Source organism: Primulina huaijiensis, chromosome 7, assembly GCF_012295235.1.
Source record: "Primulina huaijiensis isolate GDHJ02 chromosome 7, ASM1229523v2, whole genome shotgun sequence".
NCBI classification, from domain to species: Eukaryota; Viridiplantae; Streptophyta; class Magnoliopsida; order Lamiales; family Gesneriaceae; genus Primulina; species Primulina huaijiensis.
This window is the reverse complement of record NC_133312.1, coordinates 5291938-5364026: the sequence shown is the minus strand read 5'-3', so window position 1 is coordinate 5364026 and position 72089 is coordinate 5291938. Positions and strand designations below refer to the sequence as shown.

Below are 72089 nucleotides of genomic sequence, written 5' to 3'. Positions count from 1 at the left end.
CCCCAATAATTGTTTCTTTCATATTATCATGCATACATAGATATACAGTGGTCATGGAGTTTGTGGAAACTTAAATTGACCTTAAACCGAGAATAGAAAGCACTTCTATGAAGTTAAGTCCTGCAAATGTCATTCCCAAATAAAATGATAATATTAAGACGTTTGAGATTTCATTAACATGCAAATTTACTAAATTCATTACCTGATAACTAAGAATTCCAAGCATTGTTTCTCCATGATCTTCAATTGAGGCATGTGAGGTGCCAAAATTCGATGCGATCCTTGCAAGGGCATGAGTAGAATCCTGATTTTCAATGCCATACTTACAAGAATCTTCAGCCAATTTTCTGGCTGCAAAGTCAGGTCAAAATTAATTTTTTCCCCTCGTCACCAGAGAAATATAATTGAGAAACATAGGACTACACACCTCTCACCATTTGTTTTTTGCTCGTTGAAATGAAGCCTTCTAACCCACGGACAATATCCCTCTGGAAATGCTGTGGAACAAAAAGCTCCTTAAATGTGACTGCTGAAGTTATATAAGAGGATTCATTAGATTCAGAAACCTCTACAGAAGAATGCAGGTAACAAAATAATCCCCCATGAATTTACTTTGGCTGCTCTTGTAGACTTGTATAAATTCTGTAGCTGCTGATGACAATGCATGTCAGTTTCATCAATCATAACCCCTTCATGGCCCAATTGACCTAGTTGCCTGAGAATTACCTGCCAATAAAGAAGGATCACATTTTTAAAGAGAGAAAATTTAAGATCAAATCAGCAGCCTACCTTTATACTTGATGATTACAGAACAAAATTCCAAGAAAGACACGAATGAAGACTGTTGTTCAATCCAAGTTGCAAGTTTAAGCAATAAAAACAACTCCTTTAGGGCAGACAACCAGAAGTAGAATAATGCCTATTATCCTACGGAGAGAGGGATCTAGCAACAGCGAGGGGATGGGGGCTATATCACACGAAAATATTTTGAATTTTTTGCTCTTTTCTAAATTACAAGTTCTGGTACCCCAAGATCCATTAAATCATCCCACCTAACCCCTTCTTGTCTCATTTGGCCCCATACCTTATTCCTCTGCTTATAGGTAGAATAATAAATGAGAGGTAAATGAACGAGACTAGTTGTCAATGTGTTCTAACGAGCGTCGTCTCTGGCCAATATGAATGTTTTATATAGAAGACATGATGAATGTTTCTTTTGCATATGTCACTACACTTAGAACTCTATAAAGATAATTGATTAGAATTTGTTTCACTACCACAGTATGATGCATTTGAAGGCAGTAGGAGGAATGAGTACACTAGTAAAACTCTCTCCTAAATCAACTTGAAATGAGAATAAGTTTTAGTTGCTCAGAGCATTCTGTATCAAAGCTATAAAGAATTTTCGACTACGATAAGCACAATATTAACTTTACTCGCACATTTAAAAAGTAAAATCTGCGAAGTCGACCGTGGTGAGGAAAATAAACCATGGATTCAAATAAGATGAAGGAAAATTAAGTCCTCTGTCAGGTAAAATAACATACAGGCACCAAACAGTAATTTATGACTGTGTCAACACTTACATAACGTATCCCAGGACATCGATTCCTAGACCTTCACCCCAATCGGATTTTTTCTTAATATGGATATGGATGTCAGTTATCATACTTAAGCGCATGCAAACTGCAGGTATAAGTCATCCATCCAACATCAATATTAGTAGTAAAAAGCCCAAAACTATTACTAATTCCACATATCCTTGTTTCTGGTGCTCCTTACACATTAGAAAAGATTCGAATTTCTTTTGGTAAGAAATTCTCGATCCCACAATTATAGATGGCATACCAAAAAGGAGAGACGCAGATGATATCCAAAAGTGTACCTCAGACAATCGCGAAGTAAGAATGCGAAGCCCCATAGCACACACAATCACACACATAAAAATAAATAATTAAACTGCGATTGTGAAACCTGTTACCTTATGCCAAAAATCAATCATCTCCAAAAACAACAGAATGAAAACCCAAAGAATCTTAATTCACTAGATTTCATTTTTCAACACCAGCTTCCTATTTTCTTTTAATTTCAAGAATTTCATTCAACAAATCGAATCTTTCAGCAAGATGACAGCTCCGTACCAGATACTATCTACCATGTATGGTCCGATTTCCTTAAATTCAAGTGTTGAAATGAACTCCTAGAAAGTTTAAACAAGACAATAACACCATACCTGTTGTTGCCTAGCCACTTGTTCTCTTAGTTTACTCGCTTGCTTCTTGATAGCATCCATACTCGCAGGGCCACCATAAACTAACAGCTCTAAAAAACTTCTGACACACAGATGCGCGCGCAGGAAGAAAAGAGATTGAATTTACACAGGCAAGCAAAGTATGAACTGGAAGTAGAATCAAATGATAAAAGAACCATGGACTTTTCTTTTGGAGTGGAATAGACAAAGTTTAGGACGAGAATAAAAGTGGGTACTGTTGGTGAAAGGGAGCATTGGACTCGCCACTGCCCCCACAATGCCAGCCGGGAACTACAATATTGTGGAGAAAATGGGTTAATTTTTGAGCCGGAGAAATGGTCAAAAGTAGTCTTCTTTTGAAAACAAATGAAGATATGCAAGGAAAGCGTCCTTGAAGTAGAAATAATGGTCGATCTTCCGTATTTACGCGTTTTTTAAGCATTTACCTATATCTGATTAGATATTGAAAAATGTGATTATTTTTTATATTTTTATTTTAGTCCATCATAAAAATAAAAATTATATTTTCTTTAGTCACTATATATCAAAGACTTCCAATACATTAAAGTCCATCAACCAAAAACTTTAACTTGGGCTTAATGTTAGAGTAAGTGCTCGTCAAGCCAACTTGTGGCTAGGGTTTTTATTGACTCTAACGTAAAACAATATTTATTTTAATAATATTTTATGCTTTTATTCGATTATGACATTATATTTTATCTGTATACCCATGCAAGCTGCATAGATAAAGTGTTTGAATATACAATAGGTATCATGACGTCTGCATCGCAATGTAAGATCATGAAACTCATTAGGAAGTGTACCGTATATTCTAAACAGGTTTCTAGTCTAATCAGCCACCTAAAACAAGGATAAAGGTCGCTCGAGCTCGAGACTAACATCTGTGATGTAAACGCCATGTTTCATTGACAAGGGCATGGAGATATTCATTCACACAGATGGGTGATCATGTGATGATGCACTGAACAACCCTACCTCGGACTGTCCAAGTGGTTTTCACTTATCGAGTGGAATAGTCCGCAGTTATGGTTGTACACCATTAGTCCTTTGACCCGGGACAATGTAGGGGCTATACGTACTAGCATGCACTTTGATCCATTTATCGACTTCATTGAGGGTCATTAGGTGGCAAGGTTGGGTTTAGTTTCGAAATACGTATGAGCAAATGCATTGTGGTCGGGGATTCACCGTTCGCCTACGGGCGAAGATATCATATGTGATCTGATGAGTTAATAGTGCAAGGAGTCTTAGGCCAGAGCAAGAAATGTGCTTTAGGGAAAGGTGTTTTTCTAGTTGCACATACCACGTCACTATTAGTACTCAAAGATAAATCACATCGTTATCGAATTCATATGCAACTCTCGATATACCAATGGTTGCAGATTCGATCGGGATATATGTGTTGAAAGGACCGTACTGTACGCTAACCATGACTAAAGGTTCTTGCAGGCACTATCAGTGATACCTAGGGGATCATGGGGCGATGCTACTAGACAAGTATCATTTGGTACATTGAGGGTCACACAAGTATCAGATTCTTTGTTCCCGTTGAGATAGTCAAATTTCAAAGAGTTGGAATTTGGCGACGATAGTTTGATGGAGATCAAACAAGAAGCTCATAAAGGAGTTTATGAGCTGATTCCATAGGATGGAAGAAATGAAAGTTGGCATGATTGCTAAATAAGAAAGGAGAGTGGAACTGCCTGTTTTGCGAAAGAGTTCACTAAAACTGGTAGCTGCCAAAATGGAAAGTTCCAAATTTGGTAAATCGAAATTTTGATCTTCGAAATTTTCAATTTTTCATTATATGAACAAGATTTGTATCATTGGTACATCGACGCTCTCGGATCGTCTATCGGGGTTATAATGAGTTCGGAATCATTTTTTTAGTGAATTTGAAATTTACTAATTAAATGATTGTGCTAGTAGTGTTGACTACTAACATGCACAAATTCTCATAAATATTCTGGAGGAGTCTAGGATTAAATTAACTAAGGAGTTAGTTTATAAATTAAATAATTGTTATTTAATTTAATATACATATACATGTATATATTTTATATGGTGATATAAAATATTTGTATATGATATTATTATATCATGTATTATTATTAAAAGTTAATAAATACATTATATATTTATTGTATAGGAGTTTAAATATAATGAAATTATTAAAGTCCTTGTGGGAGAGAAACTCCTAATTAGATTATGAGTCTCACTCTATAAATACACCATTAGGGTTCATTAATTGTTGATGAAAATTTTCACACAAAACACATGAAAAATTCCTTCTTTTCTCCCTTGAAACCCACGGCCAACCTCATGAAATTTGGTGGAAAATTTTGGCCACGAAAGCAAATTGGATTTGCTTAATTGTTGATTAAAAATCAATAATTACTTGTTAATTATTGGTTGATAATCAATTAGCACAAGATCCATGATTTAGAATCATGGAAGTCTCGGCCACTTGCAAAATTTCAAGGAATATATTCGGCCTTTTTGGTTTCTTCCGCTGTTTCGCCGTTTCGTCTCCGGATTTTGGAAATTCGGATGCTACAGTCTCAACGCACAAATCGCTTGTGATTTCTAGTGCAATCCAAGCGAGGAACAAAGTTTTCGATCGTGGATCTAATTAGGCGATCAAGGTTGAAGAGTCGTTCGCAAGAATATACAAGAAGGGCTATCTCCGCTTAAATACCGGAATAGTTTGGAGTCCAAGCGTTGAGAACGCAAAGGTATAATTCTAAACGCCCTATGAATGTTTTTGAACACACGACGTCCAAGAACAAAAATTTTAAACTTCCAATGCGTCTTGGGTACGAGAAAATGATGTCCCAACACTTAACCCCAGTAGATACCATGTATATGCTCATATAATTTTAATTAATCTAACAATCTCTCACTTGTGATATATATGTAAATTTATAATTATGTTTTGTGAAAATAACCTCATGAGTTCAAAATTGTTGTCATCCATTAAATATATTTATTACCAATTTGGTCAATCAATCATATCAACATAAAATCAAAACAGTATTTGCTACATTTCTATTATTTAGACTCACCAATTATTACACATGCCAAAACAACTTAATGACATAGATTATTTTGTGGATGTGAAACATGAAAATTTCATGTAATGTGATCACAACATAATTATTTCCAACTGATCATCCTTAAACTTTATTGATATCAAACTTTAATCAAAATCAGAGTGCAAAGAGACTGAAGTATTTCTGCATTGAATAACTTTAAATAACATTTATGAAAATTTTTATAACAAAAGCATCTAAAAAAAAAACTTATACTAAAATTGAATATCTACAATTGACATAACACTCATACGAGTAGTGCGCTCATGAAACATTTTGGGTGATAGTCATTTTGTAAGCGGATCCGTAACCATGGAATTTGTACAGATGTGCTCAATAGAAAACTACTCTAAACTCTTCTTTTAACCACCAAACTTTATTTGATGTCACATAACAATCTATGAAATCTATTGTCATGATAAAAGAGGCTATAACATGTGATCTTTTAGCAATCTTCCATGAGACAAAACCTTCTTCCAGCAGATGCATATAGCCCAACATAGTTATCATATTATCTTGACATCCAGTAAAATCGGAGTTAGTATACCAAATGATCTCAAATTGACCTAACATCCATTACCTGAGCATGTAATCCCTTGTTTTATGTAAATATCAAAATACATGGACTATTATCCAATAGCATACTCCTGAATTATTTAAGTATCAACCCAACATTCATGTCATGTATGCAATATCCGGACCTATACAGACCTGAGCATAGATTAGATTCCTTACTGCAAATTCGTAATGAATCTTCTGTATTTTCCCTCAAAATTATTCTTAGGGCACTGATTGAGACTATATTTGTCTCTCTCAACCACATGAGTATCAGTTAGTTTACAATCTTGCATCCCATATTGCTTGAGAACATTCTCAATATAATCTTTATGTGATAATCCAAGAATAGCTCGAGAGAGATCTCGATGTATCTGGATACCCAACACAAAAAATGCATCATCAAGATCTCTCATCTCAAAATTCTTAGCAAGAAATATCTGAGTTTCATGCAACAAATATATATTGTTGCTAGTGAGTAGGATATCATCATCATATAAAACCAGAAAAATATGTTTGCTACCACTAAACTTATGGTATACACAATAATCGACCAAATTTATCTCAAAATTGAACAAGATGATCACTTGATGAAACTTAAAATACTATCGTCGAGATACCTTCTTGAGTCCATATATGGATTTCTTGAGTTTTCAAACCATATTATTTGGGTCTCCATATGCAAAATTTTCTGGTTGCATCATATAAATTGTTTCATCAATGTTACCATTAAGAAACACTGTCTTTACATCTATCTGATGTAACCCAAGATCGAAATGCATTACCACAACCATTATAATACTTAAAGAGTCTCTCGAATAAACCGGAGATAAAGACTCTTTATAATTAATGTCATCTTTATGTGTAAAGGCTGATATCTTGTACCTATCCATGCATGACATCATTGCATTTACATATCATATATCTTGTTTCTTGATGTCTTCTATGGGTTTCTGACCCCAAGAGAGGGCTGTCGTGTCTTTTGTGTGTGGACATGACATGTGATACATGTGCTCGAGAGGATGCATTAGGAAGTACCCGAATTCCTTGAGAGTGAGATTAGTTGTATTTAGGTACTGCGTAGTTTTGTCATCTCGCAGATGCAATATGTATATATTTGGAGGATTGTATTATGTTATTATCGAGCTTTGTCGGTTATGTGATATTTGTGGTTTGTATATGTCATGATTGTCCCTGGCCGACACTTGTTTATGTTGTATTTATTGAGGATATATGTTGTTTATTTTGAGTGTTTGATTTTCTGGTATTTTCTATTTACGAGAATGTCATGCCGAAATTTTTATTAACTCAAATGAAAATTTTTAACTCATTTTTCCGTTGTTTACTGATTAATCATGATCACATGTTAATAAATCGTGATTAAGATAACATGCCTTCACAATAATACTTACAAAGTTTGATACGACGACATTAAAATAATGTTTTTGGTGCTCGAGTTTTATTATTTTTTTCAATTAGTTTCGATTATTTTTATAAAGAAATTAGTCAAACCAAATAAACTTATTTTTCTAATATAATATAATTTTATAAAATTTAGTATTTTATTAAATTTTCTAAATAAAACTTGTAAGTATAATTTTTTTTTTTGAAAATTCGATTATTTCGTATACTAACTGAGGTCGTTTGATTGGATTGGTTTTTGATGAAAAATTTGGTGTTAGGTCCAATTATTGTAGTTACAATTTAATTATCAAACAATGTTCATTAGATTAGATGTGCAGCGAAAAAATGGTTTGAAATTATTTATAAATAGACCTCATGCCTATAAAAATTTCGGTATGACCTCTCTGTAAATAGGACATACAAAAAAAATTTAAAATACTTGTAAATCGAAATGAATCAAGAACGAAACTAATGAATTTATAAATTGTCGCATGCAAGTGCCGTTCAAGCATAATTTAACAATCCACAAAACTACTAGGGGTGTTCATCGGCAAGTTTGGTTCATTTTTGGTTTTTCGGTTTTAGAAATTTATAATCCGATAACTAAACATTTTCCTTCGGTTCAATTTTCTATCAAAGCGGTTCAATTATTTTGGTTCGGTTAATTTGGTCTTCACAATTATTTAAATTAATAGTAAAAATATATTTTAAAATAAAATATATTATCTTCTTAGATAGTTGTTAAGCAAAACCTTTAAATACAAAATCTAAATGAATTAAATAAACAAAAATCAACCTCTTTTATTTGGTATTAGTGTTAATGTTAGTACTATACAAGGAGATAATTTTCATTATAATAAGCACGCAACACTTTCATACTAATCAATAATAAAAATTCTCTATTCTCTCTCAAAGTTTTTTACTTTATGTGGTTTCATCAAGTTCTCAAGAATTCTAATCATGTAAGTATTTTATGAGTTATGAATTAGATTATATTTGGAATAATTCCTTTGATTATATCATGCCAAATGAATTTAATTATTTTAAAAAATTTAAAAAGAAAATAAAAGCTACTTAGGATCATATTTCCTTTGCTGTCAGTTCGATTTTAACGTATAATCCGAAATCGAACCATATAAATTTCAGTTTTAATATTTATATCTGAATTTAATAATTCAGTTTTCTGTTCAGTTCGGTGTTTGGTTTTTTCGGTTTGGATTTTGGGTTTTTCGATTTTATGTGAAGTTTGAACACCTCTACCAATAACAGTTCAAATGAGCTGACAAGACTCCAAAACAATAGAAAGTAAATCCAAACAAGAAATTGTCATAAAAGATTTTGATAAATCAATTGATAACTGAGAAATTCCTAGAGTAAATAAAGATCAAATCTATAGAACTTCAAAATACCGATTCTTTAAAACTGATTTTACATTCAAAGAAGAAGAAGAAAAATATCCAACTTACAGTTTGAAACAATAAATTTACTTTCACAGGATTCTTTTAAAAAATATAGAGATAAAAATTATAGATACTTTCATAATGGATTAATTCAAGTAAGAATAAAACTTTTAACAAAAGAAGGATTAAATAATTCTATCATTAACATATTAAGAGATGCTAGATTCACGAACTTCGAAGATTCCTTATTAAGTTATGTAGAATCTAGTATTTGTTCATGACCAATTTCTTCTTATTGTTATCCAAATTTTTCAATCTCTCTAAATGATAAAAATATTTTAAAAGCATTAGTCCTACAAATAAAAAATCACAATTATAATATAATTCGCGGATAAATTCCAGTAGAATTAATCTTTAAAATATATTACAAAGCCATGATTTTTGTTTTTGTATAAAATTTCATACTAAGAAAAAAGATATACTCTTTTATTACAAATAGATTTGAGAAAATCTAATATAGTGATTCCTAAATCAATTCAATGGAAAGATATAATACTTCCAGAAGAATGGATTTCAGAAGGTGTCGTCAAACGAGAACCAATAGAACATGAAGAACCCAACACCCAATTAAAATAAATAACCCAATGTTTAGATGGAAGAGTTAATCTTTCATTAGATCGAACAAGTAGTCATAATAGTAGATCTAATGATTCTTCCTCGTCAGATACGATAGATCTATGAAGAATATCACAAATAAACTCTCCATATAAAACATAACATAGATATTCTACTTCAGATTTATCAAATTCCGTAATAATAATTGTAGATTATACCTCATAAATACCTAGATCTAGATATACCAAAATTAGGATATGAAGTCAATTAAATTTCAGAACAAATCCAACTAGTCCAACTTTTTCTTCAATAATAGAAAATATAATTAATGAACTAAATGTTATAGAAAAAAATTCCAAGTAGGTAAAAATTTTTACATAAGGATTTTTATGCTATACATAATAAATAAAAAAGATTATGGTTTTTTTTTGCAAAATTTAATGAAATTAGAAAAGTATTAAAGAAAAATTCTAAGAATTTATAAATGTATTTAAAATTTACATTTTATTTTTTGATTGGTTTGAAATATATGCCTCTCAAAATTCCTTAGAATATCCATGTTAAAACTTTGTTAATCCTATTACAACTAGAAATAAATCAATAGAATGAGAAACCATTATTGATTCTAGAAAAATTTAACTGTTTCTAATCGACATCATCCTCGTTTGCATAACCATGAAAATTTCTCTTATGCGAACATCAAGAATGTGTTGAAACCTCCTCTGAGTTCAATAATCAAAATGGTGAAGGTAAGCCATCCTTTGAAGACTTGGTGGGTACATTTGTGGCAGAATCAAGTAAAATGATGTGAAAGACTGAATCTCTTATTGACAACATTGAAACACATATGGGTAACATGGGTGCCACGATGAAGTCCCTAGAGATGCATATAGGCCATCTTGCAAATGACTTGAAAGACCAAAATAGAGGCAAGGAACAATGCAAGGCTATTGCATTGAGAAGTGGTAAAGAAGTTGGAGTCCAAGAGGTGATGACTGAAGAAAGTGGAGAAGTGATGGGGGATGAAGTACTGGTTGAAACTGACGAAAAGTCTAAAGACAAAATTGAAGAGCACCCCTTTGAACAACAACCTTTGCCAAAAGCTAACCTTCCGTACCCTCATAGGTTGAAAAAGAAGGTGTTGGATGATCAGTTTGCAAAGTTTCTTGAATCCTTCAAGAAAATTAAAGATATGATGTCAAAGAAGAGGAGACTGCAAGAGTATGAAACAGTGAAGCTAATAGAATAGTGTAGTGTCGTCCTCCAAAAGAAGTTGCCGCAAAAATTAAAAGATCAGGAGTTTTATTATTCCTTGTGTTATTGATGGTTCTCATGTAAATAGAGTTTTATGTGATTTAGAAGCAATTATAAATTTAATATCTCTTTCCATATTTATAGAACTTTGGAGCTTGGTGAAGTGAAGCCTATCACCATCACTCTACAACTAGCAGATAGGTCTCTGACGTATTCATGATGAATAGTGAAGGATGTGTTAGTGAAAGTATACAAATTTATCTTCCCTCCAGATTTCGTGATATTGGATATGGAGTAATATCAAGATGCATCATTAATTTTTGGGAGACCATTTCTAGCAATTGGGAGAGCATTGATTGACGTACACAAAGGAGAACTCACCTTGATAGTTGTTAAAGAGGCTGTAATGCTCAACGTCTACCATGTCATCAGAGGATCCAAGGAGATAAGTACATGTAATAGCACTGATATTATTGATACTTGTTTATCATTAGATTGTGCATGAAAAGTCGTGTACGAAGATCCTTTGGAGAGAAGTCTGGTTGGTTCGAAAATTGAAACTGAAGGCAAATGATGATGATTGAGAACTTAAAGAGCAAATCCTAGCTTTCAACAGTTTGCCGAAGGAAAAAGTGGTTGATGTGCAAGAAGAAGATCTGCCAAAAGATACAATTAATGAGGTACCACAAGTCACTCACGAACTCAAGGATTTACCTTAACACTTGTGCTATGTATTTTTAGGCGAAAAAACGACTTATCTAGTAATTATCTCATATTCTCTTACTTTGGATGAAAAAAGATAAATTTTTTAGAGTGTTGAAGGAATTAAAAACTACATTAGAATGGTCAATATCTTATATTAAAGGAATTTTATATGTTATTTCTGATAGTGCTTGGGTTTCACCTGTACAAGTAGTGCCTAAGAAATGAGGAAAGACAATGGTGAAAAATGAAAATAATAAATTGATTTTACTCGTACGGTGACTGGTTGGGTTGTGTGCATTGACTATATGAAGTTGAATAATGCCACAAGAAAATATCATTTTTCACTTATTTTTATAGATCAAATGCTTTATGGACTTGTAGGCTATCATCATTATTAATTTTTAGATTGCTATTCAGACTACAATCAGATTGCAACAGCTCCAGAGGATTAAGAAAATACCGCTTTCACATGTTTTTATGATACATTCGCTTTTAGGATGATGTCTTTTGGGCTTTGAAATGCACCTGCTACGTTTCAGATTTGTATGATGGTTATCTTTGCAGATATGATGGAAGAAATCATGGATGACTTCTCAGTATTTGGCTCATCATTTGATCATTGTCTGCATAAAATTTCCCTGTTTTGCTTAGATGCCAAGAAAGGAACCTACTTTTCAATCGGGAAAAATGTCATTTTATGGTTCAAGAAGACATTGTGCTTGGTCATAAAGTGTCGTCGAAGGGATTGGAAGTTGATAGAGCCAAAGTGGTTGCTATTGAAAAGCTCCCTCCACCAAAAAAAGTCAAAGGAATAAGGAGCTTTCTAGGACATGTCGAGTTTTTATTGTATATTTATTAAAGATTTCTCTAAATCACTAAACCTTTGTGCAATTTATTAGAGAAATATTCAACGTATATATTTGATAAGAATTGTGTGCAAGCATTTGACAAAATTAAAGAAACATTTGTGACTGAACATGTCATGATAGTATCTGACTATAAAGAGCCATTCGAATTGATGTATAATGCTAGTGACTGTGCAATTGGTGTTGTACTAGGACAAAGAAGAGACAAAATGTTCAGACCAATATATTATGCGAGCCGCACTATGGATACAGCACAAAATCATTACACCACTATTGAAAAGGATATGCTTGCAGTGGTGTTATGTTTAACAAATTTAGACCATATCTCATTGGCACTAAGGTAATTGTGTATACTAACCATACAACAATTTGTTACCTGTTTGTCAAGAAAGACCCAAAGCTAAGGTGGATATTGTTACTACAAGAGTTTGATTTGAGGTAAAAGACAAGAAGAAGAGTGAAAATCAAGTGGCTGACCATTTATAGATGTTGGAGTTAGAAGACAAGAGAAAAGAATAATGGATTAGGTAGACTTTTCTCGACGAGCAACTATTCGAGGTAAATTTTAACTACCATGGTTTGCAGACAATGCTAATTTTTTTGTCTTGTAGTGTTTTGCCTCCAGATCTAAACCGTCGCCAAAGGAAATAGTTTTTTCATGATGCGAAGTTTTACATGTGTGATGATCCCTATGTCTTCAAGAGATGTGCCGATCAAGACATAAGGAGATGTGTAGCAGATGAGGAATCACGAAAGATTCTGGACCAATGACATTCTGCACCATATGGTGGGCATTTTGGAGCATCACGAATAACTGTCAAGGTGTTACAATCTAGTTTTTATTGGCCTAACTTGTTAAAAATAGTTACAACTTGGTGAAATCATGTGACAGATGTTAGATGGTAGGAAATATTTATCGGCATAATGAGTTACCACTTACAAATATTTTGGAGGTTGAGCTTTTGATGTTTGGGAATTGACTTCATGAGACCCTTTCCACCGTTATTTGACCAATCTTATATTTTATTAGTGGTATATTATGTGTTGAAATTGATGGAAACATTTGCTACCAGTACTAATGATGCTCATGTTGTAGTTAAATTTTTGCTAAGAATATCTTCACTAGATTTGAAACACCAAGAACAACATTGAGCGACAAAGAAACACATTTTTACAATAAAATATTCAAATCATTATTAGATAAATACAAACTGAAGAATAAGATAGCACTAGCCTATCATCCACGATCAAACAGTCAAATATGGACAAATGGAGTAGCCTAGAACTTGCTTGAACACTCTTCGAAGAGAAACACATACAATATGTGATTTACGAATGATTAGCCGATATTTTGAACCGTTTGAGCTTCTAGAGCCTGCCAAATGCATAATAAAATTATCATTAGTGTCTCGTCTTGAGCTTAATGAAAGATCAAATGGAGTGTGTAACATCCCAAATTTGACGATTGTTCCCAATGTACCAACACGTGTCTCACGTACCCTGAGAAACTTCCCATAGGTCACTCATCTCATAATTGTCTCAATTCAACCACACTTAACTTTGAAGTTTTTATTTGATGAGCTCCCGAAGAGCAGAGACACCTTGATGGTATGAGTAATACCTATCAAATCTTTTAAACCCTCTTCAACTGTATAGTTCCATCCCTGAAAAGTTTTGGAATCTTTCTCATTCTAGTGTGTGATCAGTTCATTCATGTTCTCTTCGCCTAGAAGCCTACCAAGAGCCGCTCATTGTCCGTTCACCCTGTCTTTTTGAATCATTTGAGCATTTCAAGCCTACCAAATGTATAATAAAATTATCACTAGTGTCACACCTTGAGCTTAATGAAAAATCGAATGGAGTGGGTAAAGCCTCATTCAAGATTGTCTCAATGTACCAATATTTCTTTTTAGAGTGCTTATGTCCTCAGTCGCACACACCCTGAGAAACTTTCCCCTATCCCATAATTGCTCCAAGTCAGGCACGTTTAACTTTGAAATTTTTATGTGACGAGCTCCCGAAAATAAGATGCACATTCTTGGTATGAGTAGTACCTATCAAATCTTTTAAATCATCATCAACTGCAAAGTCTTATGCTTGAAAAGTTTTGGAATCCATCTCATTCCGGTGAGGGATTGGTTCATTCATGTTTCTTTCGCCTAGAAGCATGTCAGGAGCTGCATATTTCTGTGCAACCTCATGACACCGACGATCACCTCCCACCCTCTTCGGTCCCAGTGTCACTGTCACGTATTTTTCGCTCACAAGCGCACGGTTGTCAAGTTTTAATATATGAGAGTAAAGTATCATTCTCACGAGGAGTGTATAAATAAAAATATATCAGTGCTTGTGATTAAAATAGTCACGACTTTATTTAGAAGAATCAATAAAAAGTTTAGTCTATTTAACATGAATTAATTGCAAATAAATAATAATCGAAATCACCGAATTGAGAAAATATCAATGAGGAAAAATATCTAGATGAGTGATTTCACTAAGTTTTCACGATAATTATTCTCGATTGAATTTATATATATGAATTTCATTTATTTAATGGCCAAGAACACTTAATTATTTTATTTTCTCTTTCCCAGGTGACGAATAAATTGTATCATTCAAACTTCGATCCAAACATTCCTAATAAGAATTTAAGTTTAAATGATAAATGCAAATGATGTTCTTACCTAGAAGCCTTCCGAACGATATAAACATTCAATGATGTGTATCTAATGATCTATAATCCTAGTCCATCTCCCGAGTTGTAGAATTAATCAGGAAACAAACAATTTATGGCCAGTAAATTGCAAGAGATTAAAAACAAAAAAACACAATTAAACCAAAAGAAATTCAATCACATAAACAACTAGGTCACATTATCGTACAAAACTACATCATCCTCTAGAATGGAAAAGTTAGTTCATAATGAAATCTAAACAAAAACAACGCATGTTTGTAAGTTTAGACATCTCGACACAAGAAATATAAAGGGCGAAAGAATTAGATGACAAATCAGAAGTGGGGTCTCTATCCCCATATCCGTTGTTCTTCGTCTTCGTGATCAATCCTTGCGCTCCAGATCGTCTCCAAGTGTTCTCTTGTTCTCTCACAGTTTTCTCTCCCAAAAAACGGCTTTCTCCCTTTTTGTTCTAGGTTTTTATTACTTTTATTTACACGTGACGGCTCATAAAGTTGGATTCTGCACGCCTCTTGCGCGCGGGTGCGCATGATCCGACGCTACCGCGTGCACGCTGCTGGAGTTCCGCATCTGCCCTGCACGCGCAGCCGCATGGCTGAGCGTGTTCTGGCACGGCCGCGCGCAAGATTCTGTATGCTTAATATTTTCCATGTGTGTGGCTATGCGTGATTTGGTACAGGTGCGTGCGCAGCTCTGTCATTCATGCATCAATGTGGCTTCATGTACATTGTTTTCTCCAATCCTGTATTGACACTCAAAGAAACCCAAAAACGCATAATTCCATTCAAAACTAACATAATTCAAAATGGATTCTCGCATAAATTACATGTAATTCTTGCACTTATCAAACCCCCCCAAACTTGAACTTTTGCTAGTCTCGAGCAAAATATTAAAAAAAAGATTTCATCAAGAATTAATGCTAACAACTATAAGTCATGGATATGCAAACATTTACATTGGCCTCCGACTTATCCATTTTCATATAATTCACAATCACTCAAGTGTCACGTGCGTGTGTGATATGTCAATGTTCATTTACCCAATCCAATGCTCAAATAGATTCACAACACCCACTCGTCTTATAAACTCAGGAAATCTTCAGCTCAGTTCAACTCACACTTCATTAAAATACAAATTCACTTACACAAATTACAAAGGGCTTTATTGGTGATTATTTGGTTCATAAGATATTCAACCCATGTATACCAAAAATGATGTCACACAATGATATGCTTGCATGCAAATGATTAAAGTCCATACTTGCTAACCATATTTCTCAGATATCCATACACTTGATTTGAACAACTTTTCTCCACTAGTATATTGGATAAATGTGACAAGGTTAATTGGTCTTGTAGGTTTATAACGTTAGGCTACGGCTCATGACTACAATAAAATGTATGAAAATCAAAATTTGAAAGAGATATTTGAATTTAATCATTTTCACTCATTTTCATTCTCATTTCATTCACCATTACTTACTGTTTTCTTCTCATTCATACCCTCCATTTCCCACATTTTTCTTTTTCACCACTTTTTGATTCATTCATTTTTATTGTTTTTCTTCTTCTTTTCTTTTTCAACTTCTTTATACTCATTTATTTTTTTTTTTCAAGGATTAGTTATCATTCCAACACCAATGAACTTATTTATCTCAAAATTAGGGAGAATAGTAAGTGTATAAGCTTCATTTGATAGTAGTTGTGGGATATAAAATAGATACAAGTGGGGCTAATTGTATGTTATTGACACACGTCACTTGATTTTTAGTAGGCTCAAAATGGGACCCTAGGGATATTTCATTTTCATTTGGTAAGCTCGAATGCTCAAACGGTTCCAAAGATTGCCTAAATCATTCTTATGCACATATTATCCGTATTTCGCATCGAAAAGTGTTCAAGCAAGTTCTAGATTATCCTCAATTAATTAGTTATCTTATACAGATCAATCACATGCACTGTTCAACCAAAATGATATATGAGGTAGGCACACACAAAAAATTCAATCATCTCAATCAACTCAAGGCTCAATGGGCCAACAATCGACAATAAACAATGAAAACATGCCCAAATATATCAAAAAAAAAAAAAATTGTCTAGATGATTTATGTGTTAAAAAATTATCAGTTAATGTCATACGAGAATCACTAAAACTCAAGATCTCCATTGTCAATTTAGCATAACAGGTATGTAAATTGTCTCTCAGCATCGATAACATCAACAAACATGGCATGGTGACTCCCAAGTTATTATGAACACATGTATTATTCATAACCACGATTTCATTTTTCATCATCGGCCATACAATGACTTATCCATGACTCTTTTCAAACGACTCTAGCATGCAACAATTAAAATGAACTCTTTTTTTTTCATTTTTTTAAACATGACTCGACTAGACTCCCTACGAAATAAGAACAATTTAACTACTGTGCAGGAATCAAGCAAAGCAACAAGCAAATCAAATTCACATCCCCCCAAACTTACGATATGCATTGTCCTCAATGTTATAAATCAAAAGAGCATGACAACACTTACCTCATGCACGAGTGTTAGAACTCATTGCCCCAGTCGTCATCCGTGTCATCTTCAACGTCCTCGTCCATGGGCTGCGGTGGTGGTTATTTTGGTGGCCAAGCTGGTGGTGGTGGAAAGGCAACATCATCAGGCCCAATCGGTGGAAAACGCTGGGCTAACATCAACATGAAGTTCATCATATAAGACATGAAATCATTTGTCGTGTGTCGATGCTTTGCCAGCTCTTGGCGCTGAGTGCGCATGTTTTGTTCTTTCGGAACACTCTGTCTCACAGACTTGCTCTAGGGATTGGTAGTGGTGGTGGTTTTTGGCGTTCTCTGGCGCGCTGGTTGTAGGCTGCCCTGGCCTTCAGAACTTGTTCATCTGCTCCCCATGGTACACCAGCATGATGACATAACGCAGTGATAATATGTGGACAGGGAAGACTTCAGTCATAAGTCCCGAACCAGCACGCATGATGGACCCATGAATTAGCTTTCCTAGGTCCACTGTCTCTCTGTCATAATGGCGTGGACCAATGCCACCTTATCTTTTGTAATTTCGGTTTGATGAGACGATGGCATGATTCTTGCTAGGATGAACGAGGCCCAATTCCTTGGGTCACGGAGCAGTTCAGATTTTTTCAAAGTGACCGGAGCGCCTTGACTAAATATCCACTCTGCACCATCAATGCACATTTACCAGATCATGACACCATAATCTACCGTGCCGGACATAAATTCTGTGTACTCGTCGTGATCGAAGCCCGGTAGATTATAGATTGACTTTATAGTTTTCGAGTCAAAAGCCGCCAATTTCCCTCGCACCAATACCTTATAGTCCTTGTGTCTGACTCGCAGGTTAGCGTAAAATTCCCGGACTATAGAGATGACAGCGTTTGGCGGTGATTGGGTGAGCTCCAACCACCTCCTTTGCTCGATTTATTTTACTACCACATAGTCAGGAGTGGTTAAGTCTAGCCCTCTTTCCCTAATAATGGACCGAGACAGAGTACTTTCGTAGATTTGGAGGGCTTCCTCATTCCAAAATTTGTTAGGATCATAAGGACAAGAAGAGGAAGCTACGTATTTTGATCTTTTTCTTGGCGGCATGATGTTCAATAGTATTTCACCACACTTTCAAAATCAAATATAGAGCACTACTCCACCCAAATCACGTAATTGCTTGAAATTAGAGCAAATAATGACAAATGGAGGAATTTGTAACCTTGAAGAAAGAAACTGACTGGAGAGGGTGCACGGCGGTGGGTCTGAACGGTGGATAATTGAGGCGGAGAGACAGAGGCAAAAATTTGTGGATTGAGAGAGGTGGCAGGTTGAACGGTGGCGGCAAGTTGTGTGGGAGAGGCGGCGCCCTTGTAGAGTGGGAGAGGAAAGAAGAGTGTTTGTGGAGGGGATTCCTTGCCAAGAGACATGTACAGATCTGAGTTATAAAGATGGGGAGGGACGCTGCGCGCACGACGTTCTTCAATTATTCAGCGTGCGGGGTTGCGCGTGATCTGAATCTGCGGCACTCGCCTCTGGCTTGCAGTGATGATGGGGCGCGCACTGGTGCGCGTGATCCGGCGCTGCTGCGCGCGCCTCTCTGTTGATGTCCGATGTGAGCGCGTGGCTGCGCATGTAGTGGCACGGGTCGAACGGAAGCTTTTGTACGCTTACTATTTTCCACGCGCGCGGCTGCGCATGATTTGGTGTGGGTGCGGGTGCGCGTGCAGTTCTGTCATTCTTGCATCGATGTGGCTTCATGTACATCGTTTTCTCCATTCTTATATTGACACTCAAAGCAACCCAAAAGCGCATAATTCCGTTCTAAACTAACATAATTCAAAATGGATTCTCGCATAAATTACGTGCAATTCTTGCACTTATCAGTCACAGAGTATGCCAAAGGTACACAATAAACTCCCATTTGTGTTCTTTCTATGACCCCACATATTTTTCCTATTTCATTTCCATGGACTTGTCATTTACTTTTTCAAATTAGATCAAGATTTCACCACTACTATTACTTATTCGTTCTTATTCGTTGAGAAAATAACCGACGTTAGGGAAGGCTGATTTGCAGATGAGGAATTATTATACCAATTCGTTTTCATCCTTCCCGTTCATAGTATAGGGGAAAGTTTTTTATGATGATGTTTCAAACAATCAAGGGGTAGTTCCATCAACTACCCAAGTTTTGAGCTTATATACTAATTTCTACCTAAAACTTGAGAGAAATAAGTCCCTTGTGCTGTCAAGACGACAATAACTCCTAGATGCTAACAAAAATGAAACATTTGGAGAGGTCGATGAAATATTTGAAAGAATTGAAAGGAAAAGAAAAAAATGGAGAAAACAGATGAAATTGTGGATTGCCTAACATGAAGTGTTGATGAAAGAAAAAAGAATTATGGGTAGACGATGATAATAAGTTCAATAAACGGTGGAGTGTTAAAGATGAAGAAGTTTGCTAAACGACTAAATCAATTATTTTATCTCATTTTTGACTTCACTACCTTTATTTTAGCCATGAGCCAAAGCCAAACGTTACAAGTTTAAAAGACCTATTGGCCTTATCACATTTATCTAACATATTAGTGGAGAATAACTGCGAGAGTCAAGTTTATGGACGCTTGAGAAACACTGTTAACAAGTACAAAATTTGGCCATTTACATATATACATCTCGTGAAATTAAATGACACTTTGGTGCACTTTTTTGAAATCTTCTGAACCAAATGCTAACGAAGAAAGTCATTTGTGATCTACATGAGTATATGCTTATATTGGTAAAGTGTGGTTTGAAGCTTTAGTAGAGGAACTCTTGAGTATGTAAAGTTAATTTATCTTAGCATGCGAGTGAGTAAATGGAAATTGACATGTCACACACATACATGAACTCTTGGGCTATTGTGGTATACAAATGACTTGATGTTTTGTCTCTGAGGCCAAATTAACTTAAACAATTCCATGACCCAAAGCTGTTATTCGTATTTTAGTTTTTATTTCTTTGTTGAATCTTTGTCTATTTTTGCTCGGGACTAGCAAAAGTTCAAGTTTGATCGGTTTGATAAGTGCAAGTTTTGCACTTAATTAATCACAATAATCCAACTAAATCATGCTAGTTTTGGATAGAATTATGCGTTATTTTGTTTAGTGTTGTGTTTGCAAGGTAAAAGAAATTTAAAAGATGATTGAGATGTTTAAAGGAGGAGGTAAGACTAAGAAGATAAGGATGAAGAGTCTGAGGATTTTAAAAAATGTGTGAAGTTGAGTCTAGGTGCCTCGACGCCTGATCAAAGGAACCTAAGCACCAAATTTTGGAGAAAAAAAGGTAAAATTTGTTGCTTCAGTGCCTCTGCACTAGACCACGGCTCCTTAGCGCCAATGACTTATAAAAGACATGCGCCTCAGCACCATTTTTTAGGCGCCTCAACGCTTAGGCCACACATTTTAAAGTTCGGGATGGAAATTAGGGGCCTAAGTGCCAAAGACTCCTACGCGAAATTACAGTGAGTCCAAGTCTGCGAAAACTATATCATGGAAAGTTTTATTTGAGATGAGATCAGAATTTTTTTTGGGGAAAGAAGCAGAATCCGGGGACGTAAAAACAACTTTGTCTTTATTAATAGCGTTATTCTCTTCTTAAATTCTATATTAATGTTTAGATCTATAAACATGACTTGTTTTTATTTCTATTTAATTATGAACTAATTCTATTTTCTAGATATCGATGTAGTTTTGTCGATAATATGTTTTGAATTATTGATATATACATAAATTAATTTTTTATCGTTTATTTGTGTTTGCTTGTTATTATTACTTTCGAATTACTATCCATAATTTGATTGAACAAATAATTGATATCCATCACTCGAGAGAGGTTATTGAGATCACAATTATAGGAAATACATCTTTGGATGTTTATATTATTCGGAAGGCATATAATCTCATTTAAATCTTGGTAAGAACATCGTTTGCGTCTATTGTTTGTAACTAGATTTTCAATAGAAATATTAAAAATCAGTAGTGAATAATACATATATATTCTTCACTTGGGAGATGGAATATAAGGATTTAGTATTCTTGGTTAATAAGCAATTTGGTTTTAATAGTGTAACCATAGTAATAACATTAATATACTGGAAACCAAGTGAAATCGTATCTGTAGATTTATTCTTTACTGAATTTATTCATTTGTGCTCTTGACTTTGTTTTCTTTAATTTGTTAACCACTGAGATAATTATTGTATTTTATAAATAAAGTTCGATTATTTTAATTACGGTACTTAGCATAAATTTAAGTATACACTTTTTATGGGAACGACATCTTTACTCATTCATATACAAAAACTTGACACTGAATACTCGCGATAAGCAAAAGTTGTAACAAAACTTTGACATTAGATATATATCTAAACTAATATTTATAGATCTTAGATTTCATATCAGATCTTAATTATTAATATCTTTATATTTTCAATATACTCAATCTTATATCATATCATAATCACGAATCTTTTTAGGTTCTCAATGTATTAGATTTTATATCAAATCTTAATCATGGATCTCTTTGAATTTTTCACGAACCTCTTTAGATTCTCAATATAAAATCATGTTGTGCTTAGAGTTATTCATGAGCACCAATGTATCAATAATTATAAATGTGCTACTTCTAGAGCATCAATGAATATATTGTTAAATCGAGTATTGACAACACGTTGTGCTACTTCAACATCAATAGAATTATTATTATTTCATTCTCAGTTGGTTATATTTTCGTGCTGATAACATGTTACAAATCATAAGAGAATCATAAGAGAATAGAGAGAATTCATATGAGTCAATACTCGATATGCAATTTTCTGAACTCAATCATCCTATTTACAGGAGAAAATAATAGAATATAAATCTTTACATAATTTATTTTGATAACAAATCTAACTGATAAGGATAATAATTTACCATAAAAAATTATTTATAACATGTACAAGATTATTCTAACAATAATTTACAAATTAAAACAATCAAAATATCAAATTTTTAGTAACCAAATATAATTATCTTATTCAAAAATCCTTTCTATCTAATTATAAATAATCTTACAAAATAATTTGAAATTTTTTATGTTATATATTTGTCTTTTTATTATGATCTTAGTTCTAAATATAGTCACTCAATTTTGATCTTTTGTCTTTATTTACAATTTTAATATTTTTGTCTAACGTGCTGGTATGAATCTAATGCGTGCAATACCACGTCAGTACCAAAAAAAGAAATAAATTGCCAAAAATAGGACACACATACACACACATATATCTATCTATTATCTATATAAATATGTGACTTTATATGTGAATTTTCATTTATCTCCTTATTAATTACTTGCTTTACATTAATTGCTTACTTTAAATGTGTCTTTTCTTTCTCCTTATTCATATTTTAAATATGTGTGATTATTAGTATTTAATTTTTTATGTCTACCCACATTATAATATGTTATTTTTATCCAATGATATATTTTCATTATGTAAATTAGTATTTGGTTTTATTATCCATACCCACATTATAATATGTTGGGTGCAATAATTGTCCCTGCTTGGTGGAGCGATCGAACCGTGGTGCTTGAGCTGCTGTGTGGTTTAAAAGATTTGAGTTGTACCATTACTACTAGCTATAGATTTTGGTAAAGCGACAAGCACTCGGTCCTACAATTGGTATCAGAGCCAAGGTCACGGGTTCGATTCCCATTGATTGCAAAGAGTGCAATTATTGGGAGGGAGATTGTTGGGTGCAATAATTGTCCCTTCTTGGTGGAGCGATCGAACTGTGGTGCTTGAGCTGTTGTGCGGTTTAAAAGATTTGAGTTGCACCATTACTACTAGCTATATCTTTTGGTAAAGCGGCAAGCGCTCGGTCCTACATAATATGTTATTTTTAATCCAATGATTTAGATTTTTTATTTATCTTTTCATTATGTAAATATGTGAATTTCCATTTATCTCCTTATTGATTGCTTGCTTTACATTAATTGCTTACTTTAAACGTTTCTTTTCTTTCTCCTTATTCATATTTTAAATATGTGTGATTATTAGTATTTAATTTTTTATGTCTACCCACATTATAATATGTTATTTTTATCCAATGATATCTTTTCATTATGTAATTTAGTATTTGGTTTTTTTATGCCTACCCACATTATAATATGTTATTTTTAATCCAATGATTTAGATTTTTTATTTATATTTTCATTATGTAATTTAAATTAATTAAAGTTTAGAAATAACTCATTATCGAATTGTGAATTTTCTTTGGTGTCTTATTAATTTTTTTCATGTACTCATGTGACAGTTTTCTAGAATTTATGTGTTTAAATTAAAGTTTTTTGCAACCGAAATTTTTTTNTTTAAATTAATTAAAGTTTAGAAATAACTCATTATCGAATTGTGAATTATCTTTGGTGTCTTATTAATTTTTTTCATGTACTCATGTGACAGTTTTCTAGACTTTATGTGTTTAAATTAAAGTTTTTTGCAACCGAAATTTTTTTGCGTTTTATATTTAAAAATTATTTAAATAAAACACGGTAAAAGATCGTTGTGATTTGAGCCGTCAATTTGGGTTGGATCTGTCGGTTTGGCCTGCACCGCCAAACAGTTTAAGTGAGTTGGGTTGAAATTTTGTTGACTCATTTAAAGGTGAGCCTAAATGAGCTCGCACGAGTTTATATTAAATATCTAATATTATCGATTTTCAATCATGAATTCTTGATATAAAATGAAAAATATCAGTTTGATTTCAAAATTGTGATGTTACTATCTTGTCCAAAAATTGTGGGTTGTTGAGACCTTTTTGCAGTTACTCAAAATTGAGTGTCAAAGTTGACATTTGAGTTGTATTTTTGGATTCCTGATAATATGTTCGTCAACATATTATTTTTAAGTTAGTTTTATCAGTATCGTGAGAGGTAATATGTTTATTACAATATATAAATATTATCATATCTTTAAATTAATATTCACTTTCATATTTGACATATTATGGGTCTTGGTAAAATGAGGAATAATAAATTCAAACAAACGAATACACAAAAGTCTGGGGCGAAACCAGAATTATATGGTAGCGAAAATTAATATATAAATTTTTAGTGAATTTATCGATGTTAAGATGCATAACAAATCTTATATCATAATATATAAAATTTCAACCTTATAAATGAAATAAATCAAACATATATGAAATATACAAAATTTTATTACATATACAATCAACTAATTTATTATAATTGTATTTTATTTTACAAGAATTCTTGTTTCTTGTAAAACTCAGTGATTGTGGATTTAAAATATATTAAATCAGCTAACTAAAGAGCGTGTCAATTAAACTAATTGAGTAATCACATATTCTTGAATTTCCCAATTAATTTTTTATCACTATAATTTGTTTTATTTAATATTGTAAATTATAAGACACCGTTACTATAATTAAAGACATTTTTTTAAATGTTCATAATGACTCAATCACTAACTCATATGGAAAAACATTTATCGACATACTATATTGAAAGCATTCTAATTAATTCAGCGCATTTGCTGAAAATTTTCTAATTAATTAAGAAAAATTCATATACAATAATCATATTTAATCTTTTTGGCTAACATCATTTATTTTATAAGATATTCATCGCAATTCTTTATTTGTATGTTAATCTTTAAATCTGAATTATGATGTATATTGTTTTTCTAAAAGTTCTTAAATAATGTTTTAATACACTTATTCGACACTTCAATATTAACATTTTAAAATATATTAATTTTATATTGTATGCATGCAACACTTCTAATCATGATAATAAAAATTCTAAAAATGAATTAGGTAGAACATAAAAAATTACACAATTAATCAAAAGACAAAAAATAAAAACTAAATAATTGTCTATTACCTATAAACTACTAATACCGACTTCTAAAGATTGAAGTCGGTGAGAGTGGAGGCCACTATGTACTAAAAAAATAAAAAGTTAATGCTTGAATGAGTCACACTACAAAGTTAGTGAAGTAAAAACGGAGGACAAAGTGAGTTAATAAAAATATTATAATGGTCTAAGTGAATGAGACTCATATATATAAGTATCTCACTTGGTTTTACCTTATGTTTTGTCACTGTACAAAGCGAAATTTTATGCATTGTAGTGTTCTACATTTTCTTAATTTTTCTCTTGATTTCAAATTTAATTTCATCATCTATTGGTTTTTAAAGATATATTAGAATTTTTTCTAAACATTTAATCTTAAATGTGATCTATTAACCAAATAATTATTATACTTTGTATACAATAATAAATAGATTAATATATTTGAAGATAGAAAAATTAATGTATTGAGAAGAATAAAAAAAGAATGTTAGAATTAATACTATAATTATCTAATGTCAATATTAAATTTAACATCATACATTCCAAAATGTGTTTATTGAGCTAAAGACTATAATGATAAACAAAAAATAATAATTTATTTATCATTGTAACGTAATAATAATGTGATCGTTATTCGAAATTAGAAAATGATGTACTTTAACTTTTTTATTAAATTGTATAAACAATTCTTTCAATATTTTTAGTGGATAAACATGTTAAATTTATTAAAATTAAATAGTAAATTTAATGATGAATATGAATGTATTAATTCAACTTTAAATTTGGGTTTCTGGATTTTGTCAACATTCTATATATATGGTAAAAGGTTATTTGCATAAACTTATTTGTTGGGTACAATAATTGATCATGTTGGGTAGAGTAATTGAAATGTTGTGCTTGAATTGTTGTACTATTTAAAATATTTGATTTGCATTGTTAACATATTCTATAGGTTTTGATAAAACAGTAAACGCTTGAGCCTACAATTGGTATCAGAGCCAAGATCGCGACTTTGATTTTCATTGATTGCAATTGGTGCAATTATTAGGATATAGATTGTTTGATAATAATTGTCCACGATAGGTAGGCTCTTGAGCTGTTGTATGATTTAAATATTTGACTTGCATAGTTATCATCAGTTATAGCCTTTAGTAAAGCGAAAAACGCTCGATCCTATATTATTTGATTGTAAAGCTAGAAGAAACATGTTGCATCAACTTTTGGTTTTGAATTGATCCCTTACATGTTACTCGATTTTTAAATTTAGAATCATTCTACAGTTTTCAAATATTATTATATATTGAATTATAATTTATCCCTTTCAAATTAGATAAATATACAATAAAATTCATGCAAATATTATTAACAAAAACATTTAAATGAAATATTGGATTTGTCGATAATCAAAATAAGAAATAAACAAATTTTGATCCTTGAAGGAGAAATAAGATATTTAAATAAAGTTATAATTGTCACAATGAAATAGTGCACCTACATACATTTATCACTGTATTTTGCAACTAAAATGTCAAAAAAAGTTTCTACGTATTATTTTTTATATCATATTAAAATAACTATGAATCCTATTTTTTTATTATTTTGAGTTGACCTTTGTTATGAAAAATCATTGCGAATAAATTGAATTTGAAAATTCTTATATCTATGTATATCACATATTAATATATCAACCTAAGTCCATGTAATAAAAAACTACAAAATGAACTTATTCATCTTCAATGTACACAAATTATATAGTAAAGATATATGGCAATTAAGACAACGAAATAGAATATATGTTCACATATAACAAAATATATAGACTAGAAAAAAATACAAAAAAATATTTTTCTAGATATAAAAATTTTTTTTTAACTTTTTACAGTGAGTTGGAGAATATAAAAGAGAAAAAAATATTAACTTTTTTGGGTTACACAAAAAAATAGAAATGAAAAAGTGTTTGTCATACAATGAATTCAGTTTCCAAATTAAATATTTACTATAAAATTGTATTTACCGTTCAAACTTTATAAATGCAACGAATTTTTCTCAAGATAAGTTACACTAATGTTCCCGTTAAGATATTTAAACCATTAGAAAAATTAATTATATTATTTTTCTGGAAGTAATACCAATATGACATTAGTAATTTGATTGTGTTAATTATACTTATGAGTTAATATGAAATATTAAAATAAGTGTCATAAGAGTCAGTAAAAAGATGATTTATTGTCAAAAATATTATTATTATAAATTGCAAATAAATGACAACATTTAATCCATATTTTTTTAAATCAATCCATCAGTACTTTTTATGTGATGATAGATTGTTATAATAATTAGTGGTGAGCATTTGGTCGGTTCTGTTACCAACCGAACCGAAGCGAAATATTTAACAATAACCGAACCGACCGAATTAAGTTTCATAACCAATGAAAACCGTACCGAATTAAAATCGGTTAATTCGGTCGGTGACCGAATTAACCGATTAGTTTTTAAAAAAAAATTATGATTTAACTTTAATTATATATGTAATTTTTTTGAACACTACAGTCTACACAAATGCATAAAAACATAAAATCACATACCTCACAAATTTTTCTTTAGAATTAGGACTGATTTTAAAATTAAAAATTAAAAAATATATTAAAATTGATAAATAATAAAAATTTATTAAATAATAGTATTTATTATATCGGTTAATTCGGTTAGCCGATTTCAAAATTTTGAAAACCAGAACCAAACTGAATTAATCGATATAACCGAATTTTTTTTAATTTAAAAACCAAATTTTTGAAATAACCGAATCGAATTTCCGAATTGACTCGGTTCGGTCGGTTAATTCGGTTTAACCGAAATTTTGCTCACCCCTAATAATAATTTGTAGTTTATATGTTATCAAGTATAAGTGTCTAATAAATTAAAGGTGACTAGGAAAGTAAAAGCATCCAGTAGAAATTGTTGTCAATTTACATGAAAGAGAATAATAATCAAACAACATTATAAATAAAAAATTGCATATCATTGATTATCAAAAAAGATTGTAATAATTGAATATTATAATAAAATATATGCATTATTGAGAGAAGATGACAAATATCAAAAGAAAACAATATGATAAAAAATATATGAGAAAAATTTTAGTAGTCCCAATCTTTTTTTAAGATTAAAAAAATATGTTTTTTTCTAAATTAGTTACATATGCTAATTAACACGAATTGTCAAAATTTTCAATACTATTATCATTATCTTTTGTTGATTTAACTAATTTTATTTAAAGTTCTAATTACTTCAACTTATGTTTTCCACGTGCAACGCACGTGCATTATTTCTAGTATATATATATATATTATATATATATATATGGAGTGAGTACAAATGCATGCTCGTAGAACATAAAATTTAGGCAGCTAGCCAGCCACGAGACGTTGAAATTGAGATGAGGCATCCAAAAGAGGATACTCTTCAAAAAAGTGTACAAGATGTGTAGTAATTTATACAAATATAACCCATTATGGAGAACTCTGAGCAGAAACACTAACTCTGTTTCGGCTTGGTGTTACGTTCACCGCACCAGCTATGGCATCCTCACATTGATCAGAAGAGTGATCAATTTTATTCAATAGACAATCCCTCACCCGATCAAGCATCGGGCTATCTAATACTCCCGGAATTCTATCTCCAACAAGGCGCCACATTGCCACAGGTGAGTTTGGATTGCTCGTCACATCTTCCTGCAGAACATCAGCTATTCGCATGACGATGTTGAATGCCAAGTTAGCTAGTACGCGAGAGTAAGCTTCCAAAATAGCACATCCCACATCCTGGAAAGATTTTATGTCATAGAGTTTAGAACTTAGCCATGAGCCGATAATCAAAATATTTGATTTTTCATTAGTTACCTTGCCGTATTGGATTTTTGTGACATTAACAAATGTGCGAGGAAGATTGGGATATCTCATCTTTATGTGCTGCAGAAGCACTTCTGCCTTGTACAAGAGCGACTCCAATTTATCAAGCTCGGATAATGGATCTTTCATGAAAGACCACGACGTTCGAATGGGAGACTTGGCACTAGATTGTTCAACGGTCTTTTCTTTCCATGCAAAGATGGCTGCTTCCAATCTGTTCACTGCCTCAAGTGCAAGATGTTCTGATTTCAGGTTCAGCTGGTCGATCATTTCCTCCATCGAGATTGAGTCCTCACTAAATATTTTATACATTTCATCCCCAAGACTTGCCTTTCCAGACTGAAACAAGAGACGTACCATGAGGAGAAACGTTATAGAAAAAAGGGATAAAGTTGGCATCTTAGAGTTACAATTTGAAGAAAGCCAACTTACCTTATGAAATGCTTCTTTAATGACAGTAGGAATTGGCATTTCAGCCAAAACACTCTCATTTATTGATTTTGCAGCTTTGAATACTTGATAGACCAATCTACCCTGATGTAACAATCTCTTTCTTTCCGTATCAGAGAGTCCAGAGTTAGGCACCTTTGGAGAAGAAAGCCACCATCTTTTGCTCTGTCCGGAACTCTTGCTTCTTTCTTTTGCTTGACTACCAAGTTCCGAGTACCAAAACTCAGAGTTAACCATTGAATCGAGTGTTTCCTATCAGTTTGAGAAGAAACGAAGTGAATTTAAGTGGTTAAAAAAGTATTTTAGTTCACTTAAATTGTGAAGAGACCACCTACAACAAGCATGGAATCAAGTTTCTGCAATGCTGGAAGATTCATATGCACATCTCCTCGAGCCTTTGGGGTCATTATCTGCACTAAAAACAGGGTTACATTTTCGCATTTTGATCATATGTATGATCAGAATTTTGACTAGTGAAAAAATAAAAAAGGCTTGACTCCTCCATCGACGAAAGTCTATATTGTAGAAATGTTAACATCCTAGAATCGGTTGATGGTGAAACTGAAATATTTTTAAAACCATTAAACATAGTGCAAAATTAAAAAAAGGCAGCTCTTTAAAAGTTAAAAGGTACCTCTAATGTTCCACCATCAATGCCAGTTTGCTTAGCAGGAACCAACTCAACCATGTAATTTGTGGGAGACAACAGCCAATCCATTTCTCTCCGCCACAGACTCTTTCTCTCTTCTGCCAACGGCTCTAACTTCCAAAGCTCACCAAAAACAGAAGCTGAAAATTCCCACAGAAACTTCCACAAGTATTTAGAATCGAAAATTCCACAATTCAGAAGAAACAAGAGTTTTCAAATTCTGATCTAAGCAATTTGCGGGTACCTGCCAGACTCGTGATAGCATGTGATAAACCTAACGCAGTGGAAACACCCTTAGTGCCACCTGTAAAATCCTCCCCGAGCAGTAGTTTAGCGAACCTCTCTTTCATTGTTTCGACATCAGAAAACCGATTGGTACAATCTAGTTTTTCTTTTCCAAAATTGTGTTGTGGGCTTGTATAGATGTTCCATGCTTCTTGATACGGATCATTTTTGTCTTTCTTGATGATCGTCGATAGAGAAGAGAATGATCCAGAAGCATTGTTGCTGGACGAACAGCTGGTGTCATCTTCGTCTAAGGTATCTGTGGTGCAGTCGTCTCCCATGCTGGTGCCACTTTCATCGTTGTAAGACTGACCGTTGAGAATGCAGCTCTCTAAACCATCATAAGTCATTACTCCTGAAAGAATTGAAGTAATTTGAATTCTAATGCTGATAACTTCTTCATAACTTTCATAGAGTGAAAGCGGAAATTATCTAAGAATCGTGAAATAGGCCAATTTCAGGCCCTTATTCCGGACAGTCATTGGAGAAGGAATGATGTATACATGTGACATAGCCTATATGGTCACAGTACGTCTCATTTGGTAAATAATCATCTTAATATCTTACATCGAGGGTCATTGTTTAATATAGCTAAGAACAGAAAAGAGAAAAGGTAAACGCAGTAATAAATAAAGGCCAAGCAGATGAATATTATGGAGATACATTCTTACAGGAAATATTGAAGCAAACGGATAATATATTTTTATAAAAAATAATGTGAGAGGATCAATGACTGCATTGTCTAATGAAATTGGAGTGTGGCAAACAGTACTTGGACTAAGGTCCACCATTTCCATAGATAATTTAAGAATGTAGTAAATGGAGTGAAGCAGTGGCGGGACAGTTTGAGGTAGATGTTAGACACTCGAAACCAAAAGTAAATATAAAAGAGAATGAGATATGTTTTTATTATATTTAGAGTTTTTAAATTGATTAGCTTTGACTGATTTTTAAAATTATTTGTCAGTTGACTAAGATTTTAAAATCATTAACCGCCTCAACAACCTGTTCACCCGCCAGATAGCCTCGGAACGCCAATAGAGACCGCCATAGGCAAAGGAGCGGTAGAGGGCCGTCTACTGCTTAGACACAGACTCGACCGCCATTTAGAACACATCAATTTAATAAGCAGGTTTATACATATTCTAGATGGTCTCCTATCATTTACTGCTGTTGATAAATCATAATCAATTTGCCATTATGATACTTATGCACACTAGAAGCAGAGGCCCCATTTGTCTGGGTAGGAAGCGAAAAACTTTCCCCTCAAAAGTAAACTATTCACTATCAAAGTTTTTGAAAGTACGCATTTTGCTTCATGTCATTCGAGAAATATGCATGTCTCTAAATCATGAAAGGTAAGGTTTCGGGGGACGTAACCACTCTCATAAATTTCGCTCCAAGATATTTCTACGACTTTTCAGCTAGAATTCAAGAATTTAGAGCACAATTTGAGCAAGTGACCATGTTCAATTTCTTAACGTCATTTCAATATCAATTTAAAAATCGTTTTCAAGTGTTTGGATTAATTTTTTTTATGAAAGAAATAACCATGTTAACAAGCACAAATCTCCAAAAATAAAAGATCCAAATACCATATATAATTAATTAGTTTATAAAGATTAATCAAATGCTCAAGGTAATGAAGAAAGAAGGAGAGGACTTACTGTTTTGTTCATTCACATCAGTGCTCATTTCTCTATTTCCCGTCCAGCAGGCTAATCTTTTCCTCAAGATGATCATTTTTTCGATTGCTACGGTACACAGACTCGTTGATTCAAAAGCTATAACCCAACCAACTGAACAAGAAACCAAACAGAAGGCGGAGAAATTAGTAAAAAATCATACAGCACTAGAGAGATGCAATCTACATATCCGACTTGACTACTTCTCATTTCATGTGGCACCTCACCAGAGATGAGCACGGGTTAATATAGGGAGGGCCCATGATTTTTCAGGAGGAGTGAGGCAACTAGAAGGTGTCACCACGAAATTTGACTTTTTTACATAAATTTATATGAAATTTTAAAATCTTTTATGCTGTCAGTGGCAAACGACTCCAGCCCATCGAGTCCTTAACTTGGTCGTTAGAGTAGAAGATGCAAACTGAATTGAAAGAGACTGAAACTCAGATTCAATAAAAAAAAATGTCATACTGAAAATTTGAATATTTGCTTCAGGATCAACTCTTCATGGCCTGAGAGAATTCTTGAGAAATCCGAATCAAAATGTTGATAAAATATATATGTGCCGTTCAGTCCAACCTAACTAAATTTATTCCAAATGGGATGAGCCCAAAAGGGAACACAAAATCCGTCATTTATGTAAGAAAAGTGGTAATACAATCATGGATTAAAACTATACTTAAATTGCATAGATGTCAAATTTATTCACTTTCCCTGGCTTTAAAAGGGAACACAGGTGCAATAATTAATTAAGATGTTGTACACAATCTTTTTCAGGGAAACCCAGGAAAAATTGTTATTATATGTGCTTGTTTGTCTGCCTTTGGACCCGGCTCGATGTTTCTCAAGGGGTCCAAGGTTCGAAGCAAATGCTCGAAGACTAGCATTAAATAGGAAAAAAAAACAGATTGTGCATAAAAAATTTGAAGTCCCGATCCCGAAGCCAGGAGAACAAAGCGGAGGGAATTTTCGGTGCGTTGAGAAAAATGAAGGGAAGAATTGAACAGAAATCCACAGCATTAAAAAAAAAGTCTTTTTCTTTTTTTCTTTTCTTTTCAGGCAAATGGGCATGGTGTAAGCTAAAAGAAAGCCATAAACGAAAGCCTTTGACGGAACGAGACAACCTTTCGTAAGGCAAGAGTGAGTCAAAAGATAACTTTATTGTGCGTCATCTCTACAAATAAACTGTCTTTGACTGCTCATTAGAAAACTACCAGGAAGGAAAATAACCAAAAATCCAAAAAACAAACAAACTTACACACACAGAGAGTGACACAGAAGACACATTGATGCATTTCTGTGCGTAAAAAAACGTTTGCATGGTGAAAATTTTGGTATGATCATCAAAGAAACTTGAGAAAAAGATACGAAGAGAGAAGACCTTACATGTGAACAAATTTCTTGAAATAGGAAATAAATATTGAAGCATCGTAAAAAAAAAATTGGGTTTTAACAGCAAAGTTAGAGAAAGAAAGATGGATCACAAGAAAAAGGACAAATGCCAAGAGAAGAAAGGAGAATTAAAACAATGACTCGCTTACCTTTAATCTGATCACAGACACAGCAGCAAAAACAAATTCGTTCAGAAATTGTTCAAGAAAAAGCTCTGTTTCTGCAGGTAATTAGTCATAAACACGCAGAGGTGAGAATGGAGACGTGAAGAAAGAAGTGTCGTGAGGTGAAAGGTCAGAGCAGTCGGCCATCAATGGTGAAAATATATTAATAGAGACTTCTGAAATGACAGTAGAGAGCAGAGAAGAAGAGAGGAGAGAGCGCAGTGTGTTTGTGAGGCCATTTAATAATTTTATATAAAAAATATATTTTAATTGTTTTAGCAAAACTAATATTTTTAAGCAATCATAATTAAAAAAAATTAAAATTATTTTTTATTTAAATAATGTCATCATCGTTACAATGAACGTTGTAAAGTGAGGGTTTTGTGTGCATAATGAATAGATCTCTTAGTTAGATTTACTTATCCTTCTCCAAACTTTTGTTTTCTTAAACTTTTGTTTTCTTAAGTTTTTTGTTCTACGTCAGGAATACCATCTCTGGAATGGAATTACTTAAACATAGATTCGCCCGTGGTTTCAAAACCAACCGTAAGAATTTTGGAAATCGACGAGTTAGTTTCCAATACATGATGAAATCGAGATTCTACTGTTTGCACACGTGTTTGGTTTTTTTATGAATTCTGAATTCAAACTATTTCGAACTAAAATTAAAGATTCAATTGTTAAAGAAAAAAATAACAATATCACTTGTGATTTATAAAATAATTTAATTTTAATTTATACAAATCAAGCATGTTTGATTATATAAAATTAACTAAGATTTATTTACAATTTCGGTCATGGTTAATACAGTTTTGATTTTTAATTCTTAAAGAACTGGACCCATTGGTTTTGAAAGAATATTTGAAGAGATGATATGAAATGACTTCAATTTAAAATCAATCATAATTACTCAAGAAAAAAACTTGTGTGAGACGGTCTCACGGGTTGTATTTTGTGAGACGGATCTATTATTTGGATCATCCATGAAAAAATATTACTTTTTATGTTAAAATTATTATTTTTTATTATGAATATCGGTATAGTTGATCCGTCTCACAGATAAAGATTCACGAGACCGTCTCACAAGATATTTACTTTTGAAATATATTGTCAAGTGAATTTGTCTAAACAAAATAATAAACTTATCGTTATGAATTTGAACATCTTTACTTCAAATCTATTCATCCAAACAAGACTGGTTCCGGTGGGAGATAGCATAGGCGGCTTCCCAGGGCCTCCCCTTTACCTCCATTTTTTTTAATTTTTTTCATTTAAAACCTAGCGGGCATCTCAAATTTTTTTGCTGAAATTTAAAATACTGTCATTTTTTTGTAATTTTTATAATTTTTTTTCGTAAAAAAATCTTTTTTATTCTTAAAATTTTTTTCTTTTTTTGTTAAATTGCTCCACTCAGATGAATTAAATTGTGATTTAAATTGGTTTTGATTGTCCGGGATTCTATAATCTTCTAATTTGCTTATTTGTTTCTTGGATTGATTTTTTCAATTTGATCATTATTATTCCTTACATGGTTAGTATTTAAATTATAGTCTTTATTTGTTTGTTAGATTTATTTTGTGACAAAAACCAATTATTCACACTTCTTTATTTTGATGATTTTTATTATGTTTTAATTACACATATATCATCTCTAAATCGTAATATTAGACTAATGAAATTAATTTATTGACTTTTATTACTCAATATATGTCTTTTTTTTTATAAATTTATAAATTCACGTAAAATATTAGATATTAAAAATAATTATATGTATTTAATTATCAGTTCATATATAATATTTTTATATGTAACAAATTTTTTTTTATAGAATCTTACCAATAAATTAGCCTGAGGCCTCCCGTTTTCTGCTGCAGATGCAACCTAAATTTCTTTAATATCAATCATTTGACCTAAATTAGTAGCCTTTTTATCACCTTTTTCGATGACCGATTCAACCACACCTTTAGTAGTAGAGAGAGAGAGCTCAAGCAATGCCACCGACCTTTAGCATCATTTTGTTTTGGGTTTTGTACATCAACCTCTTCTAATTTATAACAGTTACGGCTGCAACTTGTTTGCAAAATGCTAATACAGAGCATTGAAAAGGCGAAGGAATGTGTCGCATAATTTGTTTAATTTGTCCCAGGCATCGATTATCTGGGAGTTGAAACTCAATGCATTCACCTGACCTAAAAAAAACAAAATACAACTTGGCGAAGATCAAGCTACCCAAACTGAATAAAATAGTTCATCTAGAAAAAGAAATCAGAGGCATGGCTAAAGTTGGCAAGAAAAAGGTAGACACAAATGAGAAAGAAAACATTAAGACCATGTGATCAAAGAGTGAACAAATAATTATTACCAAACTGGGCTCAGAGTGTCTTGAACAAATGAATTATACTCGTACAAATGCAACATCGGTTGTTTTTGTTTTTTTGTAAAACATTAGGGTGGGGAGAAAGTATGGGATACTTTTGCTTTCACATCTTTTGTTCCCGGGTGACCATTGGCAAAATTGTCATCAATTCAAGGACATACAGCAACGAGGAGGCTTAAAACTCCAAATGTCACCAGATGAACATCTCATGAACCAAACATAGGAGGAAAACTTTGCGCGAAACTGGTCAACTGCAAGGAGATTGGACTTCTGAGAATAAACTAGAAGAATCAGAGCATGTCAAAAAAAAAAAGCAGAAGAATCAGATAACTCTTTCTAGAAGATTTACATAAGTATCTTCATTTATTTCTTCCCCATTGATCACTGATAAGGTCATTCGAAGGACCAAGATCCCAAGAAAATTATATCAATGGGGGGATGTCTCCGAAGAAACAAATTAGCGTTCCCATGTCCCAACCCCGGGATGCTTTACTCTTCACAAAGTTAGGAGATGTCGCAACCGGAAAAGCACCAATTGCACATTATCAGTGAGAAAGTGTCCCAACTTTCCAAGGAGAAAAATGTTGTGGTGACAAATGCAATTGGAGGATACTCTTTCAAGTCTTCTACAAGATTCTCCGGAAGCAAACAGTGGCTCACTGAATGCCTCAAGAGACGACACTTTAGTTCAGGTATAGTCTATTTTGTTTCACCGCCAATATATATTGATTGTTCATGGTAATCAAATAAAAGGAGATGACATCGTGTGTTCCAACATTGCAAGTAAATTTATCATCTTAAGTAACAAACAAACAAACAAAATAATGGTTCTTGCACAACTTGTATCCAGTCCAAATCTTTTACAACTTGGTTACATTTTTTGCCATCAACATGTGCTGCAATTGGGGAACATAGCAAAACTTACCCAACGTATATGGCAAACCTTCACTTGCTCCAATTGCCGTAAAAGTTTTGAAATGTCTTTACAATGCTTAATCGTGACAAAACATATGACATAACACAACCATGGATGCTTCAACTTCCATTAAACTTGCAAATCACGATACGTGAAAATTATTAAGAAATGTAAAAAGAGCAACATTAACTACCTACTTCATTTCAAGAAGAATTTTAGGAACGACAAAAAANAATCAAATAGCATAAAAAGTAACTTCCCTGGAAATCCAAAAGGCTAGACAGCAACTAACAAGTTCTCAATCATCTGGCTAAACTTCAATCTCAAAAGGTAAATGGACCACAGTATCAAATAGCATAAAAAGTAACTTCCCTGGAAATCCAAAAGGCGCGATTCTCCCTCATCTGCACAACCGATTCTCATTTTCGGTCACGTGCACTGTGAATCTAAAATTACAGCTGAAAAACAAGACCTACCAATCCGAACCAGATCCAGAAATACTCCGTCGGGTTAGAACAGATCAAAAAGCAAAATAATTAAACCTGAAGCAGATCAACATCGGATCCGTTCGAACACAACGGAAAACGTCTCATTCACCGCGGTCTCCGATTCAGTTGATGCAAGGCGGGAACCTGATTCTCTCTCAAATCCAACGACACAAAATTTGCACCGAAGCTCACACGTAATACTCACAACGTATAGAACGACAAAGAGCTCGAGGTACAATGCAATCGCGGTAAACGTTACCGTAAGCGAAGAGAGTTCCCGACCTGCACCAAGCGAACCAGAGGCCGCCGCAACAAATGAAGTCCCTCGTGGATATATAGATACAGAGCACTGAACCTGTAGATCATCATTACAAATAGATCTGGAGAGATGGATGTGTGGAATGGAATTGTGTGGGAAGACGCGAGATGGTGTTTATATAGCGGAAACGGACGCTGGAGATTCAGCCACGTTAACAGATATGAGAAGTTGGGAATTGGTCGCGAACATGGGCGTATACACGAAATGTTTTCATCCTGAGCTCTTATTCAACATAGTCTATAGTCTAGACTGATACTTGAATAACGATAAATATTTAACTTACTAATTGATTTTACAAAAATTTAACATAATCTATAATTAAAATACATAATAATCATATTTTTTTTGCTATGGGATGGAGCCACCCAACGATAAATATTTAACTTACTAATGAATTTTACAAAAATTTAACATAATCTATAATTAAAATACATAATAATCATATTTTTTTTACCCTGGGTTGGAGCCCACCCAGCTTTTGGGGTGGTTCCGTCCCTGTCGCGAATTTCCAAGGAGCCCACTGGAAGTGAAGTACACTGTCGCCGTTTTACGAGGAGCAGACGTCATATTATTATAGATAGGGTGTCTGTCGGTCGGTTCGATTTTCGGTTTTTTATTTCGGTTTCTCAATTTTCGATTTTACAAATATATAATCCGATATCCGAATCATTTTTCTTCGGTTCGGTTCGGTTTTCTACCGAAATGGTTCGATTATTTCGGTTTGGATACAATTATTTAAAATAATAAGATAAATATATTGTAAAATATAATATGTTATCTTTTTACATGATTTCTTAGTAAAACATTTAAATATAAAGTCTAAATGGATTACATAAGCAACAATCAACTAAATATTATTCAAAATAATTCATCATTCACTGATATCATCTCAAAAAATATATAATAAAAATAAAATTATTAATTTAATAAAATTTCAGTTTTTTCGGTCGGTTCGGTTTTGACATATATAATTCGAAACTGAACGAAATAAATTTCGATTTTAACATTTACAACTGAATTATAAAATTCGGTTTTCAGTTCATTTCATTGTTCGGTTTTTTCGATTTGGATTTTCGAGTTTTTCTGTTTTATCCGAAGTTTGAACACTCCTACTTATAGAAGCAATACCATTTATGACAATAACGGCATTACCACAACTTCAGGAAAAAAGAGTCATTTTAAGTTGATACTCCAATTTCGCATAAGCTTTTTGTAAAGCTTTTAACGTCCTCAATTCTTACTCAAGCAATCAAACCAATCTTTAGTAATTATGAATATTAATTAAATAAAATTCGGACCGAGTTGAAAATTTTATAGCCAGGCTTTATTCATTTGGATCCGTAGACATTAACTAGATCATGTAAATTTTTTATTTTTTTTTGAGATTCGAATGGTAGCAACTTACTATAATATTACAAAAAACTTGATGTTTTACTATAATGTGTAACAGCCTTGGTTCCGACAAGCGAAGCTAACAAAAACCAAGGTCCAAAAATGTAAAATCAAGGTTGAAAAGAACAAAGATTAGACGAGACAAACAAGCTAAAGACGATAAATATGATCACCATTTTGCATATCTAATCATTCAAATTAGAAGTGTTTATTTTAGTTTATGCTTCAAATTTGACTATGTTGTTCATATGTCATGTCTTTTACGTTTAGTTGTGAGTGATTATGTGATTCTGTTGAGTTCACGCCTCTTCTGTGTTTGATAATTTGTTTCATGAATCCATGTCTTTTATGCGTTTTTCGTTTCTCAATTGATTCTAATCATTTGGAGCTACTGAGTTACATAAACATTAATACTGTATCGTTTCATGTAATTAAAGTAATTAAGGCATGTTTTTTGTTATTTATTTTCAAAATTCTAGACCAACATTTTTTTAATATCATGAGCAGACATAAATGGTTGCTAAACGAAAAAAACATTACTGAATGTTGTTAAAAAAGATATAAGATCTAGAGGCATTATGTGATTGAAAATTGTTTTGTATGAACAAGACCACTGTGTTATTATCAAACTTTATATATATGTGTGTGTGTGTGAATGTAAAACTTTAAAACCTTTATGTCGTTAAGAGTTAGTTGTGAAATTACAATTGGAATATACATTATGAAGTAATTTATTTATTAATCATTGAACTGTTTATTTTTTTTGTGGTTTGGTGTGGTTTTTAACAATTACAAATACACTCTGTCAAATTCTTTCCAGCAGTGGTTTGAAAAATGTACTCAATTTTAGGTTATTGGTACTTCATTTGCCTCAAATGGTACCCTGTACCAATAACCTAAAATTAACAGTACGTAGGGGAAAGAACATGTATATTGTTTTTACAATAATATGTTTATTGTTATGAAAAAATAAAAATTAACAGTAAAAAATAAAAATCTCAAACTCTCAAAATTATCACACTACACACTTTATAATATTTTTCTCTCAACTCAATTGTGAATTTCTTCACAAATGGTGAGGCTATTTATAGAATTTCTTTCGTAATAATCCAAAAAATAAATTACATCATAACCTTCATCATCACACACAAATTTATAATTTTTACAACTCTTATTTTCAACATTCAAATATTCAATACGCATGTTTTAAATACTAATTTTCAACATTGATATTATTAAAGGACAACAAAGTAAATTTGGACTATTAAGTGATATTATACTAAAACTCAGTTGTTGTCGGTAGACTTGTAAAATTGGGATGAGTCCGTATGGTTGGTTCGTCCCGATACAGAAATGGGACAAGTTAGGGTTGGGGAAATCTCAACACGTTTGGAGCTGGGCCAAACGGATTGAGTCCGTGCAGACCACGGGTTAGCACAGGGCAAGGTAGGACAGGCCGACCCTCCAGAATATGATATTTTTCCTTCATAAAATTTTATTTTTAAGCTTTTTTTTAATTATATATTTTTAAGTTTTATTTGATTTTTGTGGTATTTTTTTATTTTTTCATATTTTATTTAATTAAATAATTTTATACAATATTAATTTATCATAGTAATGCTTTTAAACATTGGTTGAACTATTTGATTAAAATTTATTTTCCATTTTCATAGCATTTCAAACTTTTTTAGAATTTTTTAATTAAAAATTAGCATTTTAAAAAAAAACTTTTTTTATTAAAAATTAGGCGAATCGACACCTCTCGTGGCCCGCATAAGTTTGAACTGAGTTGACCATTTGTCGGCCTGGCACCCGCAACCCGCCAATGGCCTGCCCCACCAAATAACGGGTTACAGACAGATCTATCCAACCCGTTTTGACATCTCTAATGTCGATTATCAAATAGAGATTGAATCTTGATTGAAATATTTTACTGATACATATTTTTTAACTTGTTATAACAAGAATAACTCATACAAAAAAAATATCATGTATACGTTTTATTTCCTAGAAGGGTTAGTTATACCGAGTTATGATACACATCATCCCCTTATGTTTTCAGATGATTAATTGAATATATTTTGTATTAATATNCAGGTGTAGCATAAACTGATCCTCAAATCATTTTCTTGTGTTTCCTAAAAAAAGATATAAATCATATGTGTTATCGGGGGATGTTGCAATTGAATGTGCCTGATGCATACACACAAAAGTGTATATTACACAATCAAGATACATGTGAATACATGTGAATACCTGGAATATGTTGGAAAGATTTTGAAAATAAATCGACATTGTTCACATGCCATATGAAATGGAAAATAAAGGAGAACACCTATATTATATTGTGCTACTTCCAGGTGTCATAATTAATTCAAGAAAAAAAATAAAATAAACCTCCTTCACCATAACCAATATTACTCATAGATGTAATAAATCACTTCCACTTCTTGAATTTCCCTCCATGCATTCCAAACATTCCATGCTTTCCTCTCTTATGCTTTCCAAATTTGCCATGCTTGAACTTGCCATGTTTCATCTTCCCATGACCATAATGGCCCATCCCATGCCCAACACCATGTCCATAATGTCCCATGCCATGCCCGACACCATGTCCATGATGCCCCATGCCATGAGCGCCATGCGTCATATGAGCAGCGCCGTAGGCGGCTGCCGCTGCAGCAGCACCTCCAAGCATCGCTCCAATACCACCAGGTCCCCCTGCAACATAAAGGAAACTAAGAACAGAGGAAAACCAGAGACACAAAGAATTACACGTGGAAGAGATACTATTTAACTATGCGCAACAAACTTAAGCTTTACAAGAACTATGCAACGAACATAACCAATCAGTTCATGGTTTCTTACTGCACGTGAAAACCTCATATCGAAGAACCATAGTTCTAAGCAGATGCCCCTGATCGAAATTGGATCTACTTGTCTAAGAGCTCTAGAGCCTTCAAATATAATAATGCAAGTTTCGAATGAGGGTTTTCAATGCTCAGAGGATAGAAGTTGTCCGAGTATTTGAATGTCCCTAGCAGTAAACCACCTTTTAATATAATCAACCTAGCTAGCGGGCCTTTTAGGCCTTCTTTCTAATAAAATAAAATACCCCTACTGCTTTGTTACCAGAGCTGGATTGATTCAGTCTTTTTCCAGTGCTAATGCTCCTACTACTCCCCTTCTGCTGCTAGTCTGACTCCCATGGATGGTTATGGTGGTTCCCTAGCTGCTGCTCCTACTCCTTTGGCTGGGTTTAGAGAGAGCGTGAGATAGTTGGTAGCTAGTCTAACTTCCTTTTATCTGAACGCGATGACAGGATGTAAGGTATAGTAAGGAGAGTTTTTTGAGAATGTCTGGTTCTTCCGCGAATAGACTCTTAGGCTAAGAAAAATATGTTTTGATCCCATCTTTGAAATTGAAAGAGTGGCTGAATATTTGAACGTCCATAGATACGAACTGTGACCCAAAAGCCTAAATGACAGGTATGGTACCCATGTCTACTTGATTGGCTACGTGACTCGCATCTATCAAACTAAAAACATAACAAGTCATCCTTTCAGTTTGACCTCAACTTTTAGTTAAGGAATTAGCAGAAGGACCTTATATTAATTCTATCGAAAGGCGACACATCCAAAGAAAATAGAAGACAAGAAACCAAAGCAATCTGCCAGACAACAAATCCAACACTTAACAGAAATCAACAAATCAAGCTACATTTAAACATCACCTGAATGGTGTGGAGCAGATGAGCCAGGATAACCAGCCGGGGAATGGCCGTGTGGTGGATACCCTTGTGGAGGATAACCTTGTGGTGGATACCCTTGTGGAGGATACCCTTGCGGAGGATATCCTTGGGGAGGATAGCCTCCGGGGGCTGGTGGATACTGTCCAGGTGGATATCCTTGTGGAGGATAATGGCCATGGTGAGAAAAAAGCCCTTTGTCAGATTCATCATGCTTGTCTTTTCCACCTCCCATTTTCTTTTATCTCAGTTGATATAGATACCTAGAATGATAGAAGGATAACTTGTAAAACATAAAACAATTTGAATTTAAAATTACATACAAAAATACATAAAATAATTTAGTGTCAGTTACATTAGCCACTAGCTAATACAAAGTACATGTTAGCAAATTTCAGTCAGATTTTGTTAAGTGAAATGACACAAAATATTCATCGAGAGTGCCTGGTTTTCAGCCACATCTCAAACAGCAAAGTTTAATCGAGCTCACGGTATCGTAAATGACTTCAAATATTGTTCTGGTAGTGGAAATTAGTTTCGAGTTGACAATTTAAACTTCTTTTCAAATCCTTGATTACTTCATACATAAAAAAGAAAAAAATTAAAGGGTATCACATCTCCTCTTAGGTGTAATCTTACATTTTGCAATCGACATGGTATTTGAGTTCACAATAAAGAACACCAACTGATCACCAAATTCCCGAGCTAAAAAATAACAATAAAAATAGTTCAAATTTCTGTTCGAGTATTGTAACATATAGCATCCAAACATAAATTTTTACTTCGACACAACTAGCACTCCTTGTCATTACCACTTTAGCACAAACCAAGGACAAAAATGGCAAAACCGTCCCAAACTAAAGCTTTAAAAATAAAAAAAAATAGAGGGACAAAATCATAACTATTTGTGCAGATATAATATATCAAAGTCAATAAATTTATAAGGGAAGGACCATGGCAGGCCGTCTGCTCCGGCCCCTGAAGGTCGGAGTCGAAGCGAACATTTCACAGAATATGAGACCTATGCCAACAATTTCTCAGTGTCGGATTTCAAAACAGGAAAAACAACCACTCAACATTGTACGTAAAGAAACCAATAAAAGCATATAAATCCATAACAATCCACCCTCCGGAACGATTTGCAAGACTCATCCAAAGCCAACCAGAAAACAACAATTAACGACACAAGTTTTACTTTCTTCATAACCAATACATGAAGGAGAACATAAAAGGAATTTATTTTAAAAAAACAAGATATTAAATCTCACGACTACATTCCCTAGAGTACATAAATATTTTTGGTTTACATTGCTATAGAAAACCCCTACAAATAATTTCAGATTCTCAAGTAAATCATCACAAAATTTATCCCGATAAAAAGAGAAGGAAATTAAAATGACATTTTCCCAACCATGTATTATCACTCAAGAATACTTACATTTAACGAAAAAAACACCGCAGTATACAAAATGAAAATCTATACACGCAAACAAAAATTTACTTCTGAATAATCTGATCCAAAAAGAAACAAACTTTATGGAAGAAAAATGGGTGGGTTACCTTGAAAAGCTCTACAAGACGTGCGGCAAAAGCGTAAAAACAAGAATTGAATGGACAATGACGAAGAAGCAGTGCATTTGATATATTACATTTATAGTAAAACGAATTTGCTTTATTTTCTGATGGTTTCTCGTTCGGCTCCACGCGTTGATAGGACGAGAAGAGCTGCATTATGCCACGCGTTAGATATATAATAACAATAATTTATATCATATATATGTTTGGCATTAATAAGAATACCTACGCACACATTGTGAGTTTTTATAATATTTTTTAAATTTATTTGACTTATATTTAAATGAGAATAAAAAACATAATTATAAGAAATAATGAATGATTACACTGTAATTTTGATATATGAATTAAAAAATAAATAAATAAAAGAGAATAAAAAGAGCAAAATAAGAATTGAACCTGCAAACAAAGGATCTATCCGCTAAATTAAATGTGACTTGCATTAAAGTTTTAACACTTTATTAATATATAAAATTATTAAAACAGAAAATGACACCAAAATTTAGTTACTCTAAGGATCTCACACTTAATAATATAGTATAGATGTATCATGCATAGTTTGTTGCTGGTCTAGTTTTTAAATGAGTCCGGTCTGTCGGTTGATTTGTCTGGTTCCGCCAAATTCACAGTTGGGTTATCAATTTCGTAGCTAGCTCCACCATATAGTGGGGTATGAGGTGGTTCGTTCGATCCTGGGTGTGGGGGCAATGCCCACACCCTATATGAATGGTTGAGATTTCACTTCATGGGGAAAAAAAATTTAAAAAAAAATTGTGCCAGAAAAAATTCTGGCCCTTGGATGTACCCTGCAGGGGATTATTCTGCTTGCAGGGGTATGATGGAATAATCCGGGGTATGATGGGTTGATCAGGTGGTTAGATTGACAATATCTTGACACTCTCAAATGAAGAGTCGACGTGTCAAATGACGAATTGTGGTGGATTGCAAGTCGGTTCATTTCACTGACTTGTTTTGACAACTTTAGTTGTTAAAAACACGAACACACATAATTTGCGTAATATATTCATGTTATAGGTTATAAATAAATACTGATTTTTTATTTTTAAAATAAGTAGTTTAGTAATGATTTTTTTTGTATAAAACATGGATCTTCTCAAATATTTAATTTGAAAAATTATTTTCCTTTTATCTATAATAATTAGTTTAGGGAAAAATGGAAAAATCGATGAGATTTGCTTAAAATTATTAATATATTAGTGATATTAATTTTTGGTACGTGTAGAATAGCGGTCTTACGGCCCGCCGTGGAAGTTGCGGTGGAATTGTCGGAGGCTGCAGCGGACTTGGCGGTGGCCATCAGAACTCGGCAGCGGTTGCTGAAAATCCTTGCTGTTGATGCCATGACTTTCGATGCTTCTTTGTTTTCCTCGCAAAAGAGAACGGAGTTTTATTGACTAATAAAACCCTGGGTAGAGAGAGAAAATGGAGGGAAAATCAGGAATCGAATGGGATTTTGGGCCTATTCGGCTAAGTTATTTCGCAAGTGAAATCTCCCTTTTATTTCATATTTAAAAACAACTCAAAATTTTAAAATTTGCTCATGCTAAAAATAATAATAATGATAATTTAAAATTTGCCACTTACATCATCTACTTCTTTTTATTTTTTCACAAAAACACCTATGAAATCGTGTCAATTTAGACGTCAATTTGGAAGATAAACATCCAAATCGGATCAGTTTATGAAAAATTATTATTGCTATGGAAAAATATTTTTTTTCTTTTTAAATATATACCGAGTCAATCCAACTCACGAATATAACCATCTCACAGAAAACTTACTATTTTTTTAATGAAATATGTATTCTATTATCAACTACATAGAAAATGACCATTTTATATTACCTTTTCAATGTAATTATAGAAAATTTCCATAAATTAAAATTGTGGATGGAATTTAGTGAGAAAGTGAGATGCTCTGGTTATTATTGGATCATAGATTTATCATAGGCAAATTAGTGGGTTCATTTTTGTTGAAGAAATAGAGTACCAGTTTTATCCATTGGCTTATTCTAATAGAAAATATTTTTTTTACAAGAGACTGATATTTAAAAGTATATAATAATAATATTTAGCATGTTACGTACAAACACATCAATTTAATGTGTAACAAAAGTGAAATATACTTCTTGAAAATCAAGTTATTTTGGGGTATATTTTTTTAACCCTGGTTAACCATCTGTTAAAGAAAATGACATCTTCAAGTGTATTTCAAATACACCCGAGCTTATCATTTTCTTAAAAAAACAGTTGGACTAGATTTATTTTATAAATTTTCCCGTTATTTTATCACCACCATTTAGACGAAATGACATAAAAATTCCAATTTGAGGAGGAGACATGAGATCAAACTCATGTGGAAAAGGAAAAATCATCCACCACACCTTAATATTGTAAGAATAATAAAAAATCGAGTTGACGAGTAAGAAGTTTAACAATGTCAATTTAATATCAGAATGGAATCATTATGGAAATATGAATCTTAACATGACGTAAATATAAATTATTCTGTCAAAAATTGGAGTAAACAATTTTATAACGAGGAATGATATTAATGAATCCAGTATCTTCTATTAACTATTTATTTGAATATTATTAAAGTAACCTTGAACTAAAATTTTTAAAAATCAATTTTAATTTATACAATAATAGTTATCTAAGAAAGAATTTATATTCTATAAATCCAACTGATACGGCAATATTTTATTCATGCATATAAGCAATTTTAGCTTAGATAATTATGTTCCTTAAATATAATAAAAACGAATAATAATAAGTTTTTGGATTCCAACCCAATATTTTGATCCCAACTTTATGACTTGATTTTTGAGTTATAATTATTATTTTTTAAAGCTCAATAATGGAAAAAAAAAACGATGAAAGATATGGGAAAATAGTTAGGGCATCTCTAACCCTATCATGGCACAGCACTGTTGCTATGCCAACTTTGGTGTATCAACTTCTTATTAGCAAACAATCATTAGATGTTTTAGGACCGACGCTTGTCGTTGTATCAAAAGTTATAGTTATTGTTAATCGTGCAACTCTAATCTTTCAACCGTACAACAGCTCAGACACCACGTTTCGATTGCTCTACCAAATAGATGGTAGAACAGATGTATTTATTATACCTCAAAAATCTATTCCCTAATAATTGCACTTCATGTAATCAATGAGAATCGGATCCATGACCTTGGTTCTGATACCAATTGTAGGAGCGAACGTTTGTTACTTTACCAAAAACTATATCTAATAATAACGGTACAATTCTAATATTTTAAATTGTACAACAACTCAATTTTTCTACCAAGTAGAGACGATTATTGAAGCTCAACATATGTATCACTCCATGAGAGGGGCTTTCTCCTATTAGTTGGCTTCAGTTTGGTCTTCACAAGTAAGGTGATCGTTGAAAAAGCTCTTATTCTTTCATTATCATTGTCAAGTCTTAGAGTACTGCTCCCTACAACATTTATGGATCGTAGGAGATATGATGAGTCAATCTTGTTGCGGATGCTCGTCTGTGTTTCCTGGTGCATCAAAGGTTCCAAGTATTGATTGGATCGATGGCAGAACTTTAAACCCAAAACTCTGTCTCGTGAAAATTTAATGCCACAAGCATAGGTAAAAAACCGAAATTTTGATCATGGCAAAGACATTCAATGGAAATAGTAATGGCTAAGACCGAGGTGATAATGGCAAAGACATTAATCAATGGAAATAGTAATGGAGTTATTATATTTTCTTGTGATCATATATATGATGGTAGAATCATTTATGTTATGTTTGGATTGATGAATTTCAAATATATTTTTGTAATTTAGAGAAATACGACTATAAACTTAAAATCCACATCTTCCATGTTTACATAATATTTCATGTTAGTTAAAATGGATTTTAAGTTCACACAATAATGGATGCATTTGAAATTTATTCTACTTTGTGTTACAATTATGTAAATAAGTATTAATGTATGGACTTAAGATTTCATATGTTGTTTCATTATTAACAATAAAAATTTAATCGAAATCCATAGATTTTAAATCCATCCATCCAAATGCAATTTTAGTTCTCCTTTTGTTGAGTGCATTAGTTATTGATTTAAAGAATTTTTTTTGCATTCAAATGTCGCGGACATCAATCCATATCCTGCTAATCAGCACTTTCAACAACATCATCAGTTACAACAGTTGTAAATTACCAACGACAACGGATTAAAAATCCGTTGTCGTTGTCGTTTGTTGTTTTTGTTGTAGTGTTTGATATAATTTTTATGTACTCTTTCTTTAACACCGTGATTTTTCCTTAGTTTGAATTTTTAGATCCTTAGAGGAATTTATTGATCAAAATTGGGCTTGGAAAAATTAAATAAAAAATTGTTATATTATGGATTTCCATTCAGAAATTTTTATGAGTTCTGATTGAGATAAATTTATCCGTGATTTTGGAAGTAATAAGGCCGAATTTATGACTTTTGTGGGCTTAAATTTTTAAGTCGGGAAGAGCTGGTTGGAAAGGCCTTAACTGCTTTGGATGCATATGAATGAAGCCAAGGCTGCCGCCTGCCGCATGTCGAGCTGAGTTGACAATGAATTGCATGGGACTACGAGTTTCTGTTCGAAAGCCTAGACGAAAATCAAACCTCGATTCATTAGTTTTAAATTAAGGTTTTTTCCCTGAAAAGCTCAAATTTTTATTAGATTTCTTGGTTTTTATTTCTGTCAAAAAGATTTTTCTGTAGTTTGAATATTTCATCCTTGAGGTTTTTAAAATATCAAGTATTTTGACTGGTCAAGTGTATTTTAAGTAAATAAATTTTAGTAAAGTAAGTTTGAAATTGGCTATCCAGAATTTTTAAAGAAAAATTTAGGCGCAAATTAGCAAGTTAGTATGGGCTCATTTAGAAACAACTTGTACCGATGGATTCCAAATATATTTATTTTAAATATATTTTTTGTTGTTTCAGAGAATTCAAACCACGAACTTCAAATCTATTATTTGGATGTTTATATAGGATTTCATGACAGATACGTACGATGAATTTCAAATGCACAGTATAATTGTTTCATTTGAAGTTTATTATATTTTATGTAACTATATGTTGTTTTATTATTAACAATAAAACTATAATAGAAACACGTAGATTTCAAATCTAGTCTGAGTAGTTTTTAATATAAAATAGTGTAAAAATTCTTAATTTCTGCATATGAATCGAATGAAATTACCCGTGGCCTGCACTTTCTTATTGAAACGTGCACATCCTTATTTTCGATGGTCTACATCTTTGATTCAAAATGGTATATCTGCTTCTTAATCAGATTAATATAAACTTCAGCCTGAGTACTTCGTAGACTTTTTTGGCATTCTATGATCGAAACCTAAACTAACATTATTCCTTGGTTAAAGAAGTAGAGAACTTTTTTTACCAATAAATGGCTAGCTCGGCATTAAGCATCTTCATCGCACCCGGTGCAAAGCTAGGTATGCAATAAATCGATAGCCTACTAACATGAGCATCATGATGGACATATCCATCCATAAATGGCTTAAACCTACTGACTTTATGGGAGGATAATCTGCGACTCCGCAATAGACTCCCTTTGCACACTCATAGAAGTCATCCTTGTTGTACTGAACCCCAAGAAGTAATTTGTAACAGTAGTAGCTGTAACTCAGGTATTTTAGCCAAACTATGAATGGAGGAATTTGTCTGACATAGTATCCTCCAGCAATAAGGAAGACCAAAGTTGTTACCGAGGCTAAAGTAGCAGCTTGCTTGACATCCATGAGTATGGCACCAAATGCCAAGCCAAGACTTTGTGAAACAAGAACGCTTAAAAGAACAACCAGGAGGGAGAGCATAAAGGTGGCAGGGTCGGGTTTAAGGCCACCCATCCAGTAAAAGATTAATGTAAATGCTGTTGGAAGTGCGAGCTCCAGAGGAAGATCTCCCACTGTTCTGGCTAAAAAGTAGGAGGAGAGGCGGTACATGCCAGACGACCTTTCCTTGATCAGCATGGTTCGTTCTTGAGGGAAGGTGAAAACAGCATTGTACAGTGGGTAGAAGCCCCAAAACACGGAGAAGAAGAATAACATGGCAATCTGCGTATTGAAGTAACTCTTTATTAGCTGTGACATAGTTTGTAATGTAGCCATGTAGGAGTAGACGACATGTACATTTGACAACGGGATGATTCATGGAATAATTTGGAGTGTTGGTGTGTAAATACAGTGTCAAAACTTTCCAGATAGTGTTTTGGAAATTTGTTTTCTCCGATGCAGATGCACAGAAGGGATATGTTTTATGGTTGTGGAGAATTCTTACTCGGTCATCGATGTGAGATGATGGAGTGTGCCACCATAGAAGTCCACCAAGTATTGCCATGCTTATTACTTGGAAGATTCTTAACCTGTTGAAGGATTCAAATCTTCGCTCTCGCAGTCCTCGTAAGAGGAGGATCTTAAATTGATGCCACCAAGTTGTGCACCACTTCTCTGACGTGTTGTAGAATCCTGCATGATTGGAAAAATGATTGAACTATTGATCAGTAGTCAAACAGCAGGAAAAAAGTGGAAACATTAAATCATCTGGGAGTCGAATGTCTTCCTACTCGATAGTGAAAAAAAGTTGAGAGAATTAATACGAAGACAAAATAATGGAAACTCACTTTTAGAAGTTTCCTTCTTGCAACTGTTGATACTTTCTGAGCTGCCTAACTCCATTTTCAGCCTTGTAGAAATGTTTTTGTCATAAGCGGAAATTAGAGATTCTCGCACATAAATTGGATCTTGTTGCATGTTGTCACTGTGGCCAGTGGCATGCTGGAAGTCGGGTCCAGTTCCTGGAATGTTGTGTTTTATCCTTATCCATATATTTGCAAATGATAAAGACAACAATTCATCATATACCAAAATCTCTTTATATTTCTTCATATCTCTAACTAGGAGAGGGTTTCTAGCTAGAAATTACTATAAGAAGTGATTAACATGCGTTAGACATGATCCATAAATTTCTGAGATTGAAAAAATGCAAGGTGGGGGCCATTTGAACTCCATTAATCATGCCAAATACCGTTGTCTTGCGAGTTCCATTTCTCTTGTTGAAAGAACATGGCTGTAAATGTCTTAATGCCCTTACGGTTTAAGTCATCAAGTAATATTCTCATGTTAGACAAGTGTTGCTTAGAAATTCCTAATTACCATTGGCAAGGTCAAGCAAGAGATCAGCTGGGTTGACAGTGATGGATGTAGAAAAACCAATTGAAGCGAAGTACTCCAAGGCATTTGAAGCAAGGCCATAGTAGATTGGGCAGCCTTCAGACAGCAAGACTACCTTGTCAAACATATGATAAAGCCTGCTTGAGGGCTGATGTATGGTGGTTATAACAGTTCGACCTCCGGTAGCTAGCCCTTTGAGTGTGTTCAAGATCCGTTGAGCTGTGGTCGAGTCAAGACCAGAAGTGGGCTCATCTAGCAGCAGTAAGCTTGGGTTGATTAGTATTTCTTGACCTATGCTCACCCTTTTCTTCTCTCCACCTGATATTCCTCTGAACAGTGGCCCTCCTATCATACTGTTTTGACATCTAGTTAACCCAAGCTCTGTTATGACATGCTCCACATGCTGTACTATTTTTTCTTTGGTCAGGCTGTTGGGTAACCTTAGTAAGGAAGTGTATAGAAGAGTTTCAAACACAGTAAGATGTGGATATAGGATATCGTTCTGTGCAACAAATCCTATTCGACGCTTGATAGAGCCTGAAAATAGCTGAGCATTGTAAGTGATCTTTCCTGACAACCTCCCAGAAAGGCGGCCTCCGAGGGCTGTGAGTAGTGTGGTTTTTCCACTACCTGATGGACCTAGCATCGCCAATATTTCTCCAGGACAGACCATCCCTGTGAGCCCATTGAGTATTGTTTTCTCTCTACTGCTTGATATTCCTCCACTACAAGTTCCTTTTCCTTCAAGATTCACTTTGTAAACAACTTCTTCAAACTGTAAGTTAATAGGAATTTTCTGTAGATCAGTATCATAGTTACCGATGGCTGTAACTGGAAATTATCTGATCAATTATTGTAGGAAAGCTTCTCATAATTATTTCTTGTTTTTATTTTTGTGGCATGCAAGTCAAAAACTATGTCGACTACTCTCTAGCAGCCTATGCATCTTTGAGCATGCGAGTAGTCTGGTAGCTAGCTGGGGGAGGGTGGGAGTGCCGTTACGAGGTTTCCATAAGTGAGTTTTGTGTGTGTACGTGAGGGGAGAAGAGTGAGAAAGAGAGATGGACCTTTAAAGTTATAGGGTATACAGTCCCTAGCAGAGAAGATTCTGAATTGTAAGTGATATGAGCTGTGTCACAAGCCTCCATCGGCACTTCATTCGCTGGTTTTGGTACCACAGGACACAGAGGCATGGCCAATTTTTTATGATTCTAAACTGTGTTGGTGGTAATATGCAAGAAATGTGTAGAGATAGAGAGAGAGAGGGTCACGTTAAAGAGCTACTTTTAACTTTGTTTCCTAAGTGAACTGGCTGGTCCGATTATATAGGCAGCAACTTAGATACAGGGAAAACCTCTCTCTGGTGGGATTCTACCTTTTCTCTTTTAAAAATTACGTTTTACATGGCCTAAATCTGTTTTATATTATCTCCTTGGAGATTCCTCTTTCTTTCTTTCTTTCTTTCTTTCTTTCCTTTAAAAACAGATGTTTGTTAGCTATGTAATTTCAACCTCTAAAACTAAGTTCGGCTCTTCTCATATCCTATCTCTATCAGGCTTTATTCTTTATCGAGTTTACACAAAAATTGCCACACTTAGTATTACTAGAAATAATGCACGTGCATTGCACGTGGAAAACCTATGTTGAAGTAATTAGAATTTGAAATAAAATTAGTTAACTCAACAAAAAACAATAATAATAGTATTGTAAATTTTGACAATTCGTGTTAATTAGCATATGTAACTAATTTGGAAAAAAAAACATATTTTTTTAATTTTAAAAAAATATTTGGACTACTAAAATTTTTCTCATATCTTTTTTATCATATTGTTTTTTTTGTTATTTGTCATATTCTCTCAATAATGCAAATATTTTATTATAATATTCAATTATTATAATCTTTTTTGACAATCAATGATATGCAATTTTTTATTTACAATATTGTTTGATTATTATTCTTTCATGTAAATTGACAACAATTTCTACTGGATGTTTTTACTTTCCTAGTCACCTTTAATTTATTAGGCACTTATACTTGATAACATATAAACTACACATTATTATTATGGGTTAGAAAAATTTCGGTTAAACCGAATTAACCGACCGAACCGAGTCAATTCGGAAATTCGGTTTTCAAATTAAAAAAAATTCGGTTATATCGGTTAATTCGATCGATTCGATTACGGTTTTCAAAATTTTGAAATCGGCTAACCGAATTAACCGGTATAATAAATTTTTATTATTTATCAATTTTAATATATATTTTTAATTTTAAAATCAGCCCTAATTCTAAAGAAAAATTTGTGATATATGTGATTTTATGTTTTTATACATTTGTGTAGATTGCAGTGTTCAAAAAAATTACATATATAATTAAAGTGAAATCACAATTTTTTTTAAAACTAATCGGTTAATTCGGTCACCAACCTAATGAATCATTTTAATTCGGTTCGATTTTCATTAGTTATGAAACTTAATTCGATCGGTTCGGTTATTGCTAAATATTTCGGTTCGGTTCGGTTATGACTAATTCGGTTCGGTTTGTTCGGTAACAGAATCGACCGAATGCTCACCCCTAATTATTATAATAATCTATCATCACATAAAAAGTACTGATTGATTGATTTAAATAAATATTGATTAAATGTTGTCATTTATTTGCAATTTATAATAATAATATTTTTGACAATAAATCTTCTTTTTACTGACTCTTATGACACTTATTTTGATATTTCATATTAACTCATAAGTATAATTAGCACAATCAATTTACTAATGTCATATCGGTATTACCTCCAGAAAAATATTATATTTAGTTTTTCTAATTGTTTAAATATCTTAACGAGAACAATTGTGTACCCTTATCTTGAGAAAAATTCATTGCATTTATAAAGTTTGAACGGTAAATATAACTTTATAGTATACATTTAATTTGGAAACTGAATTTATTGTATGACAAACACTTCTTCCATTTCTATTTTTTGTGTAACCCAAAAGAGTTAATATTTTCTTCTCTTTTATCTTCTCCAACTCACTGTAAAAAGTTGTAAAAAAATATTTATATCTAGAAAAATATTTTTATTTATTGTTTTTCTTGTCTATATATTTTGTTATATGCGAGCATATATTCTAATTCATTGTCTTAATTACCATATATCTTTACTATATAATTTGTGTACATTGAAGATGAATAAGTTCATTTTGTAGTTTTTTATCCAGTTGACTTAGGTTGATATATTAATATGTGATATACATAGATATAAGAATTTTCAAACTCAAAATAATAAAAATTAGGATTCATAATTATTTTAAATACGATATAAAAATAATACGTGGAAACTTTTTTTTGACATTTTAGTTGCAAAATACAGTGATAAATGCATGTAAGTACATTATTTCATTTTGGCAATTATAACTTTATTTAAATATCTTATTTCTCACTCAAGGATCAAAATTTGTTTATTTCTTATTTTGATTATCGACATATCCAATATTTCTTTTAAATGTTTTTGTTAATAATATTTACATGAGTTTTATTGTATTATCCAATTTGAAAGGGATAAATTATAATTCAATATATAATAATATTTGAAAACTGTAGAATGCTTCTAAATTTAAAAACTGAGTAACATGTAAGAGATCAATTCAAAACTAAAAGTTGATACAACATGTTTCTTCTAGTTTTACAATCGAATAATATAGGATCGAGCGTTTGTCGCTTTACCAAAAGCTATAACTGATGGTAACTATGCAAGTCAAATCTTTAAATCATACAACAGCTCAAGCGCCTACCAATAGTGGACAATTATTGTATCAAACAATGTATCTCCTAATAATTGCACCAATTGCAATCAATGAAAATCAAAGTCGCGATCTTGGCTCTGATATCAATTGTAAGCTCAAGCGTTTACTGTTTTATCAAAACTTATAGATTATGGTAACAGTGCAAATCAAATATTTTAAATAGTACAACAGCTCAAGCACAACATTTCAATTACTCTACCCAACATGATCGATTATGGTACCCAACAATAAGTTTATGCAAATAACGTTTTACTATATCATATAAATTTATAAAACATTTGAGTAGAATATATACTTGATATTCTACATAAGTAGTAGAGGAAAAAAGAAACATTTTTCATTTATTTGAAAATTTATATTTTAAAATAAAATAAAAATCAGAAAAGTTGACAAAATCCCGAAACCCAAATTGAAAGTTGAATTAATACATTCATATTCATCATTAAATTTTAATATATAATTTTAATAGATTTAACATGTTTATCCACTAAAAATATTGAAAGAATTGCTTATACAATTTAACCAAAAAGTCAAAGTATATCATTTTCTGATTCCGAATAACGATCACATTATTATTACGTTACAATGATAATAAATAATTATTTTTAGTTTATCATCATAGTCTTTACCTCAATAAGCACATTTTCGAATGTAGGATGTTAAATTTAATATTGACAATAGATAATTATAGTATTAATTTTAACATTTTTTTTATTCTTCTCAATACATTAATTTTTCTATCTTCAAATATATTAATCTATTTATTATTGTATACAAAGTATAATAATTATTTGGTTAATTGATCACATTTAAGATTAGATGTTTGGAAAAAATTCTAATATATCTTTAAAGACTAATAGATGATGAAAAATTAAGAAAATGTAGAACACTACGGTGTATAAATTTTCGCTTTGTACAGTGACAAAAGATAAGATGAGACCAAATGAGATACTTATATATATGAGTCTCATTCAACTTAGCACATTATAATATTTTTATTAACCGAATTTGTCCTTCGTTTTTAGTTCACTAACTTTGCAGTGTGATTCATTGAAGCATTAACTTTTTATTTTTTTAGTACATAGTGGCCTCCACTCTCACCGACTTCAATCTTTAGAAGTCGGTATTAGTAGTTTATATGTAATAGACAATTATTTAATTTTTATTTTCTGTCTTTTGATTAATTGTGTAATTTTTTATGTTCTACCTAATTCATTTTTAGAATTTTTATAATCATGATTAGAAGTGTTGTATGCATACAATATAAAATTAATATATTTTAAAATGTTAATATTGAAGTGTCGAATAAATGTATTAAATCATTATTTAAGAACTTTTAGAAAAACAATATACATCATAATTCAGATTTAAAGATTAACATACAAATAAAGAATTGCGGTGAATATCTTATAAAATAAATTGTGTTAGCTAAAAAAGATTAAATATGATTATTGTATATGAATTTTTCTTAATTAATTAGAAAATTTTCAGCAAATACGTTGAATTAATTAGAATATTTTTAATATAGTATGCCGATAAATGTTTTTCTATATGAGTTAGTGATTGAGTCTTTATGAACATTTAAAAAACATGTGTCTTTAGTTATAGTAACGGTGTATTATAATTTAAAATATTAAATAAAATAAATTATCAAGATAAAAAATTAATTAGAAAATTCAAGAATATGTGATTATTCAATTAGTTTAATTGACACGCTCTTTAGTTTGCTGATTTAATAGATGTTAAATCTACAATCACTGAGTTTGACAAGAATTCTTGTAGAATAAAATACAATTATAATAAATTACTTGATTGTATATGTAATAAAATTTTGTATATTTCATATATGTTTGATTTATTTCATTTATAAGGTTGAAATTTTATATATTATTATATAAGATTTGTTATACATCTTAACATCGATAAATTCACTAAAAATTTATATATTAATTTCCGCTACCATATAATTCTTGTTTCGCTTTGTATATTCGTTTGTTTGAATTTATTATTCCTCATTTTACCAAGACTCATAATATGTCAAACATGAAAGTGAATATTAATTTAAAGAGATGATAATATTTACCCCTCATAACACTGATAAAACTAAGTTAAAAATAATATGTTGACGGACATATTGTCAGGAATCCAAAAATACAACTCAAATGTCAACTTTGAACTTAATTTTGAGTGACTGCTAAAATGTCTCAACAACCCACAATTTTTGGACAAGATAGTAACATCACAATTTTGAAATCAAACTTATATTTTCCATTTTATATCAAAAATTCATGATTGAAAATTGATAATATTATATATATAAATATTTAATATAAATCGTGCGAGCTCATTTAGGCTCACCTTTAAATGAGTCGACAAAAGTTCAACCCAACTCACATAAACTATTTGGCAGTGTAGGCCAAACCGACAGACCCAACCTAAATTGACAGCTCAAATCGCAACGATCTTTTACCGTGTTTTATTTAAATAATTTATAAATATAAAACGCAAAAAAAAATTTGGTTGCAAAACACTTTAATTTAAACACATAAATTCTAGCAAACCGTCACATGAGGACATAAAAAAATTAATAAGACTCTAAAAAAAATTCAAAATTCGATAATGAGTTATTTCTAAACTTTAATTAATATAATTTACCTAATGTAAAGATAAATAGAAAATCTAAATCATTGGATTAAAAATAACATATTATAATGTGGGTAAACATAAAAAATTAAATATTAATAATCACACATATTGAAAATATGAATAAGGAGAATGAAAAGACACATTTAAAATAAGCAATTAATGTAAAGCAAACAATTAATAAGGAGACAAATGGAAATTCACATATAAAGTTACATATTTATATATATTAGAAGATATGCACGTGCGTTGCACGTGCGGAACATAAAAAGATGAGAACAGATATCAACTTACTTTCACTAATATATATATATATAAGTATATATTGTTGTAATATTCTGTCTTAACATAAAAATATTTATTAATGTGATTCATAATCAGAACTATATTTTGAATATCAATGTAACACCTATTTTAATATCACAACTTTAAATTTGTAAAAAAAAAATTAGACTATGAGTATTCAAAGTAATAAAACAAAAAAAACAAATTTATCAATTTTTTTTGCAACAACCATAATTTCTAAATTTCTCATAATATATTTTGAAGTTATAAAATTATATACACAAATCACGTCCTTGAAAAAATAGCTACAAGTATTTATTGATGGAAATTTGACAGGGCATAAAACATGAATATAATTGTAATCTTTTAAAAAACTTTTATTTTTCGAGAAAAAAATATTTAAAAAACATAAGAAAATTTTAAAAAATTTATAAATCATTTTAAATAACAGTAGATGTAAGAGCAATTTGTTTTACATAAAATAATTTGAATTCATTCTTATTCCTCATTTTTCTATCACTTTGATGTATATAAGAGTAATTATTACACATAAAATCATTTTAAACTCATTTTGCTTCTTTTGAAGTGTTCTCTTATGGTACCAAACAATTAATTATGTTTGTCACACACAGGGTTTTACGGTTTGGCCTATTGACACTCACGTCAGTGCAATCTTTATTATATTCACCATTAGTTTAGTATAGAGCTTTGCACGGTAGATCACAATTGTAATAAATAAAAGTCGTGTCTTGGTTAACAAATATAAATTTTAACATAAAGATCAAAAAACGTTTGAACTAAAATATTAATCTTTTACTATCATTCAATTTTGTTGAGTTAAGCATGCATGATGGGTGAACCTTGGGAAGTTCTCGTACGTCAAGCTGCTGACCTGTGAAACAGTCTCATAAGAGTTTTTGGGCCAATTTTTATTTTTAACTTGAGTAAATTAACATCCATTACTAATGTAAATAATACACGACTAATAAATTTGAAAACTCTAATACAATGGTGTGAATTTACATATATGTCCTTATCTTTGTTAAATAATATTAATAAATACATGTCATTTTCCGTTCGCTTTCATTAATTGGGAAAAACTAGCAATAAAACATGTATTTATTATTATTATAATTTTAAATTTCATTATAGATATAGTTTTTTTTTTAAAAAAATGCAGTGTAAATTTCATTCCAAAAAATAAAGGCTAAATTTAAATTTCATTCCAAAAAATGGTGGCTAAATTTTATTTTTCTTCAATTTATTTTACAAGTAATTAATATACGAGAAAAAAACATTTATTTATTATTAATATTATTACTATTTTAAAATTTTTTTTAAAATAGAATGTAAATTTCATTTAAAAAAATATACTAAATTTACTTTTTTTTGCAATTTATTTTAGAATCTATTAATTAATATATGAAAAAAACAAACAAACAAAGCGATATTTATTTATTTATTTATTATTATTATTATTATTTGCGTTATTCATGAATGTTAATTTACTCAAATTAAAAATAAAATTGGCACATAAACTCTTATGAGAATGTTTCAAGGGTCAATTTTCTGAAACATGTCTCTTATCCGACCCGAACCATGAAAAAACATTGTTTTTCATTACATAAATGACTGGATCAACCTGTCTGATGGATATATATCTATGAAACCGTCTCACAGAATATCTACTCAAAAATTAGATAATCATAAAATTTTCAATAAAAGTGTAAACTTCATCTTCATTTTATTTATTTTAAAATACATTAACATTAAATAATGAATAAAGTCAACCCGTCTTAAAGATGTATTTCCATGATAACTTCTTGCAGAAGACTTACTCAAAAATTGGATAACTATAAAATTTTAAACAAGAGTTTAAACTTCATTTTTATTCGATTGATTTTAAAATTGTTAATTAATAGAAAATAAAAATACAACAAAGGACCATCCAAAAAATTAATAGAAATAAAACAAAGGAATAGCAAAAAAAGTAAAATAAAGTTGGTAAATCAAACAAAAAGTAAAAACAGATAAATAAAACAAAAATAATTATTTTTAAAATAAGGATATAGTTCATTTTTTAAAAATGAATTGCAAATTTCAATATTTTTCTATTTTAGGTGTAAGTTTCACTCCAAAAAATGAAGGTTAAATTTCAATTTTCTTTAATTTATTTTAGATTCTATTAATTAATTAATATATGAAAAACAAACAAATAAAGATATATATGTTAAAAAATTTATTTAATGATCATAAGGACATACATGTAAATTCACAATTCAAACTAATATATTTATAATAGAAATAATAATAGATTAATGTAGAATATGATTTTGTGAGTTGAACCACTTGACTCGAGACATGAGATAATAAATTGAAAGATATGGACAACAGAATTATTCAAGTTTTTGTAGAACTCGAGTCAAACATACGATGAAAAAATTGTGGAGTTTTATTAATATTCACACCGAATGATGTTTAACGGTAATAAAAATCAGAAAGTAAATACGGGTAGACGAGTCCAGTGATAATGCTTTCCACCTTTCACAATATTTCATCTTCTCCCAGCCATTGGAAAGTTTGATTTGAGATCCTACTGTGAATATCTGCATTTTATGCCAGTTATCATTCTCGTTATTAATTTTCTTATAAGCACCCTGACCCTAAAATCTTGCAGATGACATGAACCTTGACAGAACAAGAAACGTGAGTAAGGAATAAATCCCTACTCGAAATTTGAATTTGGTGTACTCAAGGTACGAACGTATGAACCTGCAACAATCCCATAAAGATACAAGGAATACCATTCTTTCCAAAGTTGAGCCAAAATCAAGTGGACTTAAAATTTATATCTTGAACCAATAATGGTTCTTTTCCTTGTAAAGCAACCAATTCTTATATTCTTTCTACCATATTTGTTTATTGTTTGACTGCAGTTTTCGACATTCGTATCGCATAAAATCGAACATGACATTACAAGATTGCATGTGGTTATTACTTTTTCTTTACCCAGCAGTATTATTCAACAGAGTGGTGGAGAAAGGGAGATGAAGTTAGATGCTAAACTTATAAGTTTGTCCCTTTAATTAATATTCTCTCCTTTGTGTTCCTTTTCATCTTTGATGGATGAGCTAGATATATAAATGATTAAAGGAAGAACCCCGTCAATTGGATTCCAATTCCTGCCCCATTCATGTATATTTTTACAGAGAATCAAAATTTTTTGCTTTTTCAGAGAATCAAGATTGAAGGTGTAGGGTTCTTGTGGACTGTGGAGCCCAAATTAACAGATCCAACAACCAGTTATTTCCTCAACTGAAGACATTAATAAATCAAATAGTTGATCCGTTTTTCTTAGTTTAATTAAGAAATATAAAACTGGAAGAAAAAATAAGAACACATACAATTTTAGCGTCATCCGATCCAACTTACTTACATCCACAGAATCACACTCATCCATCAAACAAATCTAACATACATATAAATATACCACTTCAATTGTGAATTTCCTTATATGTCTTTGTTCATTTAAGTTGATCAATTAAATTATTAGGTTATCATAAGGGTTTTTTTGTAATTCATTGTCCATCTTAAATGAATTTGGACATTAATACAGATTTCTCTTTATTTCCTAAATTTTATGCCAAAAAAATTATTATTTTACATTTCCTTGTTAATTTAAGTTAGCAAATTAAATTAATATGTCTTTTCAAGGGTTTTTTTGTAATTCATTGTCCATCTTAGATAGATTTGGACATTAATTCATATTATTTTTTATTTTCTAAATTTTATGTAAAAAAATTATTTATTTACGTTTCTTAGTCAATTTTTGTGATTAATTGTACAGCTTAGATATATTTGGACATTAATACACATTCTTCTTTTTTTTTTTCTAAATTTTAAACTAAATTTATGATATAATCTTTAAAAAAAATTTAATCAATATAATCCTTATAATAAATATGAATTATATTGATAGTTTATTATCATTTGTTATATATTACAATTTTACATATAAAATTTTTTAACTGAGTATTACATATTATTTTATTTATTTATGTTTTTTTACTATATATATTTATTTGAGTGGTATTATGCTAAAATTTTATTTCTCTTAAATTATTAATCACCAATATTAATTTATAAATGATTGATTCTGATATAAAATTAATTATCTATAATATGTATTCTTAAAAAAAACATAGAAATTAAATAAAATCCGCAATGTATTAAAAGTTAGCAAAAACAAAAGTGATATTTACCTTAATAACAAGTTTAATGATTTTATTTTAACATTATTATGATAATTTCGTAAATTAAGATAATTTTATTTGACGTTTGTCTATGTGTACTCTATTTAAGTAAATTTTAGTTTTGATTTTGGTAAAATTCACTATTCTGTTAATTTTATTTTTATTGTTTTTTTATTTTCAATGATATTTGAATGAAAAATATTTTTGCTGATTTATCATTTAAGAGAGCTGTATTATGTCGCTTATTGAAAAATATCAAATAAATAAGTGAATATATATGATTTATTGTCATAATGTATTTTTATGTATTATGTTTTGATATATTTAGATTTATAAATACTTATAAAATGATGTTATTCAAACGACTTTAAACATTATCTAATTCTCGTGATTATATTTTTCATTATTAGTCACCTACGTGCATCGCACGTGTACATTCCTAGTTCATTAAATATAAACAGTTACAATCATATAAAGACTTATTCAAATAAAAGATTCTATTTTTTAATTACGTCTCTATGATGGACACATTACTAGACTTCACTTGATGAACACTACTCATTTTCAACTCCTCCTTGATCGAACTCTCTTCAAATTGTGTATTGTTATCTTCCGAGAACATCACATTCCTCTCTCGAGAAATGAATCAGGAGACTCAGAATATGTGTGTACCATCAGCAATTGAAAAGCAATCAAAACAGAATTATATGATGGAATTGTCAGTAGATTGTCTCAGTAGATATCGCGAAACAGAATGAACAATTTCGTTTTGGCTCGTTAATTTCGCACCCAACCAACCCGACAAGCTCTCGACATATAATATACTATATGCAAGAAATATCGATCTCTCTTGAGGATTCACTTTCTTCACCCGAAGAATGTCCGAGTGGATATAGTGCATAAAAGCAACAAAAAACAATCAACAGACCACTTTGAACGATTTGACGATGAAAGTACATCGGTCTCCCTCGGCACGCATGGTCACCCTTGACAATCTTCAAAATGAATTAATACTCTTTATATAGAAGAACCCTCTATATCCGATATAGACATTATCTTTTAAAATCCTGCACTATATCTTACAAGATAATATCATCCAATATCTTTATCATATATTCAACATATCACAAAACATATTCAAACATTTATCTTTTTCAATAATCTAAAAAATAAAACCAACCAAAAATAACATCTAACATAAACAATTTATTTCGTTTAAATATTTTATGACATCGGATGCATGATATGATATGATAATATATATATTATTCTATTATAAATATATGAGTTTCAATTTACCTTACTGTCACGCCTCGAGACCGGGGTTAGTCGACACCGGCGTTATTCAACAATCAGATAATTGCTAAACAACAAGCCTCGTAATACAGTATAAACCAAAACAAGTTTATATCATAAATATACCATAAAAATGGAATCGTCTTTACAATAGTAACTCTGAAAACGATGAAAATCTGCGGAAGCGTTCACAACTTGAATTAAAAACACACAAGAACATATTCTTAATTAAAATTCTTCATGCGTCCACTATCAGCCCAAAAACTAATGTCTGATTCTTCTTTCTTTATTTCTTCTTCTGATTTATCTGGGGAGGGTAGAGTAAGGGCTGAGTATTTTGGGAAATACTCAGCAAGTGGGGGCCGTTCGAGCACAACAAAAACATTATGCAATTTTTGAAATATATACCATGCAAAACATGACTCATACCACATGCCCATCATTGACCAGACACTGAGATTCATCTACTTTCAATGGTTTACTAATATCAGTCCCTAATTTTTACTCCTCTAAGGGGACGAGGCCGTATAGCGGTTATATCCCCCACCGCGTCAGGGTACGTCATGGTTGAGATTCCCACCCATATCAAATTGAATTCTCAAAGTGCCAAAACATTACTCATGCCAAAAATCGTAACCAGAAGGGGTAGAAGAAGAATTTGCACTCGACCGAATTTTAAAACACACGAAATGCATAACCGAAATTTACACATTTAAAACAAGCCCACTTACTTTAAATTCTAGAGAAAAACGTGAAAAAGCTAGGGTTCCTTGCACTGGAAATTTCGAATTTCCTTCTTCGGCGGCTGGACTGCGGCAGCGCTTCGCTGTACTCAAAAATCCTAAGGAGACTAGAGGGGAGAATCTCAAAAATTTGGTGAGAATTGAAGTGTAATTTTCGAGTTATAGGGCCCTCCTATTTATAGGAGTTGGCTGCTATCGTGATCGAGAGTTATCGTGCGTTTGAACTCTGAATCAAATCTTCATCTAGAATCATGATCTATCCGTGATCTTGGGTGGTATTCGGAATCTAACTCCTTCATCCCATACAAATTTCGAAATTACCTCATACAACCACTATTGAATTCGAATTCTAGGAATTTAGTATCCTTTAAGTGATCTTTTATCTCGGTATCTCAACATCAACTCAAATCTTAGATCTTTATCTGCTTATATTCAAAATTCCTTATTTAATTTATTGGATTGTGATAGATTTATTTATCCCAAAATTTCGAGTTGCAACGTAATCAATACCATCTTAATTTCGAGCTTCATCATTCTGCACAACCTTAGAAAAATCTTATATTCTGAATAATGATATCAATATCCAAGATCACACAATCCTAGTACAATCAAATTACTAAAAGATATGATGACGATTGTACAAAATCCCGGGTTTTACATCCTTCCCTCCTTATGGAAAGTTTCGTCCTCGAAACTTGGGTTGGCTTGGTCTATGAAGAGGTACGGGTATTGGTCCCTTATCCTTTCTTATAGCTCCCATGTGACTTCCCTTTTCGTGTGGTTATACCATTGCACCTTGACGTAGGGAATGATTCGTCGCCTTAGGACTTGGTCCTTGGTGTCCACAATTGTAATGAGAGCTTCTTCGTACTTCAGCTCTTCTCCCAAGTTACTTTCGATCATGAGTGGCTCTACTTCCATCACGTGGCTTGAGTCCGAGATGTATTTCCATAGTTGGGAAACGTGGAAAACGTTGTGATTCTAGACATGTTTGGTGGCAGTGCTAATCTGTATGCTAGTGTGCCCATTTTTTCCAAAATCTCAAAGGGCCCCACATAACGAGGGTTTAGCTTCCTAGTTTTACTGAATCGGACAACTCCTTTCATAGGTGAGACTTTTACGTAGGCCTTCTCGCCAATGTTGAATTCCACTAGCCTTCTTTTCAGATCTGCCCAACTCTTTTGTCGGTCTTGAGCTGCCTTGAGTTTCATTCGGACGACTGTAACCTTGTCTATGGTTATCTGTACGAGCTCGGGTCCTACTACTACTTTTTCTCCCACTTCATCCCAATATAAGGGTGACCGACATTTCCTTCCATACAGAGCTTCATATGGAGCCATCCCGATATTGCTGTGATAGCTGTTATTATAAGCAAACTCGATCAATGGTAGATGGTTGCCCAATTGCTACTGAATTCTAGGGCGCACGCTCGCAGCATATCTTCCAGGGTTTGAATTGTTCTCTCGGTTTGGCCATCGGTTTGAGGGTGATAGGCCGTAATGAGAGTCACTTTCGTTCCCATGGCCCCTGAAAGCTCTTCCAAAAACGTGAGACGAACCTTGGGTCTCTGTCAGACAGGATGCTCACTGGTACTCCATGAAGTCATACCACATTGTCCATATACAACGTAGCCAAATTGTCAAGATTATAGTTCATACGGACGGGTAGGAAGTGTGCAGATTTTGTATGTCTATCTACAATTACCCATATTCCGTCCTGACCTTGTATCGACTTCGGCGATCCTACCACAAAGTCCATAGAGATACGTTCCCATTTCCACTCCGGTATCTCCAAAGGTTGCAATAATCCCCCAGGTCGTTAGTGCTCTACTTTGACCTGTTGAAACACTTGGCATTTAGCTACAAATTTTGCCACGTCTCTTTTCATTCCATTCCACCAAAAATTCCTCTTAAGGTCTCTGTACATTTTTGTACTCCCCGGATGAACTGAGAATTCGGACTTGTGTGCTTCTGACAGTATTTCTTGGCGAAGGTTATCGCTGTGAGGTACACACAGTCGTCCTTTCATCAACATGACTCCTTTGTCATCAACTTGTAGCTCTTGAGACTTTCCGCTTTCGACTTGCCCCTTAAGTTTCTTTAACTCTGGGTCTCGGTCCTGGTTTAACTTGACGGTCTCTTGCAGACATGGTCGAGCGGAGAGTGAAGCCAGAGTGGTCTTGTTTCCACTTTTCCGACTCAGGGCATCAGCCACCTTGTTTGCTTTACCTGGATGATAAATTATTATCAAGTCATAATCCTTCAGTAGTTCGATCCACCGCCTTTGCCTCATGTTCAGTTCTTTTTGGATGAACAGGTACTTGAGACTCTGGTGATCTGTAAAAATTTCACACTTGGCACCATAGAGATAGTGCCTCCAAATTTTTAAGGCAAAGACAACTGCTGCTAGCTCCAGGTCATGCGTAGGGTAGTTCTGCTCGTGCGGTTTCAACTGCCATGATGCGTAGGCGATCACTCTTCCCTCTTGCATAAGTACGCATCCCAGACCTTCCTTAGATGCGTCACTGTAGATGGTGAATTCCTTATCTTCAGTGGGTAAGATTAGTACTGGCGTGGATGCGAGCTTTTCTTTCAGTGTCTGCAAACTTTTCTAGCAAACTTCGTCTCATATGAACTTGGAATTCTTCTGAGTGAGTTTAGTCAGTGGTATGGCGATTGAAGAGAAACCTTCGACAAACTTTCTGTAATAACCTGCCAGTCTAAGGAAGCTCCTGATGTCGGTGGCGTTCTTAGGTTTTGGCCACTCTGTAATTGCCTCCACTTTCCTGGGATCCACTGATACTCCTGCTTCGGAGATTACATGTCCTAAAAAGGATACACTCTTTAGCCAGAACTCACATTTCTTAAACTTGGCATAGAGCTCTTTCTCTCTCAACGTCTGTAGTGCAATGCGGAGATGCTCTTCGTGATCTTTCTTTTTGGAAGAATAGACGAGGATGTAGTCAATAAATACCACTATAAATTGATCCAGGAATGGCTTGAATACTCTGTTCATTAGGTCCATGAAGGCTGCTGGCGCGTTGGTCAGCCCAAAAGGCATCACTGTGAACTCATAATGCCCTTATTTTGTCCGAAAATCTGTTTTGGGGATATCTTCCGCCCTTACCTTGAGTTGGTGGTATCCAGTCCTCAGATCCAGTTTAGAAAAGACTGCGGCTCCTTTAAGCTGATCAAATAGGTTTTCTATCCTCGGGAGGGGGTACTTGTTCTTGATAGTGATCTTGTTCAGTTCTCTATAGTCGATGCACAATCTCATACTCCCATCATTCTTCTTTACAAAGAGTACTGGAGCTCCCCATGGGGACACACTTGGTCGGACTTGCTTTTTGTCCAGCAATTCTTGGAGTTGTTCCTTTAACTACTTGAGTTCAGCTGGTGCCATCCTGTAAGGTGCTTTCCAAATTGGTGCTGCACCAGGAACCAGATTAATTTTGGACTCAACTTCGCGGTCCGGGACTATCCCTCGGAGTTCTTCTGGAAAAACATCCGGGAACTCACATACTATTGGGATGTCTTCTATCTTCAGTTCTACTTCTCCTTGCACTTTGCTAACCATTGCTAGGTAGATATCTTCTCCGGACTTCATGGCTTTCCATGCTTGGGAAGCGGAAAGGAGTGATTTCCGTTCCTTGGATTTACCATGATACACGATCTCTTTCTGATTCGGGGTTCGGAGTTTAACTCTTTTCCCTTTACAGTCCACTATTGCATTGTTTCTGGCTAACCAATCCATCCCTAGGATTATGTCGAAGTCAACCATAACTAATTGTATCAAGTCTGCACTAAAGGTCTGATTACCGATACTGATTATACAATCCTTGTGAATCTCATGAGTCTCGATGGCCTTACTCGTAGGTATGGCTATTCGAAAAGTTTCAGCTAATAATTCGGGTTTAAGTCCTAGTTTCTTAGCAAACCTCTTAAACATAAAAGAATGCGTAGCACCACAATCAAATAACGCATAAGCAGACATTTTTTGAATTAAGATGGTACCTGATACGACTTCGTTGGCGTCGTCGGCCTCTTCTTGAGTCATAGCAAAGACCCTGGCGTTAGGCTTGCTTTCCTTGGACTTTTTGGGGTTAGCCCCTGTGTTTGGCTCAGTTCTCTTGTTGGGCCCGGCTGCTTGGTTGGAGGCAGTAGGACATTCGGCAATTCGGTGCCCCGCTTTCCCATATCCGAAGCATACCCCATTAGTTCTTCGGCATTCTCCTGTGTGTCTGAAATGGCATGTAGGGCACGGTTTGGGTCCTTGGTAGTTGGCCGCTGAGGGTTGCCCTGAAGAAGGTCCGCCTGATTGATTAGGTTTCCTGAACTTCTGACCACCCTGAGAAGACTGACCGATATGAGGACGTTTGTTCTTATTCTCTCCCTCTCTTCGACGGATGTCAGTTTCAGCTCGGATAGCTGTGCCCATAAGATCTACAAAATTGGCGGGCTGATAAACTGTTAAGGCCGACTGGATTCGGCTGTTCAACCACTTCTTGAAACGGAGCAGCTTCAAAACTTCGTCCACCATGATTGGACACCTGTTCTTGCGGAGTGATTCATAGTGGTACTTGACTCCATTTGGTGGTGGAGGAGGTGGTGGTTGATTGGCGTTCGGGTTTCCCAACCCTTGCAGTGTTGTCACCACAATGGTGGCTATGGCCATAAGGTCAACTCGGCTTAGGTTGACTGCAGGCGGCGGTCCATTCCCCTGTCCATCCTCTTGTCTTCCTTCACGGTCGGTATTAGTATAACGCGTGTTGCGGTTCTGTCTCGGGGGTCTTCCGGCCATTGCCTACAATTGCAAGTTCTAAGAATTTGTTATACGAGTAGAGTTCATGCAATAGATTGTACGGAAATAGATTGAAATCAATGGAACAAACAAAATACTTTATTGATTTCTCAAAAGAAAAAAAAGAACATGACCAATCTAAAGGGAATAAATAAATATACTGAATCTGTAAAACCCGGGATTTTGTAATATCGTGATCATATCAGTTTAATATCAGGTTAATAATTTGATGATGTAATCTTGGATATTAATATTTAAATCATTCAGAATATAAGATATGTTTTAAGGTTATCTAAGTTGTGTAGATAATTGTGTAGATAATTTTATCGTGTACAGAATTATAAAGCTCGAGATTAAGATAATATTATCTATTTTTAAACTTGAAATTTTGGTAGGAATAAATTTATCTCAATCTAAGGAATTAAAGAAGGAATTTTGAAAATAAGCAGATAAATGTCTAAGATTTAGGTTGATATTGAGATACCGGGATAAAAGATCAAATAAGAGATAATAAAATCCCTAGAATTCGAAATCTAACAATATACACCATGAGATTTTCGAAAATTAGGTGGAAAAAAAGAAGGAGATTTCGAATATCTACCTAGATCACGCCTATATCAAGATTTTTGATTTGATTCACAGTTCAAACGCACTATCACGATAGCAGCCAACTCCTATAAATAGAAGGGCCCTAGTTTTCGAAAATCACACATTAGAATACAGCAAATTTTCGAAAATTCTCCTCTAGTCTCCATAGGAATTTTCGAGCACAGCGAAGCGCTGCCGCCGTCCAGCCGTTGAAGAGGAATTTTCGAAATTCCTGTGCAAGTAACCCTAATTTTTTCACGTAATTTTTGCATCAAGAATTTAAGGTAAGTGGGCAATTTTAAATTTTTAAAATTTCGTTTATGCATAAAAAGTTTTGTTTGAAAAATTCGGTGGAACACCGTCTACGTTTTTTTAAATCTTGTTACGTTTTGTGAGGACACTGTGAGGATTCCCTGAAAATAGGTGGAATTCCAACATATGGCCCTTAACAGTGGGATAGAACTGTTTTACGGCCTCGCCCCCTTAGAGGATTAAAACTTAGGGACTGACGTCAGTAAACCATGAAAGGTGAAAAATTGCAGTGTTAAAATTATGAAAAGCATGCTATCAATATATGTTATTTTCGAAAATATGGAATTTGTTATGTGGTGTTCGATAATTCCCCCATTTACTGAGTATTCCCAAAATACTCACCCCTTACAACCTTTCCCAGATAAATCCGAAGAACAGGTAGAGGAAGAAGAATCTGAACAGTTTTGGGGCTGGTGATTTAATTTAATTTTCGAGATTTTGGTAGTAGGGATTTTCGAATTTTAGCAAATTTAAAATTTTATGTTAGACGTTTCCGCAAGTTTATTTTATTTCAGTTGTAAAGACGGTTGTTTTTTTTTTAGATTTATGATTAATAAACTGGTTTTCGGTGTATACTATGCTACGAGGCTGGTCGTTTCAGTTGTGTGATTGTTAAACGACGCCGGTGTCAAATCCCGAGTTTCGGGGCGTGACATAATCTAAAAAAAACGTAGCAACAATGGAAATAAACTACTAAGAATAGTCCACTAAAACGCTCTACTCTACTATCTCTCCATCGCCAACGGCCTTTATCGGTTCCACCTCTATCTCTACTAGCTCTACTTCAGTAAGTTGCGCCACTTGTGTCTTCAACCCATGGATCTCTGCTTTTGACTCGTCCAACAGATCGCTGGCATGCTGTTGGCGCTGCTCATGCTTCCTCTTATTCTGCTTGATCTTGTTTTTCAGCACTTCACCATGTTGAGTCAGACGATGGGTCACATTTGCAAGGCTGCTTATGGCCTCACTTAAATTCTCCAGTCTCTTCTTGCTCCTGGCATTTTGGTGCTTTTCTTCCTCCAATTCTTTACGGTACCGCTCGACATCTTCTTGCAGCTTCCTCTCTCGATACAGGCCGTGCTCGATGCCATCCCTCAAATCCATGTTATCTCCTCTCACCAGCTCTCCCTGATAAATTGCGTTGTTAAGCTGAGCCCGTATTTCTTCTTTTTCTGTGGCTAGGGTCGTAATCTCCCGTCTTCTCTCGCCTAATCTGGTTCTAAGTCGCTTTATTAAGCGCGACTGATTATCAAGGGCAAGCTGCTTCATGTGGATGGCAGCTTGTGCACGGGTGCGGAACTGTGGGGCCATTTCATGAAATTAAAAAAAGAAAATGCTCAGAATATCATAAATATGACAGAATAAAATATCAGGAACAAATAGAGTAGGATACTGAAAAATTAAAAATTTTCGAAAATTTCCAAAAATGAAAAGTTTTGAGATAGACATATGAATTCAAAGCATATGTCGAGAGAAGTCCAGAACAGTT

General features: G+C 32.8%; 4 protein-coding genes and 1 long non-coding RNA gene across 13 annotated transcripts in view; all 5 read right to left on the bottom strand.

Moving 5' to 3' along the window:
* The window catches only part of LOC140981775 (SH3 domain-containing protein 1-like), a 6056-nt gene extending 3521 nt beyond the window's left edge, over positions 1-2535 (bottom strand). Inside the window, exons 1-4 of one of the 7 annotated variants that reach the window (XM_073448239.1) lie at positions 2234-2535; positions 613-726; positions 428-529; positions 203-351 (exon numbers count right to left, since the gene is read on the bottom strand). In XM_073448239.1, the coding sequence (XP_073304340.1) occupies positions 203-351; positions 428-437 (159 nt within the window). In that variant the 5' untranslated portion in view covers positions 438-529; positions 613-726; positions 2234-2535. Of the gene's footprint in view, positions 1-202; positions 352-427; positions 530-566; positions 727-2233 lie in introns of all 7 variants that reach the window. The other 6 variants (XM_073448234.1, XM_073448238.1, XM_073448235.1 and 3 more) reach the window with 6 other exon arrangements.
* Positions 2536-28660: 26125 nt separating this feature from the next.
* On the bottom strand, positions 28661-34031 carry LOC140980366 (rop guanine nucleotide exchange factor 14-like). Of its 2 annotated transcripts, none has more exons than XM_073446145.1 (8): positions 33809-34031; positions 32250-32381; positions 30542-30937; positions 30283-30437; positions 29984-30058; positions 29631-29900; positions 29190-29537; positions 28661-29111 (listed from the first exon to the last, which is right to left on the bottom strand). In XM_073446145.1, the coding sequence occupies exons 2-8, from the start codon at positions 32323-32325 to the stop codon at positions 28800-28802; spliced, it is 1632 nt and encodes a 543-aa protein (XP_073302246.1). In that variant the 5' UTR covers positions 32326-32381; positions 33809-34031; the 3' UTR covers positions 28661-28799. The 2 variants fall into 2 exon arrangements, with proteins under 2 accessions (XP_073302246.1, XP_073302247.1); XM_073446146.1 differs by lacking the exon at positions 33809-34031 and adding an exon at positions 32739-33416.
* A 2213-nt stretch (positions 34032-36244) lies between these two features.
* Positions 36245-38073, bottom strand: LOC140980383 (uncharacterized). Its single transcript, XR_012175933.1, has 2 exons — positions 37457-38073; positions 36245-36814 (listed from the first exon to the last, which is right to left on the bottom strand). It is a non-coding gene; the product is annotated as an uncharacterized lncRNA (long non-coding RNA).
* A 3449-nt stretch (positions 38074-41522) lies between these two features.
* Positions 41523-44778, bottom strand: LOC140980425 (uncharacterized). 2 transcript variants are annotated; one of them, XM_073446232.1, is made up of 3 exons: positions 44502-44560; positions 43049-43326; positions 41523-42036 (listed from the first exon to the last, which is right to left on the bottom strand). In XM_073446232.1, exons 2-3 carry the CDS (start codon positions 43296-43298, stop codon positions 41753-41755), a joined length of 534 nt encoding a protein of 177 aa, XP_073302333.1. In that variant the 5' UTR covers positions 43299-43326; positions 44502-44560; the 3' UTR covers positions 41523-41752. The 2 variants fall into 2 exon arrangements, with proteins under 2 accessions (XP_073302333.1, XP_073302332.1); XM_073446231.1 differs by lacking the exon at positions 44502-44560 and adding an exon at positions 44624-44778 and having other exon boundaries at positions 41525-42036.
* A 5180-nt stretch (positions 44779-49958) lies between these two features.
* LOC140981200 (ABC transporter G family member 14-like) lies at positions 49959-53199 on the bottom strand. Its single transcript, XM_073447515.1, has 5 exons — positions 52944-53199; positions 51859-52651; positions 51327-51500; positions 50984-51171; positions 49959-50760 (listed from the first exon to the last, which is right to left on the bottom strand). The coding sequence occupies exons 1-5, from the start codon at positions 53067-53069 to the stop codon at positions 50116-50118; spliced, it is 1926 nt and encodes a 641-aa protein (XP_073303616.1). The 5' UTR covers positions 53070-53199; the 3' UTR covers positions 49959-50115.
* Between the last annotated feature and the right edge of the window lie 18890 nt (positions 53200-72089).

What these genes read in the sequence shown, in the direction of transcription:
- LOC140980366 (XM_073446145.1), bottom strand. Translation starts at nt 32,325, where the DNA reads ATGATCATCTTGAGGAAAAGATTAGCCTGCTGGACGGGAAATAGAGAA. An exon ending in TGATGTGAATGAACAAAACA is followed by an intron (nt 30,938 to 32,249) that starts GTAAGTCCTCTC and finishes CAATTCTTTCAG; the next exon opens with GAGTAATGACTTATGATGGT. An exon ending in AACTTGATTCCATGCTTGTT is followed by an intron (nt 29,901 to 29,983) that starts GTAGGTGGTCTC and finishes TCAAACTGATAG; the next exon opens with GAAACACTCGATTCAATGGT.
- LOC140980425 (XM_073446231.1), bottom strand. Translation starts at nt 43,298, where the DNA reads ATGGGAGGTGGAAAAGACAAGCATGATGAATCTGACAAAGGGCTTTTT. An exon ending in ATCTGCTCCACACCATTCAG is followed by an intron (nt 42,037 to 43,048) that starts GTGATGTTTAAA and finishes TTTATGTTGCAG; the next exon opens with GGGGACCTGGTGGTATTGGA.
- LOC140981200 (XM_073447515.1), bottom strand. Translation starts at nt 53,069, where the DNA reads ATGCCTCTGTGTCCTGTGGTACCAAAACCAGCGAATGAAGTGCCGATG. An exon ending in TATACCCTATAACTTTAAAG is followed by an intron (nt 52,652 to 52,943) that starts GTCCATCTCTCT and finishes ATTAACTTACAG; the next exon opens with TTTGAAGAAGTTGTTTACAA. An exon ending in CAAGAAGGAAACTTCTAAAA is followed by an intron (nt 51,172 to 51,326) that starts GTGAGTTTCCAT and finishes CCAATCATGCAG; the next exon opens with GATTCTACAACACGTCAGAG.